This window comes from Castanea sativa, chromosome 6, assembly GCF_040712315.1.
Source record: "Castanea sativa cultivar Marrone di Chiusa Pesio chromosome 6, ASM4071231v1".
Lineage (NCBI taxonomy): Eukaryota > Viridiplantae > Streptophyta > Magnoliopsida > Fagales > Fagaceae > Castanea > Castanea sativa.
The window spans coordinates 2719714-2791802 of NC_134018.1; the positions used below are offsets into that span (position 1 = coordinate 2719714).

The 72089-nt window shown below is 32.7% G+C and overlaps 2 protein-coding genes and 2 pseudogenes across 2 annotated transcripts in view; all 4 read left to right on the forward strand.

The window, feature by feature from the left end:
- The window catches only part of LOC142638338 (disease resistance protein RPM1-like), a 2833-nt gene extending 578 nt beyond the window's left edge, over window positions 1-2255 (forward strand). Inside the window, exon 1 of the mRNA XM_075812357.1 lies at window positions 1-2255. This exon is cut by the window's left edge and continues 578 nt beyond it. Coding sequence (XP_075668472.1) covers window positions 1-2236 — 2236 coding nt within the window. The 3' untranslated portion in view covers window positions 2237-2255.
- A 17340-nt stretch (window positions 2256-19595) lies between these two features.
- LOC142638727 (disease resistance protein RPM1-like) lies at window positions 19596-22352 on the forward strand (annotated as a pseudogene).
- A 39847-nt stretch (window positions 22353-62199) lies between these two features.
- LOC142638460 (disease resistance protein RPM1-like) lies at window positions 62200-65060 on the forward strand. Its single transcript, XM_075812491.1, has one exon. It carries the CDS (start codon window positions 62200-62202, stop codon window positions 65014-65016), a length of 2817 nt encoding a protein of 938 aa, XP_075668606.1. The 3' UTR covers window positions 65017-65060.
- Window positions 65061-65268: 208 nt separating this feature from the next.
- LOC142638735 (disease resistance protein RPM1-like) overlaps window positions 65269-72089 on the forward strand; it is a 16815-nt pseudogene continuing 9994 nt past the window's right edge.

The window sequence follows — 72089 nt, forward strand, 5'->3', positions numbered from 1 at the left end:
GATATCAGTGGTTGGCATTGGTGGCCTTGGCAAGACCACTCTTGTTAAGAAAGTGTACGACAATGAGCTTGTGGTGGCACACTTTGATTGTCGTGCTTGGATCACTGTGTCACAATCATATAAGATGGAGGAGCTATTAAGAGAGATAATAAAGCAAGTCTACAAGGCAAGGAAGGAGTTTTATCCTAAGGAAATTGACAAAATGAAAGAGACAACACTAATTGAGAAATTGAAGCAATATCTAGATGAACTAAGGTATGTAGTAATTTTTGATGATTTATGGGTTGTAGAATTTTGGGAACATGTAAAATATGCTTTCCCAAAGAACAACAAGGGTAGTAGAATAGTAATCACAACTAGAAGTGAGGATGTTGCTCCTTCAAACAAGGAATCTCCATATTATCATGTGTACAAGCTACCACCTCTTTCTTTAGAAAAGGCCTTAGAGCTTTTCTGCAAAAAGGTTTTCCAATGTGATGGGGGGAAATGTCCTCCTATTTTTATTGAGTTATCACGGGCGATTGTTGAGAGATGCGGAGGGTTACCACTAGCAATAGTGGCTATAGGGGGTCTTTTGTCAACCAAAGACAAGATTCTCTATGAGTGGTGCAAATTGCATAATAGTCTTAGCTCAGAGCTAGAAACTAATCCCCATCTCATGAATATTACCAAAATTTTATCCCTCAGTTATCATGATCTACCTTATAACCTCAAAGCTTGTTTCTTATATTTTGGCATGTTTCCAGAAGACTATTCTATTAATTGTGCAAGACTAATTCGACTATGGATAGCAGAGGGTTTTGTAAAAGAAAAGAAAGGGATAACATTGGAAGATGTTGCACAAAGCTATTTGAACCAGCTCATTCGCAGAAGTTTGGTTCAAGTGGCATGGAGTGATGATGTTGGCAGATTTAGAAGTTGTCGAGTCCATGATATGTTGCGTGAGGTCATTCTTTCTAGGTCAGAGGAGTTGAGTTTCAGTTTGATCTCAATGCAAGACTACACAAAGTTTGATAGAATTGCTCGACGTCTCTCAATTCAAAAAAATGTAAATACCTCTTTGAAGAGTATTACTAGTTCCCAAACTCATACTATTCTTATTTCAGGGGTAGATGAAGTGCCCAATTCATTCCTTGCTAATTCTTTTGCAAATTTCAAGCTCATGAAAACAATGGATTGTGAAGGCGCTCCTATAGACTACATTCCTAAAGAAGTGGGAAACCTATTCCATCTAAGGTACTTAAGCCTAAGAGATACAAAAGTACAGATCCTTCCGAAGTCCATAGGTAAACTACACAACCTAGAAACTTTGGATTTGAAACGCTCCCTCGTATTTGAGATACCAACAGAGATTAGTGGGCTCCGTAAGTTACGATATCTTGTGGGCTACACTGTAAACAATGATATTGAATATAGTACTGATTCTCGACTAGCAATAAAGATACACAATGGCATTGGATGTTTACAATCCTTACAAAAGCTTTTTAAGATTGAAGTCGACAACCATGCCCTTATTGTAGAATTGGGAAGTTTGACACAATTGAGGAAGTTACAAATCACTAAATTGAAGAGAGAGAATGGGATGGTTTTCTGCACTGCATTAGAGAAAATGAGAAATCTTCAGTCTTTGAGAATCCATGCAACAAGCGAGGAGGAAGTTCTTGAATTACAATCGATGTCTTCTCCTCCGCCCTTCCTACAATCTGTCACCCTATGTGGGCGATTAGAAAAGTTTCCAGAATGGATTGCCAAACTCATGGGTGTAGTTAGAGTTGGATTTTTTTGGTCAAAATTAATTGATGATCCATTGAAGGTCCTTCAAACTCTACCTAATTTGATGGATCTTTGGCTTTATGATGGATATGAAGGTGAGCAATTACATTTTGAAGGTGGAGGCTTCAAAAAACTTAAATGCGTTGGGCTTCGAAATTTGAAAGGATTGAATAGGTTGCTGATAGACGAGGGTTCCTTACCTCTTCTTGAAGAGCTTCGAATTGGACCCTCTCCACAACTAAAGGAAGTGCCCTCTAGCATCCACTATCTAAAAAGCCTCAAAGATCTGATATTTTATGAGATGCCAAATGAATTCGCCCTTAGTTTGCAACCAGATGGAGGCCTTGATTTTGGGAAAGTCAAAGATATTCCTCGTGTCAATTTCTGGTATAGGACTAAAGGTGAGAGCTATAAAGGATACAATCTTGGTGATCCAGAATTGTTGGAACGTCTACGAAGTTGATTCATGGAGACCAAAGTGCCTTCACTGCTTTGATGAAATTACAGGTACAGTCCTCCCACTTAGCCATTAGGCAATTACATTAATTACCATATTACCAAAGGTTTTCATACTTGCAATTGAAACTATTTTCTTCCTACCCTTTTGCAGCAACATAATGAAGAATTTAGATAAAAGAAACTTTCCAAAATGGTCATTGTAACCTTTTAATCTCTCCCCTCCCCCACTTTTTTATTTTATTTTATATATATATATATATATATATATATATATATATATTTTTTTTTTTTTTTCTCATGATAGAACTTCTAACTAAATAGCTTCTATTATAACAACTAAATAATGTTCCATGTGATGCACAGATAATTTGTAATTTTATTTGAAATAATTTCTTTATGCTCTTAAAGACTTTTATATAATACTTGTTTTGTTGTATAATATTTATGTTTTTGCACAATATTGTTGAATGCTTTGAAACTCGATCTTCTTAATTCCCTAAAATTGGTTTCCAAATAGTGAGTTGAATTGTTTTACTAGTCTAGAATTTTTATGTTGGAACTACCTAGTTTTTTTACATTTCTAGGAGATTATAACATATTATAATATTTATTATAAAAAGTAGACTTTATTTATTAAACTGATTAAATAATTTTGAAATCTATAAAAAAGAATTTAAATTATAAAATACTTTCATACCTTAAAATTACATAAATTAATGCATCTTATTTCTCCCAAACACTTCCTCAACCTTTCTATTGTCGCAACCAAATACCAAGACCCCAATCTCAAACACATTTAAGCATTTCAATGAAAGGAAATCATTTGTAAGTACTAGAATGAAGAGAATGTGATGAAACAATGAAATTTGACTAAAAAAAAAATTTCATTTATAAGATTTAAATGCCTTGAGTTGGGCAAACAAATTAAAAATTAAAAAAAAAAAGAGGGAAAACATTTTAAAATCATCAGCTATTATTTTTATAGTCATGGTTCATACAAATACCGAACTAAATAGCAGGGGGGGAAAAACTACAAAAGAAAAATCTATAAATTCTGAGTTTTAAAAAAAAATTTAAAGAAAAAAACAGTTAACTTCATCAATAATCAATTAGAAGGTTTCTTTCTCTTCTTCTCTAGTACTAATCTCACGGCATTGATATAATTACTTGTACACCCCTCCCACTTAACCATTAGACAAATTAAATTTACCATATTACCAAAGGTTTTCATACTTGAAATTGAAACTTTTTTGTTTAAAAAACCCTTTGCTGCTACCTAATGAAGAATTTAATTAGATAAAAGAAACTTGACCATATGGTTATTGTAACCTTTCAATCTTCCCTGTTTTTCCCTCTTTCTTATGCTACTGCTTCTAACTAAATAGCTTCTACTGTAACAGTTAGTTTGAAACTAATCAAAAACTCTGTAGATATAATAATGGGATATTTATGACAGTACGAGTATTTCTTTGTTATTCCAGGACGCATAAACTGGAAAATATGGAACTATTGGGATTTGGGAGCCACTTTAATATAGAAAAAGATGCTTGTATAAATCAGCTTTCACTGTGATAAATTCCATTGGTTAGAGGTTGCTTTAGTGAGAATATTGGGACTCATGAAACATCAACCATTGTCACTTTTTTATGAAACATAAAGCATTTGAATCTTTGGCAGGAAATAATTGACCAGGAGAGTTTAGCGATAATTCTGCAAGGCTGCAGGGAGCTTGTGCTTTTAGATGTCAAACCAGACAAGATATTCCTCTTTCCTCAAATAACCAAAGCATCAGGGTTTATTCTACCCCTGCATTGCTGCCTCTGTCTTCACTGTTGTAATTGTGTTATATAATTTGTATCAAGCATATGAACCTCTTGAGCTCATGCTGCGCAAGACTGATGGTATAGTTAAATTGTATTGTTTTCTTCAAAGACCTTTAAGCATAATTATTAAACTCAGACTGAACGTTAACCCGGTCTAAGAGTTGGGTCATTATATCACTAGTTCAGTCAGTGAGTCACCAGTTGAATCATATAGTTATATAAAAAATTAATAAAGTACATAAATATTTAAAAAAAAAGTATGAAAAGTCATAAAATAAATATGAAAATTGAGAAAAATAGGCATGGCTAGATTATTAATTAAAGTTAAGTCTTAAAAATAAGCCACCTAATATAATAAGCCACAACAATACGTCTGAGTTGGACGTGTTACAAGAAAATCATTGGATCTTATTGGGTTTTATTTGTTTAATTGCATAAGTAGTCCAATTAAAAAATTGGACTGGTTTAGGTACCCTGTTCACTGAGTTATTGGTCCAATTAGCTGAGTTGGGTCGAGTTTAATTACTATGGGCTTAATGGTCTGTTTGGATACCGCTTATTGCTAAAAATACTGTAGCAAAATAATTTTTTAATATGAGCATAGTGCCGTGGGACCCAGTTTTAGAGAAAAATTTGCTAAACATTTGAGCTAGTAAACTCTCAAAATGCGCTCCCCAAACTCACACTAAGTATGTCAAGTACTCAAGTATTTTCATTGGTTTGGTTGCATGTAATGGCTTGATGTAGCTAAAAAGAGGTTGCTGGACGGACGTGCAGATTGGTTTAGAGTCTTATCCAGAATATTTAAGTAGTATTTTTAGGAGTTGTTAACTTTTTTTTTTTTTGAGTTAAAACTATAGTTAGGAGTTGTTATTAGAGTTTGACTGCATTTTGCCACATTGCAACTAATGAAGGCTGCTAGTGCTAGACTATATTTTCCTTATTCCTCTCTCAAAACAAACGAATCAATTAATTAAAACATCTAATGAGGCGGTAAATAAACAGCATGAAATTTCAAAAAGAAAAAAGAAGAAGAAGAAGAAGATAGTGTTATCAAGAAAAAAACCACTTACATATGCAACTTAACTTGGTCCACGTCAGAACTTGGAACAAACTCATCTTTTTGGGTTGGTTTCATTCAACTATAGATATGTGTAGTTCAATCTCTTGATAAATAAGAGAACAGAGAGAGTGAATGAACACACAAGGAGAGTGTGAATGAACACACAAGGATTATGTAGTTTAGCCTGATAACTTATATCTATATCTACCATCAGGGCCTGCCCTAGGCTTAGGCCATTGCCTAGGGCCCCCTTACTAGAGAAGACCCCAAATTTAAGGGCAAATTTTTATTTTATTTTATTTTTTATATATAAATATTTTTGAGAGATATTAAAACATTTTAGTTTACATCTTTTTTCACTATTAAGAAGATTCAAAGAATTAAGTAATGCTAGAGATATAAATAAGACAAATTTAAATAAATAGGTCTTACAAATAGACGTGTTACTAATCAAAAATAATTCAAATAGGAAAATGTTAAAAATACTATAAATTTTACTACATAACTTTTATTGATTTAATTATTTTTACACAAGATAAAAATTCTACTCTAACCTAATGGTCCTAATCTAAGTATATATGTGTATGAAACTCTCTTCTAGAGACTTAAATCTTGGCCATTACCCTCCACATCCCACAAGAACTTATACTAGTGGAGTGATTACTGCACCAAGAGTGTGTGGTGGTCTCCATAATTTTTATAATTTGATGTGGCAGTGAATATGATAGGTGAATTTCAGCAAACTATTGAATGTATTTTTTAATGAATATTTGTGATTGGTGATATATCTTTGTAATTATCATGTTGTAAATTTTATAATATTTCTAGTATTTTTTTAAGCCTTATGTCATTGATCACATTCATTACAACACTAGTTTGTAATAAAATTTGTTACAACGTTAGCATTTTCTCAAAAACAAAAATCATATTAAAATGTAAAAAGAATGGATTTAAAAAAATTATAATATAAAATACTAGTTTAATATTATTTAAGTGATAACACAAAGACTTCATTTAAAGATTTTGCCTTAGGACTCCGAAACGTTTGGGCCGGCCTGGCTACCTGTCTACATTGTACTGTGTGATATTAAGTACAGAAAATCATAACAGGGTTTATATAGGAGCCGTAGAGTCTAGGGCTAGACATAGACGGACTTTACGCTAAATTGGGCTTCCTGGGTCTTACATAAAATAAACCAATATATTTTTATCTTTTAACACAATTCATGGGCTAAAGCTGAAGAGAGACCGGGATTGCTCCTGTTTTGATTTGCCTGGTCATATTTACACACTCAACTAAACTAGAACATGACCCGAATAACAAATTGTTAAATAGCTTGTATTCAAGCAGTTGTAGTATCAATATAAGATCTCCTACAGAGGAGGAAGGCAACAAAAATCATTGGAAAAATGTGGAGGACTAGAATATGTAGGTTCGGTTTTTTATTTTTTTTTCCGTAGTTTCTTAGCAACCAAACAGGGATGAGACCAGTTTTGATTGTGGGCCAGCAATGTGATATTTGAGCTGAATTGTGAGGGTTGTTTTCATAAAGTCATTTTATTTTTTATTTTTTGTTTTTGGGTTCTGAATGTTGTAATTGGGCTGAACCACTAAGTCAAATTTGGTGCACAATTTTATTTATTTATTAGAATACTAAATATTTTAACACAAATACGGAGAGAGAAGGGAGAATGTCTTAAAAAAACTTATATTAGTGTATATCCAAAAGGGTCTTACTCTTAAATATACAGCACATGCTTTAAACTTCTTTAACTTACACTCATTTTCTAATGTGAGATTAATCCACTGTTTTTCTTTTGAGAATACTAAATATTTTAACACACAAAGGAAATTTTGAGGCCTAAAAGTCTTTTATACATTTAAATTTAAATAATATATATATCATATACTATATAATAAAAGTTAGACTTAGAAATCGTGGTTGCGCCAAGTGGTTGCACTAAATTGCAGAATTTTTTTTTAAAAATAAATATATATTTTTTTATACTTATCTTCTTCTCCTATAATTTCTAAATTGATAAAAATCTTAATTTGATTATAATCCAAACTCTTCATCTAATCCTTTTATTATTATAATTTATAAGTTGATAAATTTTTTTAATTTGATTACAATTTAAACTCTTCATTTAATCCTTTTGTTTTTTAAATTATATTACTACCTGTAAAAAAAAAAAGAAAAAAAAACAACAACAGCATAATACACGTAAAAAAAACAAAACACAGTAACAATCTTCATCTATTCCTTCTTTTTTTTTTTTAATTTTAAATCATATTACTTCCTATAAAAAAAATTAAAAAAAAAAACATAATACCATTAAAAAAAAAATCTACGTATTCAACAGAAAAATTTTCCACTTCACACGTGACTATTTTTTTTTTAGACAATTAGTGTTCATACCGGTTTACCAAAAATGTTTTTGGATAGAGTTTAAAAAAAATGTAAATAAAGTAATAAGTATTTGAGTTTAAAGTAAACTCTCTTTCTTCTCCAAAAAAAAGTATCTATATATAATAAACGTTTATTCTTCTTAAAAAAAACGTTTTTTTTTTTTTGGTTATAAAAGAAAAGTTTCCTTTTTACATAAAATGTTTTGTTTTTCTTTCTATTCATATGAATTCCACTTTTTATGGGATTTATGAGATAGAATCAAACAAATTGATTAGAAATCTTAATTTCCAATAGGATTTAAATTCTATATCAAATGAAACTCTACCTATATATTGCTCCAGTAATATATATATATATCATATACTGTATAATAAAATTTGGGCTTAGAAGTCATGGTTGGGCCAAGTGACTGCACTAAATTACAGATTTTTTTTTATTTTTAAAAAAAAAAATATAATCTTTTTTATACTTATCTTCTTCTCCTATAATTTCTAAATCGATAAAAATCTTAATTTGATTATAATCCTAAGTCTTCATCTAATCCTTTTATTATTATAATTTATAAGTTGATAATTTTTTTTAATTAGATTCAAATTTAAACTCTTCATTTAATCCTTTTGTTTATTTAAATTATATTACTGCCTGTTAAAAAAAAACAACAACAACAGCAACAACTTAGTACACGTAAAAAAAAAAAAACAGTAACAATCTTCATCTACTCCTTTTTTTTTAATTTTAAATTATATTAATTCCTGTAAAAAAAAATAAAAAAACATTATACCATTAAAAAAAACATCTATGTATTCAATAGCAAAATCTTCCTTTTTACACGTGGTTTTTTTTTTAGACAATTAGTGTTCATACCAATTTACCAAAAATGTTTTTGGATAAAGTTTTTAAAAAATGTAAATGAGGTAATAAGTATTTGAGTTTAAAGTAAACACCTTCTCGTTCTTCTCTAAAAAAAAGTATCTATATATAATAAACGTTTATTCTTCTAAAAAAAACTTTTTTTTTTTTTTGGTTATAAAAGAAAAGTTTCCTTTTTTCCATTAAAAAAATGTTTTTTTTTTCTTTCTATTCATATGAATTTCACTTTTTATGGGATTTATGAGATAGAAACAAACAAATTGATTAGAAATCTTAATTCCAATAGGATTTAAATTCTATATCAAATGAAACTCTACCTATATATTACTCCATTAATATATATATATATATATATATATATATATCTCTTTTGAAGTGAATTTTATTTCAATATGTGAATGTCTAAATCTAATGACAGGTATGCATTCTTTCTTTATTATTATTTTTTCATTTTGTTTAAGCTATTTTTCTTTAACTTCAAAAAAATTAATAAAAAATTCTCACATACATTTTAACCCAATTCATAATATTGAACTTTTGTACTCATTTATTCTCTTCTACAACAATTGATTCAGGTTATAGTTACGTATTCACACTTTCATCTCTCAAAGTGATAGAGAAAATAAACAAGTTTATTCTTTGTTATTTTTCTAAATTTATATCTCAATTTATAATTTGTGTTCATTTCTTAATTTTAAATTATGAATAAGTTTTATTATATTCTTTATATTGAATGTACATTGTTGTTTATAGGTTTTTGGTTGTGTTATATTCTTCGGAAAAAAAATAAATAAATAAAAGAGTTCATATAAATTTGGCAACAAAGCGAAATAGATAAGTCTAAGAAATATTTACTAATAATAGTTTTACAGTAACTTTTTATTAACATGATTAAAAAAAATTGAATAGAGAGATAATTTATTAACGTGATTTAAACTTTACTAAAACTTTTTTAAGGGATTGATTTAAAAAAATTTCAAAGTAATATATTAGCTATTATATATTATACGTTGACTCTTTTTTTTCAAAAGAAGCGTTTCTCTCTCTCCTCGTAAAACATAGGGATTATAACAAGAATTAGCAAAAATATATACTACACCACCTCTTTTCTACAATAAATGTTAAATTCAGATAATTTTTCATGCATATACACACATTACACAAAGGGATTATAACAAAAATTAGCTAAATAGGGGTAAGACTACACCGCGTCTTTTCTATAATAAATGTTAAATTCAAATTAGTTTTTATACATATGCACACACATGTAGCATGCAACGCATTTAACTTAAACTTGGTAGGGTGAAACTCACTCAAGTTTTAGTATCTTCTTCCATGCTTTCAAGAACAAAAATTAAATTCTCATGTGAGTCTCTCTCTGCTTCAAATTTTTAAATGTTTAATAATTTAAATTGTTCTTAATTATTGAATTGAGGTTTCACTTAATCATGATTTTAATTATTGTTTTGGATAGTTTTTAATTATTAAATTCAAGGATTTTCCATTTAAATATATGTGGTTGATTGAGCCTTAAAGTTCAATGTATTATTGAAAATTATATATATATATATATATATATATATATATATATATATATATATGCATTTTATGATACCTTAGTCCCACACAACATGCATTCATTATGTAGCTTAAAAGTAAAATATTCATTTATTTTTATTATTTATTTTAAGTAACACAACAGGGAATGAGAGGGTGTCAGAAATAAATAACCGTTCAAATATTTTGGGTACTAGTATTATTTATTTTTAATATTTTATGTTTAATTGGGTTTAAATGAATTTCAAGTTGGGTTGGGCTATAAAGTGAGAGTATAATGTCCATTGTTGAGCCCAATTAAGTCCAGAACCTATACATAGGCTGTAAAAGCCTGTAAGGCCGAAACGTTTCTAGAGGTTTCAAAGGTCAGATTTGTCTACGGAATAAAGAATCAGAAGTTTTACAAAGAAAAATAATTAAGAGAGAGAGAGAGAGAGAGAGAAAAGGAGAGCATCAAATTACACTTTTCTTGTTAACATAAAATTAAAAGATACATTCCTTGCCGTCTTATTTGCTATAGGAATTTTCTTTAATGCTATTGGACTAATTAATATATATATATATATATATTAGAAGAAAAATACTTCATCTTATTAATTCATAGTAAGAAGATCAAATATATAACAATCATGAAGGTCTAGAGGATCTTCTTAATATAAATTAAGACACTATCTCTATCTCTTTTTTATTTTTTATTTTTAGTATCATAATGTTTAAAAGTGATATATAGATAGTAATGGTGGACTAAATCAAGTTCCATTCTTCCATGATGGTCATTCATGACCAAACCATGTCCAAACTGGTTCACTGGAAAGGGGGCCGAATAACGATTACCGCGGATAATGAATAGGATTCGTCCACAAATGTTATGATCGTCAAAGGTATTCTAGTCATCCATGCTATAAAAAGGCATGGACGACCAAATGACACTTAGTAAATTTCAGAGAATTTTTCTACAAACACCAAACAATCGGACCACATTCTATCATTTCCGACCGCGGGGAGGATTTCCCGAAATCCACTCCATTATCTTCACTAATCTCACACATCTCCCATGATGGTAGTGAATCTAAACAAGTAGAATCACTAGAAACTCTCTATAAAAGGGATCTAACTCCATCAGCTCAAGGTACGTTATACTATTCACTTACCCACTATCCCTGTGTTCTAGAGAGAAAACTGAATTATCGTTGTAGGGCCTTTAGCCGGTTCACCTTGGTCACCCTTGACAGTATTTTTATTTCTCTTTAGGTTATCAAACCGTTGTTGTAGCCTGGATCATTCAGCCTACTAAATTCCGTGCATCATTAGATAGTGTCTTAATTCTTAGGATTTTTTCCTACTTGATAGAGATAGTGTCCTAATTTTTAGGATTTTTTTTAGAGAGTTTCAACCTGGTGTCCGCTCCTAATGATAGCCCTTTTATGATCAGACCAAGACACCAGTTGTTTATTGGTGTAAGTAAAGAATGAATCTCAGATCTCTTATTCAATCATTAGAGATTTTATCAGTTAAGATAATTGAATCCTACTCAATTTTTAGAATCTTTCTCTTTGTGAGAGTTAATAAGAGTTTGAATTTTTGAATTTAAAATTAAAAGTGACAATTCAAATTGGAAAAGAGAAAGGAAAAATCTTAAAATTTAAGAACTTTAAAAAAATAGTAAATTACTCTTTTAATTACTTTGTGTTTTTAAATTTAAAATGATTTAACTAAAAGATAGGGGTATTTTAGAAAGTTTAATAATTTATGTAAGGATATTTTGGTATGCAAAATTATGAAACTCAAACAGTGAATCCCGTTAGACTGTTATTAGGAGTATAGATAATATATCTCTAACAATTTTTTTTTCCCTTTTTGGATTCTTTTTTTTTTTTAATAATTTTATTTTATTGGGCTTTGAACCTAGTAAATGGTCTGAATTTTAAGTTGAGTTGGGCTACAAAGTGAATTTTTTTTTTTGGATGAATGAGAAAATGTTTCACGCATGTGATTATTGACTCAACTCACTTAAACTTGTAGAACTCATGGCGTGGCGCACCTTGGAGTGAATTAGGGCTATCCACGTCATGGCAAACATTTTTTGCAAAGCACATGATTCGAACCAAGCAACTCCTAGATCTGTAAGTGTGATCTAGTTCGGGACTCCTACCAACGTAGCACCCACCTAGGAGGCCAGGGGAAGTGAATCTATTCTGTTAACTTTTTCCAAAAAAAATATATATTGGCATTTGGCATATGTTCATTTAGTGTCTGATGACCACTTTCACGTAAAATTTTCAATTTTTCACTCATGGAGTCTCCTTATCTTCCTATAAGCATTCAACCTATCTCATTTCATTAGTTTTGTTTATCAATCTGGAACTTCAGTCTCTGTTTTCACTCTGATTCTCCTTCCTAAATTTGGTGTAACCTTCTCAAGGATTCAACATTGACCAATTCTAAGGTAAAGTTGGCAGCTGTTATATGTGAGTATTGCATAATGTTCGTGTAGCAAAACATTGTATAAAAATTAATCAGAGATTTAAACAATTCTAAACAACTTCTTATATGTCTGATTTTGGAAGGCAATCTCACCTGCATATGGCCCTGACAGCACATTGATCGAATTATTATTCCAAAGGAAAACTTTTACTGATTCTCTTGCAAGTTGCCATTTAGGCATTTCTTTATAGTGGTTTTTATTTCTTAACAAATTTTATTTGGTTCTGAATATATCACATGTTTACCACGTTGAGCTTGGATTAACCGTTAATCTGATTTAATGAAATCCAATCTTGAAAGGCTAAAGCTAAAACTTACCAAGTATGACTCTATCAGGTAGGGTGGGCTCTAAAGTTGTAAAGTAATTCTTTAAATTTGATATTTTCAAGTGTGATGTAAATGTGGCAAACGGTTCAGGTTGGGTCAGGTTAAAAATGGATTAGCCCAATCCAACCCAAAAAATGTCTAATCATGGGTTAACCAGTTTTTACTTTGAGTCAAATTATCGGGTTTGAGTTCAATTTTTTCCAAGTCTAGTGGGATGGCCTGAATGATTGCCGTTGTTGCTCGACATGAGTACTTTCTGATTTTGCAAATCAAAATTCAATGAGCATCAAGGACATTAATGGATAAAAAGGTCAATAATATGATACAGGAAAACTTTATTAAATAGTAAATACTTAAGAAAAAACTTCATGAAATCTACTAATGTAAACTTAGTTGAGATTAATTAAGCGGATGAAGAACATAGTTTTAAAAGTCTATAGCAAATCAAAAGTACTCATGGGCAAAATTCATATTACTATATTAGTAATATTAACTCCTAGCTACCAATTGGTTTTGTCCAACGCTGCCGACAATGTGGATTGTGGAAGCATTCTTCTACTTAACATAGGAACAATATCCAATATTCAATTACACTATGATTGAAAGATAAAAGTAATCACTCACTAACTACTACGATTGAAAGATAAAAAGTAATCATACTTTCCGACAATGTAGAATAGCAAATTGAAACTCACACACTGTTGAATATTATTCTACAACTATTTTATTGAAGGATAAAAGGTTGCACACACACATATATATCTTGGACATGTACTTCTACTTTATGTGGGGAATAATTATCATACATTTGTTGTCAAGTTTGAAGTTGCTGCTTTGTCGACCTAAGAAGAAATATAAGTGCAATTAAAGCGCAAAAGTGCAATTTAAAAAGCAGGTAATATTTTTTGATGCCTTTTACTGTGATTATACTGAAATGAATTTATTTTGTTTTATTTGTTCTTAGCATGTGAAACAAGTCTATTTTGTTGCCAAGAGTTTTATAGCTTATTTTATTACCAAGAGATTTAAACGAAAATATCTAGAGTTCAAATCTTTTTAATTAGTTAGCTCATTTGTTTTTACTAATTTTTCTTGAATTTTTAGTAAAGAACCTAAGATAGAAATGAAAAATCATATAAATTATATTAAATTCGAAGTATAATGAGAATCCAAACCTAATCCCAAATTAGCTTCTAATTCTGGCCTAATTTGATGTTAAGTGTTTTTTTTTTTGAGGGATGATGCTAAGTGTAAAGTATTAATTTTCCTTAATTATGGTGCCGATAAATACTTTCATTACACTTTTGTTTTTTTGAGAAACAAGTAAGTCCATAATATTAAGCTAAAGCCGAAAAATCAGAAAGGAATACACTTTCTAAATCACTAGGTAGTTCTTCTACCCATACATCCAAATTTGCTAATGAAACCGCTCTTCTAGTTAAGGCATGAGCCAACTTATTACCCTCTCTTTAATCATGCTAGAATTGACAAGCTTGTAAAGAAACTCCTTGACTGCGTATGTCCTCAATAATAGTCCCATACAAAGTATTGCAACACTCCTTAGATTTCAAAGCCTGAACCACCTTCAAATAGCCACCCTCCGCTACTACCTTGAAGATGCTTAATTCTTTAGCAAACATAACAACTCTAAGTGCAGCCAAAGCTTCAGCTGTTTCAACAGAATGAGGTAGCCCAATTTTCTGGCTTAAGGCAACGATAACATTACTAATACAGCCCCTTATCACCACCCCCAGACCTACATAACCCAATGAATCAAAGATTGCTGCATCATAATTGACTTTATAACAATCAACCTCAGCCAGAACCCAGTGAGCAAGAAGACTTCTAATTCTCGGCCTAACCTCTTGTTTATTAGCATCAAAAAATTCAACTACCAGAGCCTTTGCTCTGTCACCGATTCCATGTAGAGGCCACACAGATTACATTTAATAATAACACACACTCACCAAAGTAAGATAAACTCATCATACTACACACTAACATTATAGTACACAACTTTTACTCCAAAAAATACTTGGGCACTTAGTAGAAATATATTTCCTAGGATCTATTACAATTATGAAAAAAGTTAATGAACACCCTTAGGGGGAGTTCAAAAATTTTTTTAATAATTTTTTTATGGAAAAATAAAATGTAACTGATTTTCTAAATAATTTTTTATATTTCTTATAAAAGTGGTATAAAAAATATTCTAAAATGATTTTTTAACAAATGCCCTAAGAACACCCTTCAACTGGATCTTACAATTATTTAAATTAAGAAGTTATGGAATTATGACTTTATCAATAAATCTAGTGAGTATTGCATTATCTAATTACGAAGTTAGCAGGGTACAAAACTTTAACTCTAAAACAAAATATTGCTCTCCTTTTGGATTTTGTATGTTGACTTAAAAAAATAAGCACTTGTTTCTCAAAAACCACAAAAAAAAGAACAAAGTTTAGCTTTAAAATTGGTTGTAGCCTTAAGTTACAACCTTACTCAATATCATTTTATTGAAGGTGAATTATGACAAATCTACTATTGGATTACATTTTTTTTTTCAGATCCTCCATGCTTGAAAAAATTCTAGAAAATTAAAGAATAATAGCTATATCATCAATAAATTGCTAAATTGCAAGCTTTTGTAGTTTAAAATTATGCATAAAATATAAACTTATAAATCATATAGTAAATAATATCCGATTGACACAAAATTATCAAATGCATAAAAAACATGCAATTCAACTGTCAAATTTTCAAAATATGTAGTAATGTTTATTTTATTGAGTAAGGCTACAACCAATTTTGTAGCTAAATTTTGTAAAAAAACAAATTCGCCTGCTCTACTTGGCCTCCCATAAAAAGTATATCCTCCTTAGTTTCCACCCTTATTTCTTCAATGGCATAACACAAAATGCTAAACAAAGTATTTAAATAAGGCATGCATGTAATAGTTTCGATATGATTCTAGAATTAATAGAACCTAAGGTAATAATTCCAAGTGCTGATTTCAAATTTGAATTTTTTTCAAGCAAAATCCCATTAATAAACAAACACTATCTTAACTTTAGATTCTTATTATTATTATTTTTTTAAAGATTGTTGTTAACCATAGTGATTCGTACTATTAAATTTGTTATGCAGCATTCAAAATAATAATAATAATAATAAAAGTTTGGCTTGAATATAATTTAAAATTTACAAAATTTAAACTAATATTGATAAAATTCTTCAATTTATATAAGAGGATTCCCCTCTTTCAACTGGACTTTTATGTGGTTCAAATATACCCTCATTAATGAAGGGTAACTTTATTTAGAAATATAATCATAAATTTCAAATAACAAATTTCATTTTAAATTCAAAAAGAGAATTTCTAAAGTTTATCATTTTTACTTGTTTGAAAAAAAAAAAATTTCTAAATTATAATAGATGCAAATTATTAACTTTTACAAAAAAGAAAAGAAAAGAACAGACTTTGAGCACGAGCATGAGCACGTGCTCAGAGGTTGGAACTGTTAGAAAAATATAGTTTGTATCGCATATAAAACATGCGCAACGGAAAGTTTACGGATCTACGTCATTCGCAATTGATAACATGTACTATGTAAATTTCAGAATATAAGAACAAAAAAGTGTACCTTAGTGCGGTGAAATTTAAAATCAAAGATTAGAAGTACTTGGAAACACTCTTAATCTTCACTCCAATTTCACTTGTGCCCAAAAAGTATGGTCTCTCAATTAATTTATATGAATGTGCTCAAGGGAGAATTAGAGAGTAGCTTACACTCATATACAAAACCATTTTATTTTCTGACAAAATTCTGTATGCATCTCTCCTTATAACTAATTATCCTTTTAGGTCATTCCAATTAGGTTTTAGTATATGGCTTGGAGTGGGACTAAAAGGGAACAAATAAGATTCTAGCTCTAATGCGCCTTGTGCTTTTCTGTTAACTCTTGACAAGTCCAAAGTTACCATTAATTATATTTAATACCACTATATAAATATAATTACACTCTAGGCCTTATTAATAAATTAAATAATAAGATTTTATTATACATACAATTCCTTCATAAAATATTCGTAGTAATACAAAGTAATGAATGTAGACTGCCACTTTGAAGATTTCTACATCTTAATCCTTGAGTACCCAATTTAATCCTTTAAGTTATTTATCATATATTTATGAAATCCAATTTCATAAATATATACTTTAGTAACTCCTTACTAAAGTGGTTAGGTCTAACACTCTGAATAACTGAACTTATTAAACTTATTTCAAGGGAATATTTTATATCTCCGTTAAGAGATTATGAATTCCATCTTGAGAATATATGTTCCATCAACACTAAATGTAGCTGCCCAACATACTGAGGTTTTGATCGTGACTTTAGATCTCACTCTTGATATATCAAAGTTACCTACACTTCATGATTAGGTCCATTATTCTCTCAGAATTAAGAGTTCATGTGAATAGAAGTTGTGAGATTTATTATTCATTTGACAGTCGTTAGGAGAATAATAAATCTCACAGCAGTTCAGTTCAATATGTCTTAATTCTTAAAACATATCAACATATCAACTAGAAGTCTCCACTTCCATGATCAAGACAAATCATCTTAGTTAACATGTTATAGTCTTCGCAAATGAAATACCCAATTTCAACAATAACTACGAACTAAAATTATGAGTTTTCAAAGAATTTATGATTTATATCTTCTATGACTAAATCACATAAATTATATATAATGCATCTCATGGGTTATATGATAATGTCCATTTATTCATGTTACCATTATTTTATATAATAATAAAACAACTTCATTAATCACAACATTAAGTCATACATAATGTCATACATAGCATCATACAATAGGATTTAAGGGCACTAATCCTAACAAGTACTATATATAAGAGAATTTTTCTCTTTGAACTGGACTTTCATGTGGTTGAAAAATGCCTTCATTAATGAAGAGTAACTTATCTTAGAAACATAATCATAAATGTCAAATAGCAAATTTCATTTTGAATTCAAAAAGATAATTCCTAAAATTTAGGATTTCTCCCCCTTTCACTTTCATCTTTTTATTCCCTAAAATTTAGCATTTTTAGTCATTTTTCATCCGAATAAAAGTAAAACACCCCCAATATAAAAAATTAAAAACTAAGCGAACTCATAAAATTTAGTCTTCTTTCCTCTCATGTTCATCTTATTTTTCCTACCCAAAATTTTCTTTTTATTCCCTAAAATTTAGCATTTTTATTCGTTTTTCATCTGAATAAAAGTAAAACACCCCCAATTTAAAAAATTAAAAAAATTAAAAACAAAGATAATTCCTAAAATTTATCCTTCTTTCCCCTCACGTTTATCTTATTTTTCCTACCCAAACTTTTCTTTTTATTCCCTAAAATTTAGAATTTTTATTCATTTTTTATCTAAATAAAAGTAAAACACCCCCAATTTAAAAAATTAAAAACTAAAAGAACTCCTAAAATTTAGCCTTCTTTCCCCTCACGTTCATCTTATTTTTTTCTACCCAAATTTTTCTCTATATCACTACACCACTTTCGAACACATGTTTAAAAAAGAAATTACAGTTACTGCTTATGTTTAAAGTTTGTCCTTTCTATTTGTTTAAAAAATATATATATATATTTCTAAATTATAATAGATGCAAATTATTAACCTTTACTCAAAAAAATAGAAGAGCCTCTGAGCACGCGAAATGCTCGTGCTTAAACGCCAGTGTTCAATATATTTATGTCTATGCACAAGTTATAACCTAGTTTCTTATAGTAATTTATTTTTCTTGGATAAAGTTTAACTAAAAATTTGATTGTAGTTAATGGCTACATCACCCACTAAAACAATCAATATGATTACATATTTTGAAAATCTAACATTTATATTACATATTCTTTATGTTTTTAAAACACATGTCAACTTTTATTCTAATCTGATTTTATTTATTATTCGATTCATAAATTTATTTTTTATGTATAATTTTAAATTACAAAAAATTGAAATTTAAACATTTAATTGATGATATAGTTATTGATCTTTAATTTTCTAGAAATTTTGTAAATATAAAAGATATAAGATGAAAATATAATCCAATTATGATTTTATCAAAATTTGCATTCAATAAAAAGACATTGAGTGGAGTTGTAGTCATTGACTACAACAAATTAAAAATTGTAGCCAAATTTTGTCATTTTTTTCTTCTCTTGCATCTTTTGGCTTATTGTATCAATTTTTTAAAAATAAGACAAAAAATTTATTGAATCAATAGAAACTTCTGTCAAAGTATCATTAATTGTTATATTCAAAATTCTTCCTTGTTCAATTTAGTGGGTGCCATAAGATAGCATTAATTACTTGTAATGGGAAAGGTTAGATATTAAATTCAAATAATTTTAATTCTATCTTTCATTCTTTCTTCTAATTTACTATTATTTAGTGGATGAATATGTAAAATATTCATTTCTTTTCCTAGTGCATAGAATCTGGGTTTCAGTTTGGAGCGTAGAGCTAAACGGGCATATATTTTAATGTGTTTGTGTTTCTTGTTTACTTATTGTTATATACATAGGTTGCGGGCTTGTAGAAACAATTTTTTACCTGAGGGCTTGTGGGAGATCGACGTTGGGTAGTTCCAAGTTCCAACTTCACTTCCACCTTCCTTCTCACAAGGTACGATTGAGAAACAAAGTCAAATCTTCTTGTTTTTTGCATCTGAATGTGGCTTTGTTTCTGTTATTGGCACTGAATTTGTCTATTTTCAGTATACTGTGACCATTGATTGAAGAAGGGAGGTGAAATGGCAGAAAGTGCAGTCAGCCTAGTTATAAAGAATTTGAGCCCATTGTTAGTCCAAGAAGCGGGATTGTTGATGGGTATCCGAGACGAAGTTGAAAGCATCAGAGGTGAATTATAGTTCATTCAGTCTTTCCTCAAGGATGCAAATGCAAGAGCCGAGAAAGAGGACATGAACAATGTTGCAAAAACGTGGGTGAAACAAGTGAGGGAAAAAGCTTATCACATAGAAGATGTCATTGATGAATACATATTTCATTTTGCAAAAAAATCTCACAAGCAAAGGCGATACTTCCGCTCTCTCCAAAAAGTTTTTCACTTTACCATAAACCTGAATCCATGGCATGTGATAGCCTCTGATATTCAAGGTATCAACAAGAAACTCAAGGACATAAGAAAGCGTGGTGAAAGATATGGTTTTAATGCCATAAAGCAAGGAAGATCCAGCAGCGCTGGAAATGTTACATGGCATGACCCTCGAGTTGCATCTCTTTTCATTGAGGAAGCAGAGGTTGTGGGAATAGAGTCTCATAGAGCTAAATTGATTACGTGGTTGGTAGAAGGACCATCTAAACGCAAGATATTTTCAGTGGTCGGTATTGGTGGCCTTGGCAAGACCACTCTTGTCAAAAAAGTGTACAACAATGAGAAGGTCGTTGCACACTTTGATTGCCATGCTTGGATTACCGTGTCTCAATCATACAAGATGGAGAGCCTATTAAGGGACATGATAAAGCAACTCTATAACGCAAGGAAGGAGTTTGATCCTAAGGAAATTGACACAATGAAAGAGACATCACTAATTGAAGAATTAAATAAATTTTTACGTGAACAGAGGTATGTAATAGTTTTTGATGATTTATGGGATGTAGAATTTTGGGAACATATAAAATTTGCTTTCCCAGAGAATGGCAAAGGCAATAGAGTTGTAATCAGAAGCTGAAATGAGGATGTTGCTCCTTCTGGAAATGAATCTCTAGATTATTATGTGTACAAGTTGCCGCCTCTACCTTTTGAAATAGCCTTGGAGCTCTTTTGTATGAAGGTGTTCCAATGTGAAGGGGAGAAATGTCCTCCTGATTTTGTTGAGTTGTCTCGTGGCATAGTTGAGAGATGTGGAGGGTTGCCACCAGCTATTGTGGCAATAGGTGGTGTTTTGTCAATGAAAGACAAGGTTGTGTTTGAGTGGCATAAATTGCACGATTGTCTTAGTTCGGAGTTGGAAACTAATTCTCGTCTAAGAAGTATCCCTAAAATTCTATCTCTTAGTTATCATGATCTACCTTACAACCTCAAAGCTTGTTCCCTATATTTTGGCATGTTTTCGGAGGATCATTCCATTAATTGTGCAAAACTAATTCGACTTTGGATAGCAGAGGGCTTTGTAAAAGAAAGGCAAGGAATAACATTGGAAGAAGTTGCACAAGACTACTTGAACCAACTCATTTGTAGAAATTTGGTCCAAGTGGTATGGAGTGATTTTGCTGGCAAAACCAGAACCTATCGAGTTCATGATATGATTCGTGAGGTCATTCTTTCAAGGTCAGAGGAATTAAGTTTTCGTTTGGTCTCAATACAGAACTACTCAAATTTAGAGAGAATTGCTCGATGTCTCTCAATTCAAAACAAGGTAAGTACTCTTCTGGAGAGTATTACTAGTTCTCAAACTTGTTCTATTCTCATTTTTGGGGTAGATGAAGTGCCCAATTCTTTTCTAACTACTTGTTTTGCAAATTTCAAGCTGATGAAAATAATGGATTTCGAAGGCGCTCTTATAGATTACATTCCTAAAGAAGTGGGAAACCTCTTTCAACTCAGATATTTAAGTTTAAGAGATACCAAAGTAAATATGCTTCCGAAGTCCATAGGTGAACTACACAATCTAGAGACTTTGGATTTGAAACGGTCTCTTGTGTCCTAGCTACCAGCGGAGATCAGTGGGCTCCACAAGCTACGATACCTTGGTGCATACATTGAAAATTATGATAATGAATTAGGCATTGATTCTCGACCTGCAGTAAAGATACATAGTGGCATTGGATGTTTACAGCCCTTACAGGTTCTTTTTAAAATTGAAGCCAACAATGCTGCCTTGATTGCTGAATTGGGAAGTTTGGGACAGTTGAGGAAGTTGGAAATCTCTAATTTGAAGGGAGAAAATGGAATAGCATTGTGCACAACACTAGAGAAAATGAGTCACCTTCAGTCGTTAAGAATCCATGCAGCAAGTGAGGAGGTTCTTGAATTGCAATTGATGTTTTCTCCTCCGCCCATCCTAGAATCTCTCTTCCTATGCGGGCCATTAAAAAACTTACCAGAATGGATTCTCAAACTCAAGAGTATAGTTAGAATTGGTTTATATTGGTCAAGATTAATGGATGATCCATTAAAGGCCCTTCAAACTTTGCCCAATTTGAGGGATCTTTGGATTTACGATGGATACGAAGGTGATCAATTACATATAGAGGGAGGAGGATTTCAGAAACTCAAGTTTCTTGGGCTTTTAAATTTGGGAGGATTGAATAGGTTGATAATAGAAGAAGGTTCCCTACCTCTTCTGGAAATGCTTAAAATTGGACATTCCCCACAACTGAAGGAAGTGCCCTTTGGCAGCCACCATTTGAAAAGCCTCAAGAATCTGGACTTTGAAGATATGCCAAGGGAATTTGTGCTTAGTATGCAACCAAATGGAGGCCCGGATTTTGGAAAGCCGAGCATGTTTCCTCTGTGTTTTTGGTATAGGATTCAAGGGGAACGTTAAAAACTACAAGCTTGGTGATGAAGAGTTGTTGGAGCTTTTGCGAAGGTAATTCAAGAGGTGTAGTACCAAAGTGTGCCCTCACTATTTTTGAGAAATTACAGGTATAATCCTCTAAGCCATTGGGCTATTATATTTATGGTTATGACTTGCAATAAAAAATGCCCCATTTTTTTCCTTCTATCTTTTGTGGTGAGAGTGAGGAGGGAGACCATTGTGGCATACATGACTTGTCATTTATGCAATAAGCTCTTTAGAGATACCACTACCATATCTGAATGCCTTCATACATATGAGTCTCTCTAATTTGTATAATGCGTTTTTCTTTGTGGTTCTTGCATCTTGTTGCTTTTGGATTTTCATTAAAAAAAAAAAATTGGAAGATTCTTGTGTGTGGTTGTGACATTTTACGGTTTTAGTTATCTGGTTTGTTGTTATATTGTGTTTTCTTATCTGGGTTTTGCTTGTTTTAGCGGTTATTGATTTGGGTGTTTGCTTTCTTTAGTATTGTTAAGTTCTTTATAAAAAAATTTATCTTTGTTCCTTTCTCTGTTTGTCTGACTTAGTAATTAAATTTGAAATCCTTTCAATCCAAACTATTACTTTAGGTAAACACGTTCTTGCTTGATAAATATACTTAAAGGAGAACGAGAAGTTCATAATTTATCATTTTATATTATTACAATATTATTCTGTTGTGAGAGAAGTTTATAATTTATCATTCGCAGAAAATTCATTTATTAACATTATTGTTTACATAACTTTTTTTTTATACAAGATAAAAATTTTATTCTAACTCCTTTTTAGAGATTTGAATCTCGTCTCTTACCTCCCACACCCTACAAGTACTTAATACTTGTAGAGTGACCATCACGCCAAGAGTGCGCGGTGGTTTTACATAACAATGTTTGTTCATTGTGATAGGTAAGACATGTTAGCTGTAAAGCTTTAGTTGATTTCAATGATATAGTTTTAAGTCTCATTTCCCCTTTCGCATATTATAGAACTTTCTAGTTTGCATTTTTTTTTTAATACCAAATCACTCTTCATTTACATTGCTATTTGTATAACTATTAGGCTTCAGACATCAAAGTTGGACGTCTCAAAGGATTTTCAAGTCCCAGATCAAACAAAATAAACGCTTTTTGATCAATCAGCCATAATGTACATCAGTGGTTGATTCTCCCTTGCATGGTTGCCTTCGTTGTTGTAAAAATGTTATTGTTTCAGTGTATCAAGCATATGAACCTCTTGAAAAAATGATACACAAAAAGGGTGATGTTTTAGTTAAATTGAATTTGATCTTCGGATTGGTTTAAGGATATCAAGTATTTACTATTTCGCTGGTATGCTAGCATGTAATGGCTTTGAAAGATACAGCTAAGAATTCTATTTATTGAAATTTCCCTTCAAATTTTTGAAGAGTAAATAATTTGTGTATGTTTTCTTTGTTCATCCAAACTAGAAAACTCTTAGAACAGGGTTATTTGTTCACATTGGGACTGTCCCCAACTGTCTTTAAAGATTAAGAAGTTGTATATGGCATGGAGGAGCAATCAAAATTGTTGTTGCAAGTTTTGTTTTGCTCTTTGGTAAGTGTTATTAGTTTGCAGTGTTGATGCAACTTTGGCTGCTTGTGTTTTGAACCTCTGGTGATATCATCGTTCTTGTTTCAATATATCTAAATCAGTCATCTGAAAAACAAAAATTCAACTAGTATTAAATAACGTTACTGAATACTGATGAATGTCTCTCATATTTGTTGGCTCTGAGTAATTTCAACCATTTCATGCTCACGTGTTTTTTCTTTTTTTTTTGACATGTAATGTTTTGAAGTTGCTAAGATTGCATTTAGAAACTTGAATTTGAATTTAAATTTGGATTTTAAATCAATATATTTAAAATGCATTGATTTCAAATCCATTAATTTAGATATATTTCAAATCAAATGATTCTAAAGATTTAAAATCTTTTTTGATATTTTAAAACTATCAAAATATAAACACCGCTTTATGGGTGATCTTTAGTCGTCCAACCAATTATAAACACCGCTTTCCATAATCAACCATTTAGTGTATTTTCTTTTATTAATATTTTGTAAACACTGAATGGGTATTAGTTCTATTTTTTATTATATATATTCTTCAATTTTAGCATAATTGGATTTGCAATTACAAGGGCGGTGGTGACTAATTTTTTTTTTTGGGGGCTTTTGATATTGTTATGATCATATAGCGCTTTGGGCTTTAGATATTTTGAGGAGGTCATGGCTTAGATGGCATTACATGTTATGTCTGACTAGGTAATGTGGTGTTGTGTTTTTTGGGGTTAGGCCCATTGGAGGTGAATGTATTTGTGCAAGAGAGATGCTATGTTCATAATATTTTTATTATTGGTTCAAATTTGAACAAAATACTAAAATTACTTTTTTGCCCCAACAATAACAACCAGTAACAACTTACCAATTAGGATTTGTTGTAAAAATGTTGTGGACATATTATTTCTCTTTGTGTAAAGCTTTGGAACATAGTGGGTTTTTTGTTGTTGGGGTGAGCTGTTTGATGTTTAGCTAACAAATATTCACAACGCCGAACATTTTGATTCTCTACTCTAAATTCTGTTTATTTAAATATCATTTTCTTATTTTCTTCTAATTTTTCTTTTTCTACTAAATCAAAACCCACAACCGAAATCAAAAAGCTATTTCAATCCTTGTAGAAAATCCATAAACCTTTCTTCTTCCTTTCATTACCCATCTTAAAACTATCACTTAAAAAATCTCTCTTTAGAACCCCTCTTGAAACTGAATGATCAATAATGGAGGATATGAATGTTGTTAAATCCCTGCATAGTTTCAGCCCCAATTCAATACCTCCTCCTGTTTGTGCAGTGACCCATCTCTACCACCACCACTAAGACCACCACCATTTCTAAGCTTCCTCTATTTTTAGGGAAGTAAGGTTGAGAAATTTTATTTTGGCTATTGAGTTAATAACCCACTGTGGGTGATTTTGGAGTTTATTAGGCTTTTGTTTATTTATTGATTTATTTATTGGAATAATTTTTAGCTAAACCAAAGTGAATGCTCAAATAACGAAAATGATAATTAATCAAACTTAAAAGGGGTAGCTTTTATTTTTGCCATGATTTGATCTTGAGTGGTAAATCTTGTTATTATCCATGTAACTAGAAAAATGAGAAGTTCAAAGTTTTGAGGTAGGATCAAAGTTTGATCGATGTCAGATCGTTATGATATCACAATTAATTAAAACTACCCACATCTCAAAATCTAGACTACAGGTTCATTGGTTTTAAATTACTGTTGAATTAGCAATCCATAATTTTTTTTTTAATTCCACGTCAAACCTATACTAGTTGGATCTTGAGTTTGTTAGACTCGATTTTGGGTTGGAACTCGAGTTTGGCAAACTTGAGTTCCAAAACAGTCTACATAACTAAATAACTTCAAACGCATGCCATTCACCTAAAATTTTCCTAAAAATATACTATTCAGCAAATTTTGCTCCTATTCCATCTTTTGCATTCTTGGGGTTTGTTTATTTAACTGGAAATGGATTTATTGGGTCATGTTTTGTTTGGTTATTGAGAAAATGGAAAATTTTGGAAATGGGTAAGTTTTTTGAAGAATTGTTCTTGCTTTGCTTGATTTTGAGAAAGTGTAGGAAAGAAAAAATCTAAGTACAGATTCAAAATCTAAACCTCTATTAATTTTTTTTCCCCAATCAATCCATCACACATGACACAACATTAATCTTGCATCTAAACTCAACTGCCATCACAGGTGAACAAATCAAGACAGCATTTGGTGAGCCAATTTCTCGTGTTTGGATAGCAAGAAAGTGAAAGAAAATAATTGGGAGTTTTGAGTTTTTTTTTTTTTTTTTTTTAATTCATTTTATTTTCTCTTAGAATATCATCATACTTTTGTTTTTGTTGTTTTTTCCTAATGTGGCTTTTATACTTATACTTATACATATACATATATATATATATATATATATATATATATATATATATATATATATATTAATGCTGATGTGGCATTATTTAATTTCAAACTAACATTTTTTAATATTATTTTATAAGCCAAGTAGGCATGAAGTGTGCCAACAGTGCACACCGTTTAAAATGTAAGCATTTTCCGTTAATGAATTAATGGTGGGGACCAAATGGACTGCAATTTGAAAATAAGAATAACCAAATTGACTCATACCAAAATGTAGGAACCAAATTGACTGTAACCTTAAATATAATGACCATGTTAGGACATATGTGATTTGATGTTAGGAACATATGTCAACATTTTATGTATTGACTAATCCTTTGACAAAAATCACTTTACTTGTATTTGGATAGATCTAGGATATGTTTGATGCTTCAAGAAACAAGGTTTCAAGTTTAAGTGTTAAAGCCATGCAAGACTGTCCAAGAAACAAGTGAAGAAGTGCTAGATTTTAAATCTCGACAGCTAGCTTGACAGCTAGTATTTATCGAGGTTTAAAAGCTGCTAAAGCCTGTGGCTCGACAGCTAGCTCGATAGATGGCTATCTATCGAGATTTATGAAACTCAGTTTTTCAAAGCTGTTTTTAATCAAATCCGTGAGAATGTGTTTGGGCTTTCTTTTCTCACAAACCTAAACATATATAAGGATTATATTAAGGGCCGTATGAGGTGACGCAAAAGCATAATTTTACAAGTGTGACCGGAAACCTAGTTTGTCCTAGTTCTTGAAGAAGCTGCTGTGTTTGTATACCATAAGGTTTTGTGACCGAGCAACTTCATGATCTTCATCGTGTGATGAACATAAGAACTTTGCAGCCAACATCTTTCTCAAGTTGGTGATCAAGTCGCATACTGGGATCTGCTCATCTTTTGGTTAGTCACGTACTGAGAGTCGTGTAATACAAGGAGAGATTGTTACTACAGAACAAGTCCAATTGGGTATTGGGGTAAGGGTTCAACTGTAGGTTGGTATAAGGTATTGAAATTCCTTTACTTGTAACTGTTTGTTTTGATAATAGTGGATTCTCGGGAGTAGTGACCTTAAAATCACCCGATGGGGTTTTTGCCGTATAGGTTTTCCCTATTCATAAACAAATCATCGTGTCATTTAATTTTCGCTGCATATTTAGTTATTTGGTGATTTGTTTGTGCTACCATGCTCATTGCATGTAATTGAACTTAATTAATTCAATTGGCTAATTAATTGGTTAATTTATTCAAAGAGGTCAATACATTTTTGGCCTATCAAACCAAAATAGTATTTTCACCAAATTTTAAATTTGATTAGGAGAACTTCAAAATTTTCAATTTTTTTTGGGGGGTGGGGGGGGGGGCGCTTTGGTCCCATGTGGACTAAGGCCATGGGGTGGGGACGGTGGTCAGCCATGGGATGACATTGTTCATTGGGATCAAGAAGATTTTCCTTACCAAGGGTGAAGCCATTTATTCTATACATATAGAGTCTAATTGCAGTGGCCATTCCAGTTGGTCAGTTAAACATGGATGTGGCAATGAGGGCACCCCCCATTAGGTACTATGTCACCACTTACTAATGCTTTACAGTAAGAGCAAGTTCTGTGTCACCACATTTTTTATAGGGCATTGTTTATTTTACAGTGTTTATATTTTTCACATGACATTGATTTTATAAATTGAGCTTTAAAAATATAAGTGTGTGTAGCACATCATGTACAAGAGATTTTACCCTCTTTTCATAATATGTTTCACAGCTTGCAACTGTGGTAAGTTGTGATTGGACTAATATCACTTTAACATATGTCTACTATTGTTACCATTCCTTTTTTTTATTTTTTATTTTTTTATTTTTTATAAATTATACATCAATCACTATTTGCTTTGTAGTTGTAAAAAAATTCATGAAAAATAAAAAATTTGTTTCCGGCAACTTTTTGTTACAATAACAGTGCCTGTCCTCTAACACATTAATTTGCTGTTTTTTTTTTTTTTTTTTTTTTTTTTTCTTGTAATAGTGCTGTATATTATTTTCTCTTCGTGAAATAACAAACAAATCCAATTTAAGTACTCGCAAGAATTCCTTACTTGTATAAGTGGCTATTACGGCTCTGTTTCTGGAAATGAATGTAGGAAAGTGATCAAGTCTCTCGCATTCTATACAAATAGGAGGAGGTATGTATGGACCAAAAGGGGAGGAGAGTGGCACATATTTCACTTTCACAAAGGATGAAGGAAAGATAACCAGATTTGATGGAAAAGTTGCCTCTCACCTACTTGCCATTGGAGTCCAAGATTTGGCCGAAATTCAAGATTTGGCCGCCATGAAATTTGTGCTTAAAAAAAAAATGTTCATAAAACCAAAACAAATTTGTATTCTGTACACCGAAAAACCTCAAAAGGAAAAAAAAAATGAAAAGAAAAAAAAATGAAAAAAGGTACCTATACAATAAATTATAAGTTCATTTGAAATATTAATAAAATTATTAATTATTGTTGTTTAGTTGTTTCATTAATTTGTTTGTCTTTTATAAACTATAATTTGTTGTATTATTGTTGTTATTAATTATTAAATTATTAATTGTTATTTAGCCTAACATAATTTAATTTGTTTGTCTTTTATAATGTATTAGTTAATTAAATTATTAATTATTGTTTATTAGTTACTTTTCCCAATTAATTATTGGTTAATTAAATTATTATTTATTAGTTGCACTAGCACACATTTATGTGCACATTACACTAAAAGAGCCAGCCATGTGCACATTACACATCCCATGGGCTGATGTGCACATTACACCGATTTAATTATTGATTACCCAGCCCTATGTGTTCATCCACCCCCCACCCTATTCAACAGACAAGCCAGTCAAGCCTCAAGAAAATTTCCCCAATCACAAGAGCCAGCTGCCAATCAGAAAATTCCACAATCACAAATCACAATACACATTACAAAAAAGACAATTAATAATTTAATATCTCACCAACACAAACACACACACCAACACCAACACCAACACCAACACCAACACCAACAACAACAACAACAACAACAACACCCACCCATACCAACAGATAAGATATTAAGATAAAGCCAAATTCAAAAAGTCAAAAAACAGCCGAATATTAATAAAGATAAAGTTAAAGCTTCAGCAGTTCAGCTGCCCAACCACAAAATCAAATAAAGACAAAGTATTAAAATTAGACTTAAAGAATAAAGAAAGAGAGACTCATAATTTTCATTTCAGTGATTCAGATAGAGAGAGAGAGTGAGAGACTGAGAGAGAGTCAGAGAGAAAAAGAGAGAGAAGTTAGTTTAGTAAAATGAAATACCTTGAGGGAGGGAGCAACTGAGCAGGGATGCCTGAAGGCTGAGGTCGCTGAGACAGTGACGAGGCAACGAGCAATCTCCGATGAGGGCAGTGGTGAGCAATGAGCGACGACAAGCGACGACGAGGGGCGAGCGAGCCGAGCGACGACGACGATTTGGACTGGACAGATCTCCAACGACAAGCGAGCTCGAGCGACGTGACCGATCTGATCTCCATGACTCCGTCTGTTGGCAGTTGGCTTGAGCCTGAGGTGTTGCTTGCTCTGTCTTTACTCTTTAGATTTGCTTTCGGCCTTTAGGGATTTCTGATTTAGAAGTGATTTTCGGATTTGATTTGCTCTGCAGCTCTGTATTGGGTCTTTTTTTTTTTTTTTTTTTTGAGAATCTGTGGGTTTGCTACCTGTAATCTGTTGGGCTTGCTTACCGAGTTGCCGTGGGCTTGGCTCTGTTACATTTTTTTTTTTAATTTGAGGGTGTTCCTAATTTTGTGATTGAGGGTGTTCCTAATACAAAGCAAATATAAAAAATTTTGTAAATTTTTTTTTAGGTGTTTTTTCAAGGCAGGGTGTTCCTGGGAACACCCTGAGTTGCATGTGGCGTTGCCACTGGTTATACTTGTTGAGAGTTTAAACTCATAAGAATTAAATTCTAGATAATTGGCATTTATATTATTCATATATACTTAGAATTTGACTTTATATCATATTATTTTAGTAACTGAAAAGTAATAATTTGATCATTGTGGATATGATTCTCAAAAAAAAAAAAAAAGATCATTGTGGATATATATATATATATATATATATATATATATATATATATATATATATATTTAAATGATAACAATATGCTTGAACATAAATAACATCTTATTGGATGAAAATAAATATTTTTGTTCTAAAATGAACTCGGAGATCTATTACATTTGACGAACTCTTACCAAATCTGGTAGATATCCACTAAATCCGACGAGATCTCCTCCAAATATGGCAAGATCCCACCAACCTGGATCTTCACCATTTTGAGCAGCTCTTTGCCTCTCTTCGTTGTTAGTTGGTGTCAACCAAATTGCCTGCCGCTCAATCTGATTTGTGGACATCCTTATTTGTTAGATGACTTAAGTAGTAGAATTCTATTTTTGGCAATATATATCTATATGCGTGTGTGCAGGTGCACGCATGGTTTTGTCTTTTTTATTTAAAGGCCAATAAGGAATACACGTGCAATAAACATGTGGAGATTGAACCCCAGCTCTCTTTTATAAGGCATAGATCACAGACTAGAAGAGAATTCCTTCCTAAATCAGTATTTTGCAGAAGGTTTTTGATCTTTTTAAATTACTTGAATAGTAATGCCATGACGTATGCTTATAAGTTCTTCCACATACTATTATAAATTTCTCATAGGCTTGTGCACCTAAAAATTATTTGAACCCGATATGATTAATCACAAAACTATGTTAATAAGACGAGTGAACAAACATGCCTATGGCGTGGTTTAATGTCTATGCAGCAAATGTGTCCCTCTCTTCTTTTAAAAAATTTTGTGCCCAAAAGCACAAGCATATATGAGAACCATCAGGGAAAAAAGCTGGTGGCACATTTTTTGTTCCTTTTTTATCTAAACCCAATTATTGCCAAGATATTAATTTTTTATTGAATTATTGCCGAGATATGATACCTTTAGATTGATGTTAAGCATCATCATTTTTTCAATGAAAAGACAGAGCTTTGCAATGAAATGATAGAACGGTGCATTACACGTTAAATTCGTTAATTAACAGAGTTGAAACTCTAACGATCATTTTGTGGAAAAGGAAGATGAGGTCATGTATCATGTATCATGTTTGGCTTTTGCACTCATCAAAAGAAAAGAAAAAAAAAATGGCTTTTACATATTTTTGATAGTAAATTTGCGTAGAATTTATTGAAAGAGTTTTACTAAGGAATCCCTTAGGTTAGCTATTAATTATCCATTTTAAAAAACTTTTTATAAAAATTTGAAAAATATTGTAAAAAAAAGGTAGTTACTTTTTTATTTTTCCATAAAAAATTTCCTAAAATAAATAATTAACATATATTCTTAGGACATACTGCATAGGTTAATCATACTCTAAGACTCTTTATTTAAAAGAGATAATTTTTAATTTTTTAGTAACTTTTTTATATTGACAAATTAAAAAAAAAACTAAAAACTAGTTTATTTCAAATAAACTAAAAATCAATATAAAAAAAGAGATAAAAAGCAAAAGAACAAATTTTAAAACAAAAGTTGTTCATTACTTGATTTGTTTGTATATAATTTATTTGTTTCTTTCTTATTTTTCCCATACCATACCAAGGTTCAAACAATCAAACCCGAGTTTAGTAAATGAGTAAATACTAAATAGTAAGCAATGGGACACCGTTATCGAAGTCTCCCAACTCCCAAGTCCTATAAACCCGTTAAATTGGTCCGACTACAATATCTCCGTTCCACTTATCCAAGACAAGCTTGTTCTTCAATCTTTGATTACTTCATTTCTCAGAATCTCGAGTGTGTCATGTGTGATATCGTCACCAACAACAACGTAACAACATGCCAATTCTCAAATAATTAATATCACACTCACTCAGTTGGAGGATCACGTGGAAATGATTCTTTTGAATTGTTGATTATTTGATTGAAGATGTTAGATAGTGATATAGATATGATCGATCAGAATATCCAATCTCCAAAGGGCCTATGGAGTATGGTCCCATGGCATTGGAATCTTAGTTAGTTGGCTTTTCCCTTTCACACAACTAAACATCTTTTGGCAAATCAGATTGGGTAATGGAGAGGCAATAATTTGCTTATGGGCATTGCATATAAAATTATAAATAATAACTTTATGTACACAGAATTATTAACAATTTTTTTAAATAATTGTTACGGTAATATATTATGATTTGTGCTAATAAAAGTTATATATGTTATGTTTGAAATTATTTATGAGTTATGCTTCATAACATAATTTGTTATTAAAATTATATAAAAGTATTTTAAACATTCATGTTAATATATGATTTTATGGTATTTCAAAAAAGTAGTAAAATTAGCGTGGTACATACATGATCATATTAGGACTCGTGGTACTCATGATGAATATGATTTTATGGTATTCGTGGTGAACGTGTTAGGACTATCTTTCTATAACCTTCCTAAATATTAGCTCTACAAATTTGAAGGAAGGGAATGGTGTAAAAAATTCAAAGGATTCCTCTCTTATTGATATGTTAAAGGATGATAACGACTCTTCATCATTTGATAAAGGAAAAAGAATAACAAGAAGTGGAAAGAGTATCAAATGGCCTATGGTTGCAACATAGTGTTCCATACGGGAAAAGCTCACCACTGTCATATGGATTATGGAATTGACCCAAATATTCCTTCAAAGGTGCTTATTGAGACCTTGGGGCTTCAGCCATGTGCTACCAAGAAGAAGGGTGGCTTTGAATTTTGGAACCAGGATAGCAGGGCCAGCTTAATGTATTTGGGTCTTTAGGCGACAATGTGGCATTTTCTTATATTTAAATATTTATTTTTGAAATCTTTTTCATCGAAAATGTTCGCTATATTTTGTTAATTACTAAAAAAAAGTTTATTCAAATATCCCTTTTGCACTTTTACAATCAATACGTATCAAAAAATTTTGGTTTAATAAATCATTTTGAAATTTTGAAATGCATAATACTATGGAAAAAATTTCTTTCTTTATAGTACTATAGTTTAGTTGTGTAGTATTCCAGACTCCAGAGTAGAAGTGAACAATTTGTTCAGATGAGTCTGGTGAAACTCTTTGTTTCAGAATACCTCCATAACCAATGTCAGAGGCATTAGTTTCCACAATCTTGAAAGCATTAACAGTAGGGATACCAAGACAAGGCAAGGTCTTGACATGAGATTTGATTTGTTGAACAAGGGAAGTGTGAACATTAGTCCACGGAGGGGGATTACTTTGTAACCGATCAAAAAGTGGTTTACATTGTTTCCTCAGATCTTTGTAAAAATCAGCAACATAATTTAAAGATCTGAGAAATCTTTGGAGTTGGATTTTGTCAATAATTTCATTAGGAAATTTGTCAGCAAATTGGATAGCTCTATCAATAGGACGAATTTTTCCTTCAGAAATATCATAGCCAAGGAATTGAACTTTTGTTTGGAACAGTTTAATTTTCTTGGCAGAGACAACAAGGCCATTTCTCTTAATAGTTTCTAGAAACGAGTACAAATGTTTCCAGTGTTCATCAATAGAATTGGAGAAGATTAGGACATCATCAATGTAAACGATAGTAAAGTGACTGAAGGAATTGAAGATGTCATTCATAATGTTTTGGAATTCACTAGGGGCATTTTTGAGACCAAAAGGCATAACATTCCACTCATAGTGACCAAAAGGAGTGGTGAAAGCAGTTTTGTATCGATCCTTATCAGTAATCTGGATTTGCCAGAACCCAAATTTCATATCAAACTTAGAAAAGACTACAGCAGCACTCAATCTATGAACAAGATCATTCTTATTTGGGATATGATACCTAATCCATTCCAAAACCTTGTTCAAAGGTTTGTAGTTAATCACAAGATGAGGAGTTCCTCTTTCAAGCTCAGCATTTTTCTGGACATAAAAAGCAACACAAGACCAAGGAGCTTTACTATTTCTAATCAACTTTTTCTTGAGTAAATAATTTATTTCAGTTTTGCAAAATTCAATAGTTTCAGCATTCATTTGAATAGGACGAGCTTTAGTGCGAATATTTTTTTCATTGAAATCTTTAACATAAGGCAAATCAACGATATGTTTCTTCCTATGCCAAAAAGCATTAGGAATATCAGAACAAACATCACTCATCAATATTTTTTGAAAATTATCAATTTTAGATTGCAATAATTTATCAGAAAGTTGTTCAGTAATTTTCTTGTATCTAACTTCTTGCTTAAGGAAGTTAGGATGTTTAACTTTAGCATGGATCAAATTAAAAGCATCATCATTATGAGTTTCAAATTTTGAATAGAATTTAAATTGCACCTTCTGTCCAAAAGGATCAGTAGTAATTCCATCATTCTCAACAAAGAAAGGGTACAAGGAAGCAATAAAAGGCAGTCCAAGAATTACCTTATCAGTCATATTTTTAACAAGCACAGAAGGTATCTTGAAGCAAACATTATTATGGCAAACATGAGCTTTACTCAGTTCATATTTTATTTTCATTTGAGTTCCATAAGCAGAAACCAATCTTTTAGTAGATTTTTCAAAATATTTAGAAGGAATCAATCCTTCTTGAATATAGTTAACATCATCACCAGAATCAATCATAGCAACAATATTAAAAGCATAATCATGTGAAACAACGATTTGACTTTAGTAAACCGTTTTGGAAATATCATATGTTTAACAAGAGCAAGTTGATTATCAATTAATTTAATCAAAGCATTACTAGAAGGAGGAGTCTATTGAATGGATTCATCTCCATCTTCTTGCTCATCATTATCAGACTGATGTTTATCCATATTTTTATCAATCTTAAGAATTAACAAATCTTGTTTAAGCTTATCATTATCAAGTTTAACAGTTTTAACATCATTTTTTAACTGAATTATTTCTTGTTTAACAGTTTTTATTTCATGTTGGAGATCATAAACAATTAATTCTTTTATTTTCTTTTTATTAAATCTTTCCAAAGTTTCTTCAAAACTTATCGTAGATTTAGGTTTCTTAACCTTATCATCTTTTGTTAAGTTTTTCATAAACTTGTCAAGATATTCATTATGTAATTTAGGATCCTCAATTTTACTTATTAATGTTAACAACAAATCTTCACTTTCTTCTTTTTTAGTTAACACTTTAACAGATTTTATCAAATTACAACTGATAGGCCAAAACCGTATTAACCCCTTGTGATGAATTAAGTTGATTAATTAGCCAAGTTATTAATTAATCAAATTAACATGCAAATACGTGGTAGCACAAACAAATCACCAATAAACTAAAGTATGCAGCAGAAAATAAATGACATGGTGATTTGTTTACGAATGGGGAAAACCTACACGGCAAAAACCCCACCGGGTGATTTTAAGGTCACCACTCTCGAAATTCCACTATTATCACAACAAGCGGTTACAAGTAAAGGAATCCCAAGTACCTTACCAACCTACAGTTGACCCTTACCCCAATACCCAATTGGACTTGTTCTGTAGTGACAATTTCTCCTTTCAATGCACGGCTCCCAAGTACGTGACTAACCAATTGCGCGAATCCTAGTACACGACTTTAATCACCAACTTGAGAAGATTGTTGGCTGCAAAGTTCTTCAATTCATCCACACGATGAAAATCAAGAAGATGCTTGGTTATAAAACCCTATGGTGCAAAGACACAGCAACTTCTTCACAAGAGAGATGAACTAGGGCAAGAACTTCGTCTCAAGTCACAAATTGTATGAATAAGGATTTCTCAATGCTTGTGCAACTTGCATCTCTTTGACGGCCCTTAAAATAATCATTTTATATGTCTAGGGTTAGGGGAAAAGAAGGCCCAAAGACACATCCACGGATTGGAATCAAAACAGAACTCAGAATCTATTTTTCTTAAACCTCGACAGATAGAAGTATCGAGATGCTGTCGAGAAGCTATCGAGCCACGGGGCTGGAACAGCTCTTTAAACCTCGACACATGCTAGCTGTCGAGTTAGCTGTTGAGCTTTAATGAACTTGCACTTTTCAGCTTGTTTCTTGGACAGACTTGATGACTTCAACACTTGATCTTGAAACACAGTTTCTTGAAGTATAAAACTCATCCTGATTCTACCCAATTACAAGTAAAGTGTGTTTTGTCAAATGATTAGCCAATTACATAAATGAATGACATATGTTCTAAACAAGTGAAACACATATGTCCTAACAATCTTCCCCTTTGGCAATCCATGACACAACCACAACCAACAAATGAACATATGAGAGAAGTCATAAATCACTTAACTCATATTCACTTGTTGAATACAATAAAATCTATCCTAACACAAACTCTTGAAAAAACTTTGCAAGAAGAGAGTTTATGACAAGTAGACTTTGATAACCTGTATTTCTGAAACACTTTAAACAAAACTCATCAAGGCATCTTAGTGTGAAACAAAAATAATAGATTGCATACAAATAAAAAATCATGTGTATAAAGAGAGAAAAGAAACAACAAGTGTAGAGAAAGGTGAAAGAAACATACATCATCACATATATAACAAAGATAAGCACAATGTATGTAATAATGGTCACAAGACCTAGGTACAAGAAGAGAATGTATCTAAAGTAAAGAAAAGAAAAAGATACAAGTAATCCTCACTACATCCCTCAACACTCCCCTTATTAAAAATGTCCCTATACAAGCTCTCCCCCTAAGTATGACTACTCTCATAACCTAAAACTACTCCCCCTTTTTGTCACGAGTGACAAAGGGTAGAGTGTCAAGTAGACATCTAATCAATAGAGCTAGCATCTCCAACATCATCATCGGAAGCATCATCGTCATCACCATCATCATCCCTAGACTCGGAAGTCACAGGAGGTGGTAGAGGAGAAACCTCGGGAGCAAAACACCCATGGTCTCCTGTCGCCGAGCAATGTGACTAACACGAACATTCACCTGATAAAACTCTGTAAAGAGTGTATCTAGGCGAGCATTCATGTGCTGAAGCTGTGCCATGATGTCTCCTAGTGACACATCGCTTGTAGAAGAAGAGGGAGCAGATGAGACACGAGCAAATCTAGATGGAGCAGAACGGGAGGAAGGAGCTACTGAACCTATCTGTTGCGACCTAAGCTGTGCCTCACTACGTTTTACGGTAGCGGCGTCTATGGCAATCATGACATGAAAAGGGATGGAAAAGTGGCGTAAAATCCTCGTGATAGTGGAAGGAAAGATGAGCTTATCACGGGTAGTCGTATCCTTATACACATCTATGATAGAAAAGATGAAATGTGAAGGAAAGTCAATGGTAAGATCCTCAAGAAGAGACAACAAAAAACAAGCACGAGGCTCTGTGATAGAGTTGTAGTGAGAGAGGAAATACAAGACAAAAGTCATTTCCATGTTTAAGAAACGAGGACCTTTAGCAAAAGGTCGACATGACGTAAACTGATGCTCACCCCAATCAGAAGGGCACTCACAAAAAGCAGAAATCATCTCGTCTTTGGACACAGTTTGTAGACGCTTACAACCAGGTTAGTTAGGATGCACAACCCTCGGAACATGGAGCATATCAGAAACCAACTCCGGTGTGACAACTATGCGTGTACCTCGAATGTGACTGAGAAAGAGAGGTACTGAATAATCGAATCCATGCATGTTGGAGTAAAACTCCTGGATCAGCACGGAAGGACAAGTGACTGGGAGGTCACATAGTGACTCCCATTCCCGTTTGTGAAAGACATCGGGAAGGTCAGTGTCGGCGAAGTCCGCCAGAACAACTTGGCGTTCCGAATGAACACCTCGTTTAGAAAAATTCTCCGAGAAGTCCTAATGGGCTTTCTCATCACAGAGTCGAACAGAAAGAGGAGTGGAATTAGAAGATGAAGAGGCCCTAGAACGAAGAGGGTTCTGGGTCGGAATAGATTTATGTTTTGGTGCCATAGACACTACTGACGCAAATGGAAAGAGACGGGGGGAGAAAGAAACACTCAGAAAAGTTCTAAAACAATTCAAATATAACAAGTATATTGAAAAGAGAGAACATATGCATGGGGAATGCATGAACATGTGACATGTAATATGAAAAACATCATGGGCTCAGCCCAATCCAATTCTACCAGCACACAAACATTTTACACACATCTAAATGCATGAGAAGACTGTTAGAATGCAAATGTGATGCAATGCATGAAGTTTTTAGATCAAATCTACAAAACCCATCCCAAAAATTTCAACAATAACTCATTGATTTTGAAAAACCCCAAATTTTTTTTTAAAACCCTAAATTTTTTTAAAAACCCTAAATTTTTTTAAAAACCCCAAAACCTAGGTTTCAAAACATGAAATGCATGTAAATGAGAAAGATTAGATGCTTACCAAGTGAAGAAAAACTTGAATAAGCGAGAGGAAACCTTGGGTAGAGGTATGGAGTGAGAGAAAGAGGTTTGGGAGGTGAAGATATAGAGCTATTGAGAGAGAGATTGAGAAAAATGAAGAATCAGATCGCACAAAATCTATATATAGATCCTCAGTAAATCTCGACAGATACAGGTGTCGAGAAAAACAACTTCGATAGATAAAGCTATCGAGAAGGTGTCGAGGAACAAGGCAAAGACACAAGAACAGAAGCTCGATCGATCCACCAGGTGTCGAGAAGTTATCGAGAGGTCAAGAGGTTTCTCGATCGATCCAGAAGGTGTCGAGAAGCTATCGAGATTGCGATAAAAAAAATCTAAGAAGCTCGACAGACAGCCAGGTGTCGAAGAGGTATAGAGGAGGTGTCGAGCCAGCTTTTCAAAACAGTTTTTTGAGAAGGGAAAAACACAAACATGAATGCAATCACGCATGCAACTCAACCAAAAAATCCAAACACATATTAAACTCTCAAAATCATCTCTCAACAACAATTTTAAGCACAGGAATCTCAAAATACACACTCACACACTAAACAAGTCTAACCGATTTTATATATCAAAAACAAGTCATGACAGTTTAGTGAGTATACATCAACACATGTAAACCTTGTGATGGCCAAATCACATTGTACCTGCACATGTATCAAAAATAGCAAAGAATATTGCATGTTGTGTGTGGAAAATTTCGCAAGAATGCATAAGTGTTTCTATGTTATGACGATTTGAGATATGAGAAAATCACTTTAACTCACACATAATCATAACTATTTGATGGTGACTATCACCTTTGAGGTACATCCTATAACTCTTACATCTCCTAGAAAACACGCTTGCAATCATATTTAAAACATTTTTGATCTTTTTGCTTTTATTTTCTTTGCATGTTTTCTTTTTATTAAACAAACCATGCATAGGTATATAAAAGGAGAGAGAAGAAATACCCAATTATGTTAAACTTTTGACATTGCACTTTTGCTATGCCGAAGCATACAAATGTCATTGACATTGCACTTTTGCTATGTCGAAGCATACAGATGTCATATCATGATTGGCAGGTAACAGTGGTGAGATGGTTATTTATGCCTTTCTCTTAGGATTTTCTAGTCCTACCCGTTAAAAAGAGTGATACGAGTGTTAAGTTCAAGAGATCATTTAACCTTACTCATCACAAACAAAGAACCACAAAGCTCACTTGCTTAGTTGTGCATAGAGATGCTTATCTAAGTTACAAGAGATACAAAGTTTAGAAAACTCTGTTTCAAAGGCCATTTTAAGGTTCCCAAAAACCGATGTACACAAACACACACTGTTTTGTATTTTTGTATTTTTTTTTTTTTTATCTGAAAAACAAAATAAAACAAAAACTGAAAACACACAAACAAAAAACATGTTAAACAAAGTAAAACAAAGCATAAAACTAGACTGACTCAAAAAATTAAAGGAAAACACACAAGTAATGCAAAAACAAAAACAAGAAGGGGAGAGAGAGAGAAGAAGTGAATAAATCACTTTGACCCTTTTTCCTTCCACACCTTGGAAGAACCTTTCCTTTTTACAAACCCTTGAACCGGTGATGAGGGGGAAGGGTTGAAACTGTTCAAGTTCGAAAGGAACATGAGGGCTTTGAAAAGATCTCCAAGAGGAACAAAAGAGGTTTGAAGCTAATTCTGGTTCCCAGATGCTATCATGCCATTGCTCTGTTGAGTGGCTAACCACTTATAGCAATTTGGTCGAGTATGACCGGCAATACCACAATGATGACAGAGATGCTACTTCTTCTGTTTAGGCTTTTGAGAGTTAGCCTTCTTAGTCCTAGGGTTTTTAGCCTCCTTCTTCTCACGCTTAGGGGGTGCTCCTAAGATGGACTTACCCTTGTCTAGGTTCTCACTTGCTAATTTAGTTTTATCATTATTGTTCTCAATTTTAATATTATTAGTAGGAGGAACAAAAACAGTAGTACTAGCAAAAGCAATATTAAAGGAAGAGAATTCATACCCCAATCTTGTTCGATCAGAAGCAGATTTCTGAATGCTGAGCATCTCATCCAGCTTTGCACTTGATGTCCTTTCCAATTGAGCTCTTACTTGAAACAGCTCCGCTTCAAGCTTCTTGGTCTTCTTAGCCAAGAAATTGTTCTTGAATATTAGTGCTCCAATAGTCTGATTAGCTTCATCAAACTTAGTGGAAAGCTCTTCACGGTCAAGTTCCACATCACTAAGCTTTTTGGTGGCTAGCCTATAGAGTTTCTCATGCTTCTCAGAAAGCTTGTACAGTTTCTCAAAGGCTGTATGGATATCATCCTGATCATCTATCTTTTCAAACTTGGATTCCACCAGTTCCTCTTCTTCATCCACATCTTCAACAATCCATTCAGTAAGATTGATAGTGGCAGTGAAGGCATTTAAAATTCTGTCATCTTCATTGTCAGAATCATCCTTAGGCTCTGTGTCACTCAAAGTAGCAGCAAGTGCCTTGCTCTTCCCAATGCTCTTAAGATATGTGGGACACTCTTATTTCATGTGACCGAAGCCTTGACACCCAAAACACTTAGGTCCTGCAGGAACAATGTACTGACCGCCATCCCTAGCATCTTTCTTTCCTTTATCTTGGCTCTTGAACTGAGAAGAACTGGATTGCCTACGGTCCTTGTCGAAGCCTTTTCCATTGACATTTTTCATGAATTTCTTGAATTGCCTGGTGATGTAGGACTTCATCTTAGAGTCTTCATCGTCTGATGACTCATCTGACTCACTGCTTTTGGCCTTCAATGCCATGCTCTTGCCTTTACCCGACTTGCCAATTCTAGTCAACTCTAGCTCATAGGTTTGCAGATTACCAACCAGCTCAGTCAGAGGAATCTTGTCAATATCCTTTGATTCTTTTATTGCCGTGATCTTGGCATGGAATCTCTTGGGCAGAGATCTAAGCACTTTTCTCACAATCTTGGGTTCAAGAATGGTTTCCCCAAGATTGAAAGCTGAATTCACTATGTCCTTGAGCTTGGCATAGAACTCATCAAACGACTCATCCTTTTCCATCTTAATTTCTTCGAAGCTAGTAGTAAGCCTCTGTAGCTTCGAATCTTTGACAGCCTTTGTTCCCTCATAGGTTGTCTGAAGGATGGTCCAAGCTTCCTTAGCAGTTTTAGTAGAGGATATCTTCTTGAACTCTTCATTTGTGACTGCACTGAATAAGGCATTCAATGCTCTGCTGTTGAAGTTTTCCGCCTTGATCTTAGCTTCATCCCAGTCGGCCGGCGCTTCTTTAGGCTTGGTTCAGCCTATCTCCACAGCTTGCCACACCTTCTCATCTAGTGACTGCAAGAAAGCTCTCATGTGTACTTTCCAGTATGCATAATTAGTACCATCAAACAATGGAGGTATAATAAGAGACTGACCTCTATCCATGACAAACAGGGGTCAATGGATCACACACAAAGATTAATCCTAATTAGAGTGTGCCTACTCTGATACCACTTCATTGACCAAAACCATATTGACCCCTTGTGATGAATTAAGTTGATTAATTAGCCAAGTTATTAATTAATCAAATTAACATGCAAATGCGTGGTAGCACAAAAAAATCACCAATAAATTAAAGTATGCAGCGGAAAATAAATGACACGGTAATTTGTTTACGAATGGGAAAAACCTACACGACAAAAACCCTACCGAGTGATTTTAAGGTTACCACTCCTGAAATTCCACTATTATCACAACAAGCGGTTACAAGTAAAGGAATCTCAAGTACCTTACTAACCTACAGTTGAACCCTTACCCCAATACCCAATTGGACTTGTTCTGTAATGACAATTTCTCCTTTCAATGCGCGGCTCCCAAGTACATGACTAACTAATTGCGCGGATCCTAGTACGCGACTTTAATCACCAACTAGAGATGATTGTTCGTTGCAAAGTTCTTCAATTCATCCACATGATGAAGATCAAGAAGATGCTTGGTTACAAAATCCTACGGTGCAAAGACACAACAACTTCTTCACAAGAGAGATAAACTAGGGCAAGAACTTCGTCTCAAGTCACAATTTGCATGAACAAGGATTTCTCAATGCTTGTAAAACTTGCATCTCTTTGACGGCCCTTAAAATAATCCTTTTATATGTCTAGGGTTAGGAGAAAAGAAGGCCCAAAGACACATCCACGGATTGGAATCAAAACAGAACTTAGAATATGTTTTTCTTAAACCTTGACAGATAGTATCGAGATGCTGTCGAGAAACTGTAGAGCCACGGGCTTGGAACAGCTCTTTAAACCTCGACACATGCTAGCTGTCGAGCTTTAATGAACTTGCACTTTTCAGCTTGTTTCTTGGACAGACTTGATGACTTCAAAACTTGATCTTGAAACACAGTTTCTTGAAGTATAAAACTCATCCTGATTCTACCCAATTACAAGTAAAGTGCGTTTTGTTAAAGTATTAGCCAATTACATAAATGAATGACATATGTTCTAAACAAGTGAAACACATATGTCCTAACAACAACATGAATCTCTACACGTAAGTTTAACATTAGGAGAATTAGAAGTATCACTACAAGAGTGATAAGCAGAATCAGATGAGGAGGAAAAATCCTCTTCAAAGGAATAAGTTGAAGCAGCAGATTCAAGAATCTGAAATAGTTCATTTTGATCATTATCATTAATGTTTAACATGTTCAATTTATTTTTCAATTTTCCAAGCTTTTGGTTACAGTCTTTACTGAAATGGCCAAATTTGCCACAGTTAAAGCACTTACCTTTACCGGATCTCTGTGTATCATGTTTTCTAAAAGTAGATTTCTTTTTAGCATAAAAATCATTAGGTTTAACAAAGTTGGTTCTGTATTTTTTATGCTTTTTATGGGAATAATTTTTGAAAACGTTATCATGTTTACTTTTTCCATTTAGCTTAGAAGGGGCAATAGGAGGTAAACCATATTGTTCATAGAAATTACTCATTTCATATTTAGCTTTCTTTATTATTTTTTAAATGTTGTTCTAACAATTTTTCATCATTACACATGTTGATTCCAAGTTTTTTAATAGTATTGAAAATATCACCATAAGTTAAAGTATCATAGTCAATAGAATCATTTTTATCAATTAATTCATTTTTTACCTTATGAGCAAAGATTGGAGGCAGACCATCAATAAACCTCTCTTTCCAATAAGGCTTTGTGGAATCTTTCCTGAGCATAACTCTGGAAATAAACACATCTTAGTACCATCTGTAATTAGACATAGTAGGACATCTCAAATTATTCAAATAATCAGAAATTCGAGATGAAATATTAGATGGAGTACCAACAAAATGTTTAAGAATAGTATAAACCAAGGTGTTGACACCAACAGGAATACCTCGATTAATATTTTCATCAAAAATGGGCATACCATCATTATCTCTTTTAACAGCATGTTTAATAGATTCTCTGGATTCTTCTGTGAGATGCGAATCCCACCATCCTCGAAGAGAACCCATAAAACCAGTAGCAAGTAAATCAACAATATCAGGGTGGTCAAGATTGTCATGATTATTTATGTATGCAATGCCAACCATAGACATGTGAGCCATTTTGTTAATAATTTCTTGTTCAGACAAACTATCAATATTCCATTCATAAAGCTTTTCAGCAGAAACAGAAAACTAAGTTTGAAAAGATCTTTCTTCAAACTGTATATTAGGAGGAGTAGGTTTTGAATACCAGTTTTTTGTAAAAGATATGGGATTGGGTTTCTCAACAAATCTTTTAATTTCAGGTAAACTTAAACCATCATCAAAAATTTTTTTGTAAGAAACAGAAGATGATGAGTCAGAATCTGTGTTTTCTTCAGAAACAATTTCTTTCTCATTTCTTGAAATAGTACAAGTAGCTTTTTTAGAAGTAGAAGTTTGCTCGGTTTTAATTTTTAAATCAGCAAGCATTTGTTCAACCTTTTTAATAGTGGATGCTTGAGAGGCAACTGTGTCAAAAGTATTACTCTGAGAAGTTTTAAAATTAACTTTTTCTCTTTGACTGGGTAGATTAATCAAAGGTTTCTCAGGTTTTGGAATAGCAATTTTTTCAACAATTTTTTCTTCAATACGATCAAGTTGTTGACCAATAACATGCAAGGATTCATTAGCAAAATTGTTTTGTTCAATAATGGCAAAAACAAGGGTTTTATCATCAGCAATTTTGAAAGGGGAGGCTTTTACCTCAGTATTTTCTGTAGTATTTTGACAGGTGATCAAAACAGTTTCAAGAGGTGGATGACTAGACCGAACAATGGTTTTGTCTTCCTTTTTAAAAGCAGATTTTCTTATTACGTTCAAATGATTAGTATGAACATCATTTTTTGAAACATAATAATTTTCAAGATAATCAAAAAACAAAATATGTTGTTTTAATTGATTCATTGTTTCTTTCCATTTCCTTTTGACTCTATCTTTCTCAGATTGAGCAAAAGTACCTTGGTAGTATTTTCTTTTACTTCTGTTTATGGCAGAAATAAACTCATTATATAAAGCAACCATATCAATTTCAAAATCTTTGACATCAAAATCCATATCCATAAGATTTATCACTCGTAATTGATTTTGGTAAATAGGGGAATCAATAGGTGGAAAATCAGATTCAGAAGGAGCATCAGATTTTGCATCATCTTCTTCTTCATTAGTATTAGAGGGAAAATCAGGTTTAGTTGAATAAAAAGCATTGCTAACTTGGGAATTGTTGCTAGCAACTCCTTTTAGCCTTAAATCAAGTTTTTCAAAATTCTTTTTCAAAAACTCATCAATATCATGATCTCTTTTAGCAAAACTTTCAAATCCAGCAAAGGAATGTCTTCCTTCATTGATTCTAAAAGGTTTGTTTTCAAAACATTTGTTATCAACAAATCTTATTTTAACAGTACCATCAGCATATTGTTGAATATTAGTAAGATCAAGCTCATTAAAAACAGGTTTAACAGGTGGAGTTTCACGTTCCAAAGTCCATTCTTTGGGAAGAGTAATATCTTGTCATCGAATCATTTTAGGGACTTGGATCTTAGCATCAGGGGTGGAACATTGAATTAACATGGTATTACCAGTAGGATCTCTTCCTCTGGAACAAGGACTCAGTTGAGAACCAAGTAGTCGGTAATAAATACAATAAATAAGAGCAAAAGGCTTACTGCCTTCATATATATTTGAACTAGATGTCAATATATTCAAAGTTAAAGCTTTAACAATATTAGGATCATCCAAAGTAAGAGCAAGATCAGGATAACAATCAAAATAAACAGGACCATCATACAAAGAAGCAGTTATCATACCAAGAATGCTATCATTAAATCTTTTAAATCTAGCATCACGTAAACACATAAGAACAAAAGCATTAATACCTTTTCTAGTCAAAGGTTTAACAGCAACTTGAACAAGTCCAACATGTAAATATTTAAGTTTCTTAGTCATGAAATCATTAATATTATTTCTAGAAAATAAACAACATTTTTCATGGGATTTAGAAATAGAAAAAGTTTGTTCAACAGTTCTAACTCTATATTCAGAGAAAAGAGTATTTTCAGACCAATTAAGTTTGTAAACAGATTTAGTAGAAACTTTAGGAATATTCCATTTACGAAAATCAGGGTACTCACTTTTTTCTACAGTGTGGTCTTCTTCATTTACAATATCAGGAGGACAACCAGTCCTAGAGCTAATAGAGGAGTTGGATCTCCACATCCTATCTATAACTATCCTAGTTATAACATTCAATTATCATGTTTTTCTCACAACCGTTGCATTTTGTAACACATACCGTAACCAACCCTATTCCTCTCATGCCCTCACGCTCTCCTGGCTTCACGGGCCTTACTGTTCGGATCTGGGAATTCACTTTACGACTACGGTGGTGCCAACGACGGTAAGATAGACACAACAACAAAGTATCACAAGGTCAGATAGACACAGACAGAGTATGAAAGATACAACAACACTATCGGCCTAGGAAAGAATGGCTCTGATACCATAAAGGGGGAAGGACGACAGCGCAGAAGGCGGAACCACAACAATATAGTAATTCAAAGTAAATGATAGTTGAAAGTAAGGCGGTAAAACCAGCCAAGCAGTTATATATCAAAATAATCAAAAGATATTAAAACAGAAGTGTTTATTGAAATTAATTCAAAACACTTACAATAGTAGTAGCAGTAGTTACAAGATTACAGTGATCAACAGGATCAATTGGATAAACAGTACAATGCTTGAAAGCTAGCCTTGGTTCTAGTTACAAGCTTTATGGAAATAGTGAGATATTCTGATCTAAGGGAAGTCCTAAAGAGCCTTCTTCATTGTTAGTAGCATCTTTTTCTGCTTTGATCTTTCTTTCGAGAAGAGCACACAATACCTTCTTGCTTAGATCATCATAAGAATCCTTAGGCATTTTGGAGGATGCAGTGGAAGGTGTGTCAATATGAGTTAAATGAACTGGAGAATGCTGCAGGGGCAGGGGCTTAGGGGACGATCTTCAGTAAACATTCTCCATGATTCTTGACACATAGCTAAATTTATCCCACCATTTAATATACCAATATCTGGTAAGGATATCACCTTCTTTTTCATATTGCCATTTCAAAATCCAAAGGATCCTGAATTGTTTAACAAAATGGAGCAGAGCAGGGAACTTAGCATTATGAGCATTCGTCTTAAGACTGTTGTCAAAGAACTTGAAGCAGTCTAAAAGAGGCTTAGGGAAAATTTCTGAATCAAGGCCAAATTGGTTCCACCAACGAATGAACCAAAAAGGCAAATCAGCAGTTTCATCAAATTCTTTATCAAAGTTAATAAACCATGAATGAGTTATTGTCTCATTCTGATGAAGCATGAATCTAAACCAGGCAGTAATATAATCAAAATATGAGTATGGAACAGGGTGCTTCAGAAGTCTTCTTTGTGAGGTAGGGGAGTGTCCCCACTTGACTTCAGTAATAACATTCTTGAGATAAACATTGTGGTAAATAATTTTTTACTTATCATTTTGATCAAAAATAGTGTTAATAACAATAGGTTTTTTCTGTTTCAAGATGTCAGCATAATATTCTAACTTCTTATCACCATGTTCTGGAATCCAGTGAAACAATGGAGGGAAATAGCTTCTTGCAATCTGGAGTGGATTCCTAATTGTAGATCTATTTGGCTCAATAAAAAATAGGTTTTGAAAATATTGCTTTTAGAAAACCTCACAGGTATCACAAGGCCAGATAGACACAACAACAAATTGGTTGATTCCCTAAAAGAGGCTTAGGGAAAATTTCTAAATCGGGGCCAAACCCACTTAGAATAGTGAAGCTCGTCCCACCTCACTAGGCCCAAACCAATAGATATTTGTTTATAGAGAGTGAATAACAACAAGTTGAGCTTAGTTTGAAGATTCAATCATGAAAGGGATGAATCGAGTTCGAAGTTATATGTGTTGGAGGTTCTTTACAAGCTTACCCGAGGACTATATTCTTATGCTAAGATGTACATTGTTCCTGTTCTTTCTTTCTTATCATTGTTCTTGTTCTAATCTCTTTTTCTTGATTTTCTCTAGATCCCTCTATCTAGAAGTTCTCTTCCTGTATATACTCCTTAGCTTTTTGTATCCTAGCCCTCCATTTGTGATCCTCTTGGCCCTCCTTAGGACACTTGTTCCATTAGAATTCTATTTAAAGTGGTAAAAGGAGTTGCTTAGTTGTGAATCTACTGTTCAGGGGTCATTTCCTCATCAATGCAGCTGATAAAGCTATTGCAAGTCATTTAATGTGGAGGCGGCAGGTGAGCTTCACAGGAAACCTCTTTTTTCTACCTTGACTCTCTTTCTCAACGCCATTCTCTCCACACAGACTTCTAAGAAGTATTTTGTCTCTTTCTATCCTATCCTCGGGCGAACCCCCTCCTTGGGCTTAAAGTGCTTCCATCTGAAGAACGAATGATGGTGACTATGGTTTTATTCTTCCTCGGTCCTCGGGTCCCCCCCCCCCCCCACACACACACACACACACACACATATATATATATATATATATATATATATATATATATTATAGAGAGTTTCAACCTATGGTATCTGTTTTTTTATAATAGCTCTTTATCATCAGATCAAGACACCAATCGGTTTTTGGTATAGGCGGGGATTAAACCCCAGATTTTTTATTCAAGCATCAGAGACTTTACCAGTTAAGCTAACTTAAACCCATGAAAGGCCAATAATTAATTAGTAATAGAGGACTTACTTCAAAAGGTGTGACAGAAGGGTTAATTCAAATAAATATTTTTTCATTAGCTAACACAAGGAAATGTGATAACCTAGTGGTTGGTGTTGTTGGGTTTAATGCAATCCAATTGGCCTATAAGGGAATTTTAAGTGTTTACAATTACAAACCCAGGTCACCACCATGTCACCGGCCGCCATTCTTCTTCTTCTTCTTCTTCTTTTCTCCATTTCATCTTCTTCTTCTCTGTTTCTTTTTCGTTTCTTCGTTTTGCACCGATCTTTTCCTCCTTTAATTTATGTTCTAACTTTCTATCTTCTAGAGTAAGAGTCTTCTAGAGTACTCTTCTTAAGTTTCAACTTTTATTAGTCTTTTACTGAGACCACACTTTATTAGCTTTGGAAATGATAAAGAAACATTTTAAAATATATATCTAAGCAAGTGTCAAACTAGGTAGTACAATGGTAGTACATACAATGGTATATAATATATATGGCAAATGTTAACGGATGCCCTTATGTGGCGTTTGGTATGGGAAATTCACATTACTCCTAGCATCCAAATTCTCAGGAATGTAGTTATTTCTATGTTTGGTTTCATTGGGAGATTCCTAGGAATTTGAGATGATAATGTTTGGTGTATTCCTAGGAATCTTAAATGAATTATTTGTTTTTCCCATTTTGTCATTAGATTTGAATGTGAAGTACCAAGCCCATTAAAGAAAAAATCTTCATTTAAATAAATAATGAAAAAATATATATAAACTATTAATTAGTCATTTAAAAAAATATCTTACTCTAAATAGATAGATAAAAAACATTATATAAACTATCAATTAGCAACACATTCATTAAAACTGTGATCTAACATTTCAAAATGACAAGAATAATACAAAAATAACTATTAGCAGAGTTATTTATCCTGTTTATGTTGTTTTGGCGGGAAAAGATAAAGACAAGAGAGAAGATATTGATAATTTGTTTTATAGTTTATCTTAATTGCTTAAATGATAAGGAAAAAGGGTTAAAATTGTCAATTTATAAAAAATACAATTTCTTTTAAGTTTGGGAATCTGAATTCCCACCTGTTTTAAAGGGAATTCACATTCCTATTGAGAGGGGTTTAAGGATTCCCCTGGCATCTGATTCCCTAGCGTAATTTGCAACCAAACATGGGAATCTTTAAACATTCCTAAGAATCCTAAAACATTACCCCGTACCAAACGCCACCTTAGGGTAATGATTAATAATTCATTTAAAGAAAGAGGTATTATTATTAGGTAAGCAATTGTTTACAATATTTTTACAACAAATTATAAGTTGAAGGTTTTTATTTGTTCTAATTTGAACCTATTACTGAAATTGATTTTTTGCCCATCAATATCAACTCATAATAATCTACTACTTTGAATATGTTATGAAAATATTGTGGACATAATATTTGTCTATTGTTATCATGTTATGTATTCATTTTATTATCTACTATTACTCTTAAATTGGTATATGTTTACCATTATATGAAAAAATATGTTTAGGAATATATAAATAAGTAAAATTTTATTAATAAATACATCACGCCGCTTTCGCATCCTATTTTTTCAAAAATTGCCAAGTCGCCGCACTGCACCCATACCCAATCCCGAACCTGCACCCATGCTTCCTAATGTTAACCAACATTTTGGTTTCTGATCCACTACATTCAATCGAAATAGCTTGCTGCAAAGAGAGTAAATTTCTCATTTTCTTGATTGATTTGAAAATGTTTAGCAGGAAAAATAAAATTTCGAATCCACTTATGGGATATGCTGAGAACTAACCGATGCAAAGTTCATAGACCATATAGTATGAGACCATGTTATAATAGTAAGGGGGCACGAAAAGAAAATATGCTCTACAGCTTCAGGGTGTAACTTACAGAAAAGACATTGACCTTAAAGCTTCAACTACTTGTCGGGTTGTATGAGATCCCCTACGTAGTCCACATCAGAATCACTTCAACAAGACAACAAACTCCCTGCTTCAGAATATTCATTCTGTTATATCTACTTTTCCATAGCCGAGAGCTTTTTTTTTTTATTTTTTTTATTTATTATTATTATTTTTTTTTAAAATCTAATAAGGATATAAGAGTAAATTTATATAAATTATATTTTTTATCCATCTACTTTTCCATCTTAAACTAAACGCCAAGAGAGAAAACTAAAATATTTTTTAACCGCCCACTTTTCTATCTTCTCTTTATTTTTTATTCTCCCATTTTTGCACTCTTTCAACCAAATGGACCTTAATGGAAGGCAATCCTCAGTATCTCTCTCAACTATAGGCTTTAGCTATTCATCCCAGTTTGTAACTTTGTATAAAAGTGCACTATTGAAGTCTAAAGTCCTCCTCAAGCTACGCCCACCAACTTGCTTGGGCTTTCATTTATCACATTAAAAAATGCACTTTATTTATACTAAAAGAATATAGGGAGTCCTAGATGCTTAACCACAGGATCAGCCATTTTAAAACCTTGCTTCCATGGCCATGTAGTGCGAGGGACTACATAAATGCAAAAATGTTCACCACCGAAAGGTAGCAGCCTAATGGTGGCTCCCTTGAACCATCATCCTTGTGAGTTCGAGGGTTGTGATTCGAATTGTGGTGCTTTAGTTTAAAATGCTGTGCTCATATGGATAACCCCGAGCAGCTTCGGTTGTTATAAAAAAAAAAAATGCAAAAATGCTCTTTGGGCGTCAGTAAATACTATTAGAGACAAAACTCCTTCAAGGAGTGCAAGGCAGGGAGATTGTTTAAAGTTAGTGGGTTGAACTTTTGAATGGGCCTTAAACGAAACGGGCCCCTTCTAATATGGAATATTAAATGGACAGTGGGGAGTGGCACTTTAGTGAACTTTTGGGCAGACTATTTGGGCCTGATCAGTCTATTAAGATTTACATACAAAATTCATTATACTAGTGAGAGATATTCTATGGATATTAAATGGATATTGCCTAGTGACTAGCGCGAGATATTCTTTGGGCCTTGGATATTACATAGGAAATTCGTTATACTAGTGAGAAATATTATTAGGGCCTTGGACATTAAATGGACTTGTCTTTTTCTCAAGCCTTTATTGTCTCCAGATTCCATAATAGTATTTTAGTGAGAGATATTCTATCTAGAAGGGGGCATGCATGTGACTGTCCTCAATATTTTCCCTCTGTGCAATTCCACTCGGGAAACAACTGTAAATAGAGAATGCCATTTTTTCCCTCTAGGAGACTCTATTATTATTCATTAGTTGGCAAACAAATTTAAATAAGGCTCACATTAATTGTTGCCATTTGGCCAAAAGATCAATTGATTTTGATATTTAAACAATTTTTTTAGATACGATACATTTTTAACAGTATATCACAAAATGTATTGATCTTAGGATTTCATGCTCTAATATCATGACAAATTATTAATAATTTCAAAAGCTTAAAATATTAAAAAATTGTGAATTTATTCATTTAACTATAGTTTTATCAACATTATTAATGTTTGATTTGATCATGCAGAGGATGAAAAGTATATCAATTTCTACAATGTTGTAGTGACCTTTTTGTTTTTTTCTTTTGCATCTGTCATTTTCATATATAATTGTAGTCATAGCGTGGGCATGTTGATATTTGTGCAACTTAAAAAGAAGGAAACTTGTTCTCCAATTTATTTGTGGTGGCAACAGTAATTTTTTTAAAATATATTTTTATGTTGGTCATTATGAAATTAGATTATACATTGTTAAATTATAAATTATACATTGTTTAATTTCCCCAAAAAAAATTATACATTGTTTAATAAGAAAATAGCTTTATATGTTGACAAAAGAAAAAAAAGATACACACATACACACAAATATATAAATTTTTACAATTTTCTTTTATGAGTTTTCTTACTTTGAAATCTTTTCATGATAAACTCATTATTAATGTCTGCAAGTTTTATCTTTTTCAAAATTTTAATTCTTATAATTTTTTGTTTGTAAGAGCCTAATATATTGTTAAGGGAACCAAATTAACATAATTACATATTTTGAAAATTTAACCGTTAAATTGCTCGTTCTTTATACATTTAAAACACATATTAAATTTCATGCCAATCATATGTTTTTTTACTATTCGATCAATAAACTTATTATTTATATATAGTTTAAAACTTTAAATTACAAAAACTTAAAATTCAAATATTTAATTGATAACATAGCTAATCTTTGATTTTATTAAAGTTTTGCAAGTATAGAGGAGATAAAAAGAAAATGTAATTCAATGGTGAATTTTTCAAAATTTACATCCAAAAAAAAAAAAAAATTTTATTAAGCGAAGTTGTAGTTTTAGTTTACAACTAAGTTTACTAAACTTTGTCCAAAGTTTAATAAAAAAATTTGTGGAAAAAAAAAAATTTAAGGTCGTCCCTGCAATTTATCAAGATAACGACCACCGGTGACCTGAAAAAACCCAAAGACTTAGAAAATTCTCGTTCACATTCTTCTCGTCCAATGTAGGCCACCTACCCCAGTAGGAAAGAGCTAACTTTGTCTGTTGCACTTACTAACCTCAGACGACGTTCCTAAACTGCACAAGTGCATTGGTAAAGAATTTTTTCTTGTTCATGTTTGGCAAACTATAGAATAATAGAAGTATATAGAACTGGTTCAATTCCAATATAAGTTAAACCAATTGAAATGATTTTATTTTATATAGTTTGTCAAGAATCAAGCCATAACCAATTTTAATTAACACTATTTAACATGCTGTTCATGAAAACGCAAAATTTAGAACTAGATTTTGTGGGACTATCTAATTATCTATGCCACTTGTTTGGTTTGAGCATCACTTATATTTTGGTTCTCATAACATAAATCTCATAACTCAAACTTAATTCCCATAACTCATATCTCTAACTGTACTTTAAACTCACGCCATATTTGTTTGGTTTAATATCTTGGATGCATATCTCATGTTTAAAACTCAAATAATGCATAAAGTGGTGGGACCTACTTAAAGAAGAGAAGCTACCTAAAAAGAAAAGAAAATAAAAAGTAAAAAGTTAGCTCCCAATAGTCACACAATAGTTTGATTTGACAATACACTGATGCGGCTCCACTATGACTAAATTATTTACAATAGTGTCATTGAAACACTTAACTCAAAATTTGAAAACATCCAAATATTTTCAATTTTTGTAACTCAAACTCAAAATTTTTAGTTTTGAGTTACGCAAACTCAACTCAAGAATCAAATTCCAAATAACTTGGTTTTTGGTGAGGCCCACGTATTTGTTTTTTGTTTTAGTTTTGGTTGTGAAAACTAAGTTATTCATCAATCCAAACGCCTTAAAATTAAAATTTGGGATTTTGAAGGGATTGTATTGGGAAAAAAATTAAAATAAAAACTACTTTTATATGTGAATATTTCTAAACTTATTTAGAAGTTTGAACAAGCTTTTTGAACTAAATTTTCACCAAACTAAAAACTTTTGGAATCAATTATTTTGTTCATGGCTGACCTGCTTTGTGGTTTGCAAAACACCCTCTTAGCTTTTGGCACGGGAGGGAGGAACTTCAACCAAAAACAATTTCTTCAAAACTTCCTATTCCTAGATCGAGTTTATTACTTAACAAGATGAAGGATTCACATCTTGAAAAACAAAGATTAAAAAAAAAAGGTACAGAAAAGAAAAGAAAATGTCATATTTGCATGAATTGATAAGATTATAATTGATGATGCAAGAATCTTTAGTGAACCACCTTCCAAACAGGGACATAGCTAGGATTTGAACATGGGGGAGGGAGGGGGGGCCAAGTTTAATGTAAGCTTATCGAAATTCATTGCCTTTAATAACACTATAATCTCATATTTGTGAATGCAATCTAGTATCACGCTACAATGAACAAATACTAATTTCAATAGTGGTGATTTTCCAAAATTTTCAAATCTCTCACTACCCTACTATCGAACACTACAACAAAATGTATTTTCAGTGACGAAAAAATTCGTCACTAAAAGTCCAGTTTTTCGTCACTAAGAACCTTTAGTGACGAAATCGGACTTTTAGTGACGAAATTCATTTCGTCGCTAAAACCCCGTCACTAAAAGTCCCGGTGACTAAAAATTTCGTCACTAAAAATCCGATTTGATTTAAAAAAAAAAAAATTTTAGAGACGAAAACGTTTCGTCACTAAATGTTTTCCTCACTAAAAACACCATTCAGTGACGAAAATATTTCGTCACTAAAAACATTTTAGTTTATTAAATCATGTTTAGTGACGAATAATTTCGTCATTAAAACTATTTTCCGATACATATAGTGACGAAAAAGTTCGTCACTAAAACTATTTTTAAGAAAATCCATGCACATATAGTGACAAAGATTTTCATCACTAAAACCATTTCTTACAAAATTTTGTTACATTTAGTGACGAAATATTTCGTCACTAAAACTTATTTTCTATTTTTATTTTTTTCATGGCTTTGATATTAACCTGTAACCTGTTATTACATTACTAAAACCTCTCATTTAAATAATACATTTATTTCAACACATTTATAAAAAAAAGATCCATACATTCCACAAGTAAAAAATAAAACAAGTATCCAATTCAAACTCCTTCCATACAATAATTGTTTGCAATACATACAATAATTCGTCATATTTTATAACAATACAAAAATGTTAGCATAATATAATTAAAACTAACGGAAGATGTCCTCATATGTCTTCAAGTAATGCCAAAAGTAAATCTCCTAAAAGCCACCAATAAGAAATCTGCACAAATATAAAAACAATACTACATTAAAATCGTAAAGTAAAAACATTAACTATGTTATAAGAAACATTTCTAACAATGCATTAAGAGTAGCCACACCAATAAATTAAAATCACAATGAACACCCATGTGGGGGTGTATGTATATTACCTAAATCTATAACTTTTCATTTATTTAGATAAATTTTAGACCGTAACCAAATCTCAGAGTACCTTTCAATCAAGATGGAAATGTCAAATTACACCTATTTTGCATCAATTTTAAACTTTTATGTTAAGTACATATATACCAAAATTCTTAAACTTCTACCTTAAAGTGCATTGACAGTATTTAAAGTAACATTAAAGTGCTTCTGTTTAAACTAACCAGTGTCATCATGATCCTCATCAATACTAGTGTTAAATTCTAATTCCACAAAACCATTCACTTCACCTTTCACTTCACCTGTAATGTCATTCATATATCTCTATAGTCTATATCCTCATTCTATGCTAATCCCAAAAGATTTGAATTTAATCTTATGATAATTGATAACAAAGGACCCCACCCCCCAAAATAAACAACCTTCATCAACCTGGTTTTAGAGACAATGCCATCCTAATATTCCTTTCTCAGATTGAACACTCATTTTATCATCAAAATGGATGATAGAAAAAACTAGCAATTAGGGAAAAAAATCTCATCATTTGTCTTGCAAGAAATATTAATAGAGTAGCACAACGTATCTAAAACATAATCTAGAGAACAATCCCCCATTAAATCAAGTCAAATAACAATCAAAGGACACAATCCCATTGTGAAATTAGAGTATCATTACCTAAGCAATAATCAACATAAGAAAATTTAGAAGATGGGTAATCTCATTTTGAGTTCAAACATTACACCTAATGTATAGGAACTTGTACACTACATATATCTAACACTGGTATCAATGTGGAAACCAAACCAAGAGAGTGAGGATCCAAAACTAGAATCATCCAAACAATAAGAACCATAGAAATAAAAAAGAATTACAGCAATTGATAAGTACATATATAAGAAACTTTCTTCACAACCATTACACAGTAAATATCAAATGCCCAAACTAAACAAAAATGCATATACCCATTACTGTATCAAACAAAGAAATACTCAAAGGAACTAGAATCATTAAACAAAAATTAACAAAAAATTTAACTCAAAAGGGGAAAAAAAATACCCAGGCTTGAGGGTGGGAGGCGAAAGGTCGCCGGCTGGGTGGAAGGCGAAGGGTCGCCGGAAGCGTCACAAACTGAAGCGTCGCCGGATGAAGGATGAAGCGTCGCCGGCGAGCTGAAGCGTCGCCAACTATCGTTGGCGACGCCGATCGGCGACCTTGAGCGTCGCGATCGGCGACCTTGAACGTCGCGATCTGCGACGCTTCAGGTCGCAGATCGCGACGCTGAAGGTCGCCAACGATCGGCGACCTGAAGCGTCACGATCTATGACCTGAAGCGTCACGATCTGCGACCTGAAGCGTCGCAGATCGCGACGTTCAAGGTCGCCAACGATCGGCGACCTGAAGCGTCGTGATCTGCGACCTGAAGCGTCGCCGATCGCGACGTTCAAGGTCGCAGATCGCGACGCTTCAGCGTCGCCAACGATCGGTGACCTTCAGCGTCGCCAACGATCGGCGACATGAAGCATCGCGATCTGCGTCCTAAAGCGTTGTTGATCGCGTCCCTGAAGCATCGCCGATCGCCGACAACCTGAAGCGTTGCCGTTGAGCTTGATCGGCGACAGTGGCTTCACATGTGATTTGGGTTTTTTTGGTTTTTGACTGAAATGGCTCTAGTTTTTTTTTTTTTACAGAAATGGCTTTTGGGTAGTGAAATGTTTTGTGATTTAGCTGGGTTTTGAAATTAGGCTTTTAAGGTTTTAGTGACAAATTTCAGTTTCGTCACTAAAGACCGGCTTTGTTAAGATTTTTAGAGACGAAATTCATATTTCGTTGCTAAATTATATTTTTAGTGACGAATTGTGATTTCGTCACTAAAAACATATAAGTGCAAAATTATTATTATTTTTAGTGACGAATATTTTTCGTCGCTAATTCTTCTTTATAGTGACGAAAAGATGTTCGTCACTAATACTATCCACAACAATACCTATAGTGACAAAATATTTCGTCACTAAAAATTTCAACTTTTAGTGACGAAATATTTCGTCACTATAGACTAATTAAACTCGCGCCAAAGTTTCCCTCCATTGGCGCCCATTTTTCAGATCATAATAGTGACGAAATTCATTTTTCGTCACTAAATGTTATAATTTTTTTCATTATTAGTGACGAAATTTATATTTCGTCACTAAAGCTATATTTTTAGTGACGAAAAATATTTCCTCACTAATTTTCGTCACTAAAAATACATTTTGTTGTAGTGGAATTAAAAAAAAAACCTTCATTTCTTTGTCTCTCAATCAGGGTCGGCTGGTGCCTTATGCAAATTAGGTTACTACCTAAAGCGTCCCTAGCTAGTGAAAAAGGATCTCAAATTTTAATATTTGTTTAGCCCCAAAAATTAAGCAATTAATAGAAAAATTCAAAGATTACAAATCTTACTACTAGCTCACAAACTAATGTGCTACACTAAAAAATAATTTTTAAAAAATATTTATTAAATGGTTAAAACTCATCAATCACATTCATTGTTTCATTTATTAACTACTTAGCTTTAGCATTTTACAACTTATAATCTTCCGCTCACACGCTGAAGAATCATTCTCTCTTAATTAAGAAAAATTAAAATAAAAAGACTAAAAATAAAACACACATTCATTGGTAGAGCAACTCAAACATACATTTTCAGTTTTTAAACAACATTTTCACATATATTTTCACCCACACGTAGTTCAAAAAATTCAAACAACATTACTCAAACTCCTCTATCAAACGGTTCTTTAGTTTTTTTGGATTCATTCCTTGAAAGCATAAAAAAGTGATTTTTTTTAATAAAAAATTTTAAAAGTTTCTTTGTAGCTGTGCTTCGGACTTTCTTCTCCTTTTGACGTTCCCATCAAGTTTGTCCCTAAAAACCTCAGTTTCAGATTTGTGTAGAACCTCTCTCACTTGGTCTGGTTTTTTGTGCAAATGTAAACTAGCTTATTCTGGTAGTAGTAAAGTCCTGTGGACACGTAAGTCAGAAGTCATTGCTTATCAAGGATGTGGATCCACTTTTAACGATAACCAATTTAGAGTCGCCCCTCCAATTTATCAAGATAATGACTGCAATAGTGCAATTTATCAAGATAATGACCACCGGTGACCCGAAAAAACCAAAAGACTTAGAAATTTCTCGTTCACATTCTTCTCGTCCAATGTAGGCTACCTACCCCAATAGGAAGCTAACTTTGTCTGTTGCACTTGTTTTTACTAATCTAAGACAAGGTTCCTAAACTGCACAAGTGCATTGGTAAAGACTTTTTTCTTGTTCATGTTTGGCAAACTATAGAATAATAGAAGTATATAGAACTGGTTCAATTCCAATATAAGTTATACCAATTGAAATGATTTTATTTTATATAGTTTGTCAAGAAATCAAGCCATAATCAATTTTAATTAGCACTATTTAACATGCTGTTCATGAATTTGGGATTTTAAAGGGATTGTATTGGGAAAAAAATGAAAATAACTATTTTTATATGTGAATATTTCTAGCCTTATTTAGAAGTTTGAACAAGCTTTTTGAACTAAATTGTCACCAAACTAAAAACTTTTGGAATCAATTATTTTGTTCATGGCTGACCTGCTTTGTGGTTTGCAAAACACCCTCTTAGCTTTTGGCACGGGAGGGAGGAACTTCAACCAAAAACAATTTCTTCAAAACTTCCTATTCCTAGATGAGTTTATTACTTAACAAGATGAAGGATTCACATCTTGAAAAACAAAGATTAAAAAAAAAAAAAAGGAACAGAACATAAAAGAAAATGTCATATTTGCTTGTTTGCATGAATTGATAAGATTATAATTGATGATACAAGAATCTTTAGTGAACCACCCTTCTAAACAAGGGTGGAGCTAGGATTTGAACATGGGGGAGGGAGGGGGGGCCAAGTTTAATGTGAGCTTGTCGAATTTCATTGCCTTCAATAACACTATAATCTCATATTTGTGGACACAATCTAGTATGATGCTACAATGAACAAATACTAATTTCAATGGTGGTGATTTTTCAAAATTTTCAAATCTCGCTACCCTACTATTGATTTTTTTTTTAATTTAAAAAAAAAAAAAAAACCTTCATTTCTTTGTCTTTCAATCAGGGTCGGTTGGTGCCTTATGCAAGTTAGGCAAATGCCTAAAGCATCCCTAGTGAAAAAGGATCTCAAATTTTAATAGTATTTATTTAGCCCCAAAATTTAAGCAATTAAGAGAAAAATTCTAAGAAAAAAAATGATGAGATATATTACAAATCTTACTACTTAAAGCTCACAAACTAATGTGCTACTACTAAAAAATAATTAAAAAAATATTTATTAATTAGTTAAAACTCACCAATCACATTCATTGTTTCATTTATTTACTACTTAGCTTTAGCATTTTACAACTTGTAATCTTCCGCTCACAAGCTGAAGAATCATTCTCTCTTAATTAAGAAAAACTGAAATCAAAAGACTAAAAATAAAAAATAAAAAACAATCTCAAAACTTAGTTTTTTTGAATTCATTCCTGGAAATTTTGCCTCTCCATTTAAAGCATAAAAAAGTGATTTAAAAATAAAATAAATAAAAGCTTCTTTGTAGTCTTTGGACGTTCCCATCAAGTTTGTCCCTAAAAACCTCAGTTTCAGATTTGTGTAGAACCTCTCTCACTTGGTCTGGTTTTGTGCAACTCTAAACTAGCTTACTCTGGTAGTGGTAAAGTAGTCAGAAGTCATTGCTTATGAAGGATGTGGATCCACTTTTAACGATAAATGCAAGCTAGTGTTAAAATAATAATAATAATAATAAAATAATTAAAAAAACTGCGCAACTTTTGTTATAACTTATTAACACGTGACAAGTTGTATGTGTTAAAAAAAAGATAGTAGATCTACACTTCTATTATTCACAACTTGCCCACATATTAAATTATGTGGCACTAACATTGCTCACTCTTATCGGCTAAGACTGCCTTACACCATGCTTGAGCTTCACACGGTACAAAACATTCTGCATTTTCTGTTTTGATTTAACTGTATCCTATTCCTACCATTCACACCTCTATCTAGTGGTTTACATACAGATATTTTCCTCTCTTTTTTCTTCTTTATTTTTTTTAAAGTAATATATTAGTTGTTAACAAAAAAAAAAAAAGCTTTTGTGAATAAGGTTCTAATTTAGTCATTGTCTTGAGGTCCCAAAAATCAAAATAGATTGAGCCGCCTTACTTCCAATATTTGTAAAAAAAGCAAAATGAGAGGCCAAGAACCAAGACCATTTATTCTTCTTCCAAAAATCACAATAGAATAATGAACCCGTGAGGCCGTAATGTCAGATCATAGTTTTGTTTCTGTCTTCGTTACCTTTCGGAGAAATCAATGAAAGAAAAGGAAAACTACAAGGACGGGACCATCCCACCTCATCAAAAACTACCACAGTCGGTTGTTGACTGTGACACATGAATCAAGACGTTAAAATAATTAACGGAGAGATAAAAAAGAAGAGAAAATGAGATCACTTTAGCAAGCAGAAAGAAAGAGAGAGATTCTATTCTCACTTGGAATTCGTGACTCAACTTTAGTTAAAAAAAAACAGAGTATGCATTGTATCTGTGAGAGTGTGCAATGGAAATTTCCCTCTGTTCTTTCTCTCTGCACGCAAAATAAATGGAGCGCTCTTGTTAGATCACACTACTAAATTTTCCCATTATTCACGGTGTTCTTGAATCTTGACTCTTTTGTCCAATTCCTTTGATACAGCTAGAACTAGAAGTCATTGGAGCAATACCGAAATTGCAGGTTTCTATTCCATTTCCCTTAACAACACTTAACCCATCTTTTTCCACCATAATACGAGACCCACTTCTCCAAGCTAAGTCCTTGTGTTCACATTAATCTCCAATATATCCCACCAAATTGTCGTCAGTCATCACCGTCCATACCCTCAATCTAACTCAACACTCGGTCTTTTCCTTGAAACCAATACCAGGATCATCAATGACTTCAAAACCCATGATTCCAAGAATTCCGCACCATCCTTTTTTCCATTTCTTCTCCATCTCTATCTCCAAAGCCACTCGTGTCACCCGAACCCATTTCCATGCCTCCTTGTTTGTAGATCAACAACCCTTTTAGATAGCTCAAATAAAAGAACCATTCAATCATCTATAGTCATATTAGTGATTATACGAAAAGCAACAGTATAACAAATGGTGGGTGTACTTAAAATGATCTAAGAAGGAAGAAGAAATGGCAGAAATTGCAGTTAGCCTCGTTATTGAGAATTTGGTCCGAGTGTTAGTCCATGAAGCAAAATTTTTTATGGGTATCCACGATAAAGTTGCAAACATCAAAGGTGAATTGGAGATCATTCAGTCCTTCCTCAAGGACGCTGATGCTAGGACCGAGATAGGGGACATGAGCAATGTTGAGAAAACATGGGTGAAACAGATAAGGGAAGAAGCTTATCACATAGAAGATGTCATTGACAAATACATACTTCATTTAGCAAAAGGTTCTCATGGGCGAAGGCCAGGATTATATTTTCTCCATAAAGTTTTTCGATTTACCATAACATTGAAAGCAAGAAATGTGATAGCCCATAAGATTCAAGATATCAATAAAAATCTCAAGGAAAAGAGAGAGCGGGCTGTTAAATATCACTTCAACACTATAAATCAAGGAGGATTGGGCAGCGACACTAGAAGTGATACATGGCTTGACCCTCGAGTGGAATCCCTTTTCATTGAGGAGGCTGAGGTTGTGGGCATTGAATCACATAGAGACAAATTGATAAATTGGCTGGTAGAAGGATCATCTAATCGCATGGTGTGTTCAGTGGTCGGCATTGGTGGGCTTGGCAAGACCACTCTTGTTAAAAAATTGTATGACAGTGAGAAGATTGTAGCTCACTTCAATTGTTATGCTTGGATCACTGTGTCTCAATCATACAAGATGGAGGAACTATTAAGAGAAATGATAAAGCAGTTCTACAAGGCAAAAAAGGAGTTTGCTCCTAAGGAAATTGACACAATGAAAGTGATATCACTAATTGAAGAATTGAAGCACTATTTGCGTGAACAAAGGTATGTAGTAATTTTTGATGATATATGGAATATAGGATTTTGGGAACATATAAAATGTGCTTTCCCAGAGAATGACAAAGGAGGTAGAATAATAATCACAACCCGAAGTGAGAATGTTGCTCCTTCTAACAAAGAATCTCCATATTATTATGTGTACAAGTTACCACCTCTACCTTTAGAAAAAGCTTTGGAGCTCTTCTACAAGAAGGTATTCCAATGGGAAAGGGGGCAATGTCCTCCTGAGCTTTATGATTTGTCACGTGTAATAGTTGAAAGATGCGGAGGGTTACCTCTAGCAATTGTGGCTATAGGTGGTCTTTTGTCAACCAAAGCCAAAATTGTCTCTGAGTGGTGCAAAGTTCTTGATAGTCTTAGTTTAGAGTTTGAAACTAATTCACGCCTTAGAAGTATCACCAAGATTCTATCCTTTAGTTATCGTGATCTACCTTACAATCTCAAAGCATGTTTCTTATATTTGGGCATGTTTCCAGAGGATTACTCTATTAATTGTGCTAGACTAACTCGGCTATGGATAGCTGAAGGTTTTGTAAAAGAAAAGAAAGGGAAATTGGTGGAAGATGTTGCACATGATTGCTTGAATGAACTCATTCATAGAAGTTTGGTTCAAGTGGCACAGGTTGATTTTGTTGGCAAAGTTAGAACTTGTCAAGTTCATGATATGATTCATGAAGTCATTGTTTCCAAGTCAGAGGAATTGAGTTTTTTTCATGCTTCAATAAGGAATTGCTCAGGTTCTAATAGAATTGGTCGGCGCCTCTCTATTCAAAACAATTTAAATAGTCCTTTGGAGAGTATTGCTAGTTCCAAAACTCGCTCTATTCTCATGGTGGGGGTAGTTGAGGTACCCAATTCTTTTCTTACTACCTGTTTTGAAAATTTTAAGCTCATGAAAACACTGGATTTTGAAGGAGCTCCTATAGATTACATTCCTAAAGAAGTGGGTAACCTATTCCATCTAAGATATTTAAGATTGAGAGATACAAAAGTACACATTCTTCCAAAGTCTATAGGTAAACTACATAACTTAGAGACTTTGGATTTGAAACGTTCCCTTGTGTCGGAGCTACCGAAGGAGATCAACGGGCTCCTTAAACTACGATATCTTGCGGCCTACTTTATAAATCGTGATATTGAATATAATATTGATCATCGGCGTGCGGTAAAGATATCAAGTGGTATTGGGAAGCTAGAGTCCTTACAGAAGCTTCATAAAGTGGAAGCCAACAACAACCCCCTCATTTCAGAATTGGGAAGATTGAGGCAATTGAGAAAGTTGAGTATCTCCAAATTGAAGAGAGATAATGGGATTGCTTTGTGCACTACATTGGAGAAAATGATCCACCTTCGGTCATTGAAAATCAGTGCAATAAGTGAGCAAGAAGTTATTGAATTACAATCAATGTCTTCTCCTCCACTCCTCCTACAATCTCTCGTCCTAAGAGGGCGACTTGAAAACTTGCCAGAATGGATTCCTAAACTCAAGAGTATAGTTAGAATTGGTTTAACTTGGTCAAGATTAATAGATGATCCATTAGAGATCCTTCAAGCTCTACCTAACTTGATGAATCTTGTGATTTACCATGGATATGAAGGTGAGCAATTACATATTGAGGAAGGAGGCTTCCAGAAACTCAAGTTTCTAGGGCTCACAAATTTGAAAAATTTGAATAGGTTGATAATAGATGAAGGTGCCCTGCCTCTTCTTGAAAAGATTGAAATTGGACCTTGCCCACTATTGGAGGAGGTGCCCTCTGGCATCCACCACCTGAAAAGCCTCAAAGATTTGGAATTTTTTGAAATGCCGAGGGAATTTGTGCTCAGTATGCAACCAGATGAAGGCCCTGATTTTTGGAAAGTCAAGCATGTTCCTTTTGTTTGTTTTTGGTATAGGATTCAAGGGGAACGCTACAAAACCTACAAGCTTGGTGATTTAGAGTTGTTGGAGCATCTGCGAAGGTAAGTCAAGAGGTGGACAACCAAAGTGCCCTCAACATTTTTGAGAAATCACAGGTATTATATTACCCTTTAAGCAAGTATACTATTATATTTACTGCATTACCAAAGGTTCATACTAGCAATAAAACATATTTCCTTTCTTTTATCATTTTGTTGTTACAAAATGAAAGATTTAATCAGAAAGAATGAAATGATTCAAATTCTAATGCCAGAAGTTGTCGAATCCATGATCTTTTAAATTGGACAACGACCATAAATGGGGATACTTTTGGTGTGTCGGTCTCTTGTTCTTGAATTAATTCCTCATTTGTTACATTCTCAAAAAAAAAAAAAAAAAAAATTCCTCATTTGTTAAATTATCGTGGGATTGACCTTATTACTACAATAGTATTGTTGTTGTAACAGTTGTTTAATACTCATTCAGATTACCAAGTTTGTTCGTTGTGATAGGTGATAAACTTGAGTGCTCAAGTTTACTTGCTGTGAATCACAGTTTGTAAGCTTGCATTTCTCCATTTCACACATTATTGACCTTCTTCTTTTTTGCATTGTTCATAAAATTTCCCTTTTTATTTATTTTGCTATTGTTATAATTGATAGGCTTCAAATACCAACATCTCAAGGATATTCAAGTGCCAGATCGTACAGGGTATAGTTTTTCTCTCAATCAACCAGAATATCAGTGGCTGATTCTCTCCTGCCTGGCTGCCTTTGTCAATTGTCATTGTATTGTTGTTGTAATTATGTCGTCACTATTGCTGTAGTATTGCTACCTGATTCGTTGCAGATTCTGCCTTGGTGAGAATTTGCAGTTGCAATAGTGCTACTAGCTAGTGAGAACCCAATTTGACTTGGAGAGAGGGAGCTCCCAATTTCCAAAGAAATAACACCATATGGAAGAACTAATTACATAAAATCCAGGTCCCCAACTTCTTGTATCTAATACTTAACATTAAATAAAAAAGTTCCGGTTAATAGATGCTCTTAAGACATTTGTTAATAGACCATTGTGGTCAATCAGCCATAATGTACATCAGTGGTTGATTCTCCCCTACATGGTTGCCTTCGTTATTGTATTTTTGTAACAATGTTATTGTTTCAGTGTATAAAGCATATAAACCTCTTGAAAAGACGATATACAAAAAGGGTGATGTTTTAGTTAACTTTGCATTTGATCTTCGGAGTGGTTTAAGAATGTCAAGTATTCCGCTGGTGGGCTTGCATGTAATGGCTTTGATACAGCTAAAAATTCTATTTATTGAAATTTCCCTTTAAATTTTGAAAGAGTAAATAATTTGTATATGTTTTCATTATTCATCCAAACTAGAAAACTGTTAAAACAGAGTTATTTGTTCAAATTTGGGAGTGTCTCCATGTGTCTTTAAAGATTCAGACGTTGTATATGGCGCGGAGCAATCAAAATTGTTTTGTAGTTTTTTATGTTGCAGCAGTGTTGTTGCAGGTTTTGTTTTGCTCTTTGGTAAGTGTCATTAGCTTGCAGTGTTTATTCAACTTTGGCTGCTTGTGTTTTGAACCTCTGCTATCACGGATCTTGTATTGATATATCTAAATCAGTCAGTGGAAAACAAAAATTCAATTAGTATTAAATATTTCGTTGGCTCTGAGTAATTTCAACCATTACATGCTCACTTTCTTCTTCTTTTTTCTTTTGACATGTAATGTTTTGAAGTTGCTAAAGTTGCATTTGAAACTAGAATTTGAATTTAGATTTCGATTTTAAATCAATATATTTAAAATGCATTGATTTTAGATATATTTCAAATGGAATGATTTTAAAATATTAAAATTTTTGGTAGATTTGGTCAAATTCAAATCTTTGATATTTCAAAACTATCAACAATTTTTTTTTTTTTTTTTGAATTTTAACTAGTCAAATACAAATTTACATGATGCCCAAATCAAGCTATTCAAACACTCCATAAATAGTTCGACAGACATTTGCCATAAATCGTTAAAGTTTAAACCTTATGTGTTTTCTATTCGTCCAAAGAAAGATTTTTAATCAACGATGAAGTACGAACACATATACGATATATCTAACCTTTACCTCATTACTCCCCTCAAGCTACGAAAACATCTCCAACCAATAATAAACACTGCATGCAATAATCTACCACTTTGTGTGTTTTCTTTTATTAATTTTTTGTAAACACTGAATGGATATTAGTTCTATTTTTTATGATATATATTCTTCAATTTTAGCATAATTGGATTTACATTTACAAGGGCGGTGGTGACTTTTTTTTTAATTTGTTTTTGGGCTTTTGATATTTTTATTATTATATTGGGCTCTGGGCTTTTGTTATTTTGAGGAGGTCATGGCTTTAGATGGCATTACATGTTATGTCTAACTACGTAATGTGTTGTTGTGTTTTTTGGGGTTGGGCCCATTGGAGGTGAATGTATTTGTGTGAAGCTTTGGAACATGGTGGGTTTTTTCGTGTCTGAGGGTGAGTTGTTTGATGTATAGCTAACTAAATAGTAGTATTCACAACACCTTACATTTTGATTCTCTATTCTAAATTCTGCCTCATTTAAAATCTTTTTCTTATTTTCTACTAATTTTCATTCTTCAACTAATTCAAAATCCACAACAGAAATAATAATTAAAAAAAAAAAGATGTTTCAACTTTTAATCCTAATAGAAAATCCATAAACTTTTTTTTAGGTCTATTTTAGAACCGCTTATTTTGCCGAAACTGAAATTTTTTTTCAAAAAGTATGTAAAAAAAAGCTAAAAACCGACTTTTAGAGCAATGGGACCCACTTAATAGTGCAATGGGACCTACTTTAGAAGTTAAAATAAGCTAACTTTTTCTCAAATTCCAAACGCAACATGTCATAACCCATCTTAAAACTATGGCTTAAAAATTCTCTCTTTAGAACCACTCTTGAAATTAATTGATTGATCAATAATGGATGATATGAATTCTGTTATATCTCTGCATAGCTTCAATACCTCCTCCTGTTTGTACAGTGACCCATCTCTACCACCACCACCACAAATTAAACCCACTAAATACACGTATTAACAACCACAAGAATTATGATAATAGTCCACAAAGTCTGGTGAGAAACCACAAAGACCACCGCCATTTGCCCATTTCTAAGCTACCTCTATTTTTAGGGAAGCAAGGTTGCGAAATTTTATTTTGGCTACTGAGTTAATAACCCAATGTGGGTTTTTGGAGTTTATTAGGCTTTTATTTATTTATTTATTTATTGGAATAATATTTTAGCTAAACCAAAGCGAATGCTCAGATAACAAAAATGATAATTAATCAAACTTAAAAGGGGTAACTTTTATTTTTGCCATGATTTGATCTTGAGTGGTTAAATTTGTTGTTATCCACATAACTAGGAAAATGAGAGGTTCAAAGTTTTGAGGTAGGATGAAAGTTTGACTGATATTAGACCGTAATGATATCATTATTAATTGAAATACAAATAAAGGAATTAAAATTGTAAAATTAGAAAAATTGAATAATAATAATTATCACAGCATATCTTAGGAAATTAAAACAATTTTCAAAATGTATTTTCACAAATATTGTAAGAAAAATAAAAAATATTAATGAAATATAAAAATATTAATGAATAATGTATTTATCAATTCTTCAAGTACAAAAGTATTTTAATATAATATAAGAAAATTTTCAATATATATATATATATATATATATATATATATATATATATATATATTATTAGTTTGTATTTTTGTTTATTTGTATGGTCTTAAATAGGAAATCGAAAGGCCAATAATTAAGTTGTGGTGTTGGACTACTCCAAGAGTTGTTATAGAAAGGTTAAATCAAAATAGTTAATAATTTGTAGCTATTATAATTTGGGATTACTACATTTTTCAATCACAAAAAAACCTAGAGGTTAAATGAGTATTATGCGTTTGCAGGTGAAATAATTTTTCATCACGCCCTTAGGTTTTTTTGTGATTGAAAAATGTAATAATCTCAAATTATAATTGATGCAAATTATTAACTTTTTCCACAAAAAAAAAAAAGAAAAAAGAAAAAGAAGAGCCTCTGAGGCTAGTTATTATTATTTTTTTTTTGGACAACAAAATAATGGTATAAAAAGAATAATGATAACAAAGTAAGAAAACGAAATATAAACCACATACAAGAAAGAAAATAGTGAATGGATGAAAAATACTTACATTTTTGCCATTGACTACACATCCACTATGTAAGTCTCATAGTTGTTAAGCTTAATTAATATGCTGTGAATAACAAATTCCAAAAGAAGTTATAGAACAGTGGTATTAAATAGAATATGGTGACAGAGGTTCGAAAAACATAAAAGCTTAAATTCTCTGACATGAATGGAAAGAAAATGATGAGTAAATACCTTTTTAAGTGGCTTCATCTGGCATGTAGTCACCTATTACCATTGTTCCTCTTAGTATAAAAAGTAGGGACTTGAGGATGGAGATGGGGAGTATTTTCTTTTTTATGGAAGAGATGAGAAGTAATTTGATAACATTATAACTGCTAGGGAGATTTAAATTTGTTAGGTAGCAGTTTGGAGTTGTGTGTGTGACTAAAATGTGGGTGTACGATTGGTTTTTTTTTTTTTTTTTGCAATAACTGTAGATATATGTAAACACCCACATTTAAGTGTGTTAGTTTTGTATTTTAATAATAAAGTATTTTTTAAAAAAATAAATAAATAAATAAAAGTGGGTTAGTGGACATTTACGTGTGTTAGTTTTTTTTTTAATCAGTAAATGTGCTAGATTAAAAAAAAAAAAAAACTCTCAGTACGTGGGATGTTTTTTCATCACACCTCTAGGTTTTTTTTTGTGATTGAAAATTGTAGTGATCCCAAATTATAATAAATGTTCTAAATTATCTCTTATCCAAAAAATAGAAAAGCCTCTGAGCATGCGCTCACGCGCGTCCCTCTGAGCATGCGCGTGAGCGCGTGCTCAGAGGCTAGTACATTTTAAAGTATAAAAATTTTTGTTAGTAACAACCAAAAACTTTTTCATAAAACTATTCCTTGAAAAGACCCATCAATCCCAATTGAAAGCATAAATTTCTTATGTAAAGCTTGCCCATCTAAAAAGGGCCAAACACTACAAAAGAGAAAAAACTACAACTACAATGTACAAATCACATGAATGAATACAAATCTTTTGTACAATATCTTGTGTTCCACTTTATAATCTACCAATCATAATATTCTATGTTTGTTTTTTTTTCCCCATTTTAAACTTGACATATCTATCTTCTAGAGCAGCACACTTTCTACCTAAATGAAAACTGTAAGCGCACAATTGTACTTGGACCCAAAAACAAAATGTTGGGCTGAGGCTCAATGAGCCTTATACAATTAAATTTGTAGAGTATGGATTTGGAAGTCTAGGTTTTGGATGTTGGAAGTTTGATTAGCAGGCTAGAGTGCTTTAATCTATGCTAATAATAAACAAATATGGCGAAAGGACCTCCTCGGACGTAAGTCGAGGACGATTTTCATATATCTTCCCTTTCTATGACCAAGTTTACAATACTTAGCTCCTATTATTTCTTAGTAGAAAAAATGCAGGACCCCTTTCTCTTTTTCCCTCGTTTCCTTATATACTTCTTCTTTATTGGTTCATCCACGTGTCATATAAATCTTTCCCTTGGATACTTGTCCCATCCACTACCTTAGGATCAGAGGACGAAGAGGCCCTAGAACGAAAAAGGGTTCATCCACGTGTCATATAAATCTTTCCCTTGGATACTTGTCCCATCCACTACCTTAGGATCAGAGGACGAAGAGGCCCTAGAACGAAAAAGGGTTCTAGGATGGAGCAGACTTACGTTTTGGTGCCATTGACGCACTAACGTAAACTAGAGAGAGAGAGAAGGGGAAGAAAGAAACACTCAGAAAAGTCCCAACACATTTCAAATATAACAAGTATATTGAAAGGAAAGAGTGTATGCATGAAAAATGCATGAACATGTGACATGCCATTTAAAAGATATCATAGGCTTAGTCCAATCCAATCCTACCGGCACACAATCAAATTGCACACATCTAAATGCATGATAATACAGCTATAATGCTCATGGAATATCATCTATGAGATTTGAAACTCATTTAAGTAAAAACGCATCCCAAGAATTTCACAAAACTCAACAATTTTTGGAAAACCCCAAAATTTTCAAAAACTCAAAAACCTAGGTATGAATGCATGAAAAGATCATGAAGAAGGAGAGAAATTGAGATCATACCAAGTGATTTGAAGCAAGAAAGGCCAAAATCCACGTGGGTTGAAGGTTTTGAGAGAGAAGAGAGTGATTGGGAGATGAACAGGTGCAGACAGATCGAGAGAATGAAGTCTGAATCGCGTTTTAGCCTTTATATAGAACCTCAGTAAATCTCGATAGATAGAGGTGTCAAGAGGTATCGAGATAGGTGTTGAGGTAGGTGTCGAGAACACAGGCGTCGACAGATGCAGCTGTTGAGGAGGTGTCGAGGAACAAAACATCAGACACGAAACAGAAGCTTGATCGATCCACTAGCTGTCGAGAAGCTATCGAGAGGCCAGGAGATATCTCGAACGATCCACCAGTTATTGAGAAGCTATCGAGAGGCCGAGAGATGTCTCAATCGATCCATCGACTATTGAGAGGTGCCGAGATTGCGATAAGATGCAATAGAAGAGCTCGACAAATAAGCCAGGTATCGAGAGGTGTCGAGATGGCTTAATAACAGTTTTTCAAGAAGGGAAAAACATAGATATGAATGCAATCAAACATGCAACTTAGCCAATGATCCAACCAACATTATAACCTCTTAAAATCAACTCTCAATCACAATGAGTTAAGCATTTAGCTCCCAAACACACACACACACTAAACAAGTCTAACCAATTTTATATTTAAAAAACAAGTTAAGACAGTTTAGTGAGCATACATTAACACATGTAAATCTTGTGATGGCCAAATCACATTGTACCTGCACATGTATCAAGAGTAGCAAAGAATATTGCGTGTTGTGTGTAAAAAACATCGCAAGATTGCATAAGTGTCTATATGTTATGAT

Excerpts from the sequence above, each read along its gene's own strand:
- LOC142638460 (XM_075812491.1), top strand. The coding sequence starts at position 62,200 with ATGGCAGAAATTGCAGTTAGCCTCGTTATTGAGAATTTGGTCCGAGTG.